The sequence below is a fragment of the Tetrao urogallus genome, assembly GCF_951394365.1.
Source record: "Tetrao urogallus genome assembly, chromosome: 1".
In the NCBI taxonomy this organism is placed as follows: domain Eukaryota; kingdom Metazoa; phylum Chordata; class Aves; order Galliformes; family Phasianidae; genus Tetrao; species Tetrao urogallus.
Window position 1 is genome coordinate 110,599,291 of NC_136813.1, and position 71,196 is coordinate 110,670,486.

The 71,196-nt window shown below is 42.5% G+C and overlaps 5 protein-coding genes across 5 annotated transcripts in view; 3 read left to right on the plus strand and 2 right to left on the minus strand.

Annotated features, from left to right (window-relative positions):
* TTF2 (transcription termination factor 2) overlaps positions 1-406 on the minus strand; it is a gene marked incomplete at its 5' end in the record, with an annotated part of 20,068 nt that extends 19,662 nt beyond the window's left edge. The window contains 2 exons of the mRNA XM_079547888.1: positions 183-294; positions 379-406. Of these exons, the coding sequence (XP_079404014.1) occupies positions 183-294; positions 379-406 (140 nt within the window). The remainder of the gene's footprint in view (positions 1-182; positions 295-378) is intronic.
* Positions 407-3,505: 3,099 nt separating this feature from the next.
* Positions 3,506-11,310, minus strand: GPR161 (G protein-coupled receptor 161; the record flags this gene model as incomplete). The annotated part of the gene is made up of 5 exons (XM_079550632.1): positions 3,506-3,753; positions 5,524-5,655; positions 7,846-7,950; positions 9,572-10,296; positions 10,943-11,310. 5 exons carry the CDS (start codon positions 11,308-11,310, stop codon positions 3,506-3,508), a joined length of 1,578 nt encoding a protein of 525 aa, XP_079406758.1.
* Positions 11,311-13,651: 2,341 nt separating this feature from the next.
* On the plus strand, positions 13,652-21,107 carry TIPRL (TOR signaling pathway regulator; the record flags this gene model as incomplete). The annotated part of the gene is made up of 7 exons (XM_079533968.1): positions 13,652-13,752; positions 16,031-16,210; positions 17,051-17,150; positions 18,066-18,197; positions 18,604-18,699; positions 19,396-19,458; positions 20,955-21,107. 7 exons carry the CDS (start codon positions 13,652-13,654, stop codon positions 21,105-21,107), a joined length of 825 nt encoding a protein of 274 aa, XP_079390094.1.
* Positions 21,108-23,386: 2,279 nt separating this feature from the next.
* Positions 23,387-29,882, plus strand: SFT2D2 (SFT2 domain containing 2; the record flags this gene model as incomplete). Its single annotated transcript, XM_079549086.1, has 8 exons — positions 23,387-23,449; positions 23,654-23,740; positions 23,908-23,993; positions 24,781-24,862; positions 28,278-28,313; positions 28,436-28,494; positions 29,219-29,248; positions 29,843-29,882. 8 exons carry the CDS (start codon positions 23,387-23,389, stop codon positions 29,880-29,882), a joined length of 483 nt encoding a protein of 160 aa, XP_079405212.1.
* An 11,189-nt stretch (positions 29,883-41,071) lies between these two features.
* TBX19 (T-box transcription factor 19) lies at positions 41,072-54,782 on the plus strand (the record flags this gene model as incomplete). Its single annotated transcript, XM_079541090.1, has 8 exons — positions 41,072-41,268; positions 46,773-47,037; positions 48,878-49,012; positions 49,805-49,866; positions 50,826-50,887; positions 51,607-51,708; positions 52,370-52,502; positions 54,545-54,782. The coding sequence occupies 8 exons, from the start codon at positions 41,072-41,074 to the stop codon at positions 54,780-54,782; spliced, it is 1,194 nt and encodes a 397-aa protein (XP_079397216.1).
* Between the last annotated feature and the right edge of the window lie 16,414 nt (positions 54,783-71,196).

Below are 71,196 nucleotides of genomic sequence, written 5' to 3' on the forward strand. Positions count from 1 at the left end.
GCCACAGCGACCAAAAGACCGACTCGGGACACGACACTCGGAGCATCTTCTCAAAGACGATTTGGCAAAGAAAATAAAGCCCACAAGTCCTGACACGACGCAGGTTTTCCCTGAGGCCAACATCCAAAGCCCTCGGTCTCGCTCAGCCCCGCGGTCCCTCCCGCCCCGAGCCCCGCACGTACTCAGCCGGCCGGAAGAAGCCGCACGGCGCCGAGCCCTTAGCCCCGCACACGTAGAAGCTCTTCCCCTTGTTGGAGCCATCGCGGACGCCGGTCTTCAGAAAGCAGAGGGAGCCTGCAGGGCGGAGAAGAGCGGGACGAATTAGACACGCCGCCGACAGAGTTCCTCCAGAATACCCCCCCTACCACCGCCCCTCACCATGCTCAGCGCATACCACGGCCTCCATCGCTGCACAAGCACCCCGCCCCCCTCCCTGCAAACCGACCAATCACACCGAGCGCCTGCGGATGGACCGCCCGATCAGGACGGGACAGCCAATCGCCGCTGCGCTCTGACTTCTCTCCGCCCCCGGTCTGTTCCTCCTTTCGAAAGGGCGGGAGGAGGCGGCACTGCTATTGGCTGGCGCGGACAGGGGGTGGGACTGCCGGCACCCCAACGGTCGCCTAGGCTGCCTGCTGCTGCCGTCGGTTCCGCCTCAGGCGCTCCAACCCTCAAAAAAATCGCCTGCTTTTCGCTTGGGTGCCCACGGTTGCGAGATTTAAAGGAAGGAGACCTCGATTTACTCCTCTCAGCTGAGAAAGCTGTCTTAACGTTAAGCTCGGTGTGCCTCTTGACTCGCCGAGGCCTCTGGGCTCACTGCGGCAGACTTCCTGGGCAGAGACGTGTTCCTCACCACAGGGCTCTGGGTGTAGAACGGGCTGCCCAGGGCAGCAGGCAGAGCCCTAAATTCAAGGAGTGTTTAGATTAACAGGAGTGTAAACAAACATCTTGAACCATTAGAAACCATTAGAAACTTGTTTTTTTCTTCTGTATTTCAGATGGGGGATATAATTTTACAAACTGTGTGCATTACCGCATTAACTTATGACAAGTGAGAAAATGATGCTGGTAGTAACAGAGAAATGGAGAGGCTACAATTTGATTAGCAAAAATATTAACAACATTCATCCTAAATAATGGATTAGTGAAATGAACACTGAGAGCCCAATTCAGTACTGGTGTGAACAGCTGCAGCCTTGCTGACTTGCCTGAAGACTGAATTAGGCTCAGTATTATTCTGAAAAAACATCCTTTTTATAAAACACATGTGATTTTGCGCACTCACATGCAATGTGAAAATTTTTGCTCCTAAAAAAAACAAAAAAAAAAAAAACAACCCAAAAAACCAAAAAAAAAAAAACCAAAAAAAAAAAACACCTATTAGTTTTGGCCTAGCACTGACTTCACATCACTCACTTTTGCCCTTTCCACATTCACTCAACTTGTTTGGAAGCAGGAATGTGAAAGAAAAGGGATGCAGATAAAACAATTCAAGCCCTCTGAGGGGAAGCACATACCTTAAGGAGCACTGACCACTATAAACAAGTACGACTGAAGTATTAATGACAGCAATAATAACCTCAGTGCAAGGCATTTCCTGGCAAACAGTGGAACTTGGGTTTTGAAGTGCCCCCAAGTGTCAACTAACACACAGGAATAGGGAGCTGGTACACACACACTGCTGCTTAGCACATCAGCTCTCCATCCAGTCCACAGCTCAGTTCATTCTACATTATTTAAAGAGCTATCTTACGGTGTTTATGTGTTCTTACTTTAAGAGCTCATTCTTAATCACCAAACCACATACTGAATTTTAAGCATGGAATTAAATCTTACGTGGGAATGTCATGGATTCAGGCTAGTTCAAAAAGACCAGCTGCTTTATCCACAGACTGATATAAGCTTGTGCTGAAACGTGTTTCTGAGTTAAGAAGATGGACAAACAGGATGTCTAAAATCAGAGATGAGGCTCTGCCTCAAAGCTTATTTTGTTTCTGTACCTTTGAGAAAGTTGCAAGCAGACATAATTTAACAACCATCAACTTAATTTTTTGACCAGATGTAAACAGTCTCCCTCAATTTCCAAAGAATCTGCAGCAAAAGCTCAGATCACTTCTAAGAAAAAGAAAAAAAAAGTAAACGCTTAAAATGAGAAACAGTGGAGAACAGACACAGAGTAAATAAATACAGGTCCTCAGTCCATAAGTCCATTTGCTACTGAAACCCAACCTCAAGAAACGGATATCCTACTGATCCATCTCCTTGAAATAAACATTAAGGCAGGGCGGTAACTTCTATAAAGGAAGAAAAGGTCAGGCTGGAAAGGCACAGAGAGGTTCCTCATGCTGGGCATTCTCGTAAGATCCACTTCATCCCTCTTTTCATAACAAATCTTTCCACCCTTGCAGCTGCTTTCATTTCTGGCTCAACTGTTGCTGCATTCCTCTTCTTTGGCAAGCAAGGCTGATCAGCCCTCTCACACAGGCCTAACAAGGTAAAGTCTGTACAGTGCCTAGAATGTGCAAGGTGCAACGTAAGTGCTAAATGGTCTTATTCTAGAGATTAATGAATTAAAACTCCAAAAAAATATATGCACTGAGGTAACTATTAAGTACTACATTCTCTCATGATTAAAAAATAACCCATGGAATTTCCTTCTATAGAAAAGATGAATCCTGCATATATGATGAAAGTGGTAATACCTTATTCATGTCCTGTCAAGCTTCTGAAGCTGCAGGGTGATCTTTTAGTCAAAGCAAAAGCAGGGAAGAGAGCTGCAGTTCTCAGAGAAACTAAGAACTCTGCAGTGATGTCCTTCTCAAATATTTCTGTGAAACTTCCAACGCTGGTCTGCTTCAACCCATGACATCTGGAGAAGCAGGTGTCTCGTAAAGCAGAAGCAACATGCAATTAGTTTTCATACCTAGCATTCTGACAAATGGCCAGAAATGTCTGCTAGCAAGGATAAGAAGAATAATAACATACATGAGCTCTCTTAAAGCTCAACTGTTGTCCTTAGTGTTCCATGCTCTATTATTTGGGAATCTTGACAGTGAGACTGCGTGTAGAAACCATCGTACAAGCCCTCATCAGAACACTCAAGGTATCAAGTATAAATGGATGATCCTAGTGTTCAGAAAAGGATCACTACAATTATTAAACACTGCACATACTTTTCATCTCTGTGTCAGCTTTGGCCGAAAAGAGACAATGTGATTCAATGGCCTAATGATTTGGTTGACAAAAAAAAAAATCAAACTCTGTGTTCCTATGCTCTATGCATGACAGGTTTCAGATGTGGCAAAAAGGAGTCCAATAGCACCCTAAACAATAAGTAAATACTGCTGCAAAATGCTGACGCAAGTACCAGAATTCAACCGACATTCATGTGTTCAAAAATCACTGAAAACGTCCCAGCGAGGTATCCTGCTTCTGTTCAAACAGTAACAGACATGGTAGGTCCCGCTTAGTGGTTTCATTCCGTTACTTTCCTCTAGTTCTTCTGTCAAATATTCCCTTCATCGATGCTCTGAAGCTGAAGTCTTTGGCTAGCATGGGGCCTGATGCCACGCCGTGTGTTCACACCGCTTCCTGGCAGAGTCCGCGCAGGAAACAGAGCTCCTGGTAAAGCACCTTCCCCAAACAAGCTGATTTTCACATCAGCTTCAATAGCTCTTGCTAAGCTGGATGCATAACTGTCCAGAGATTTATGAACATCAGCTTTTACGTGAAGAACAGAATTCTTTGCAGTTTCTGAAAGGAAAAAAACAAAAAACGGTAAATAAGAACAAACAGCAGGGCTGTGCAAACGCATCAGTATCGATCCATGTGTAAAGGTATGACCATGCCTTCTGTAAAGTAACTACCCAACACAGTGCATTTACCAAGAATATCCAGTATTTCCAAACCATTCGATGAATGCAAAGCTTCAGCACAAACATAAAATAAGTAGAGAAAAATTCCCTCCAATTCAAGTGGAAAAAAAAAAAAAAAAAGTGATCTGATAAAGCAAAGTGTTTATACATGTATGTTTAATTTCCAAAAGTGTACGTTGAATGATTTTCTGAACCTGATGAGGGGGAACAGCTTTAAACTAAAAAGTGTGAGGTTTAGATTACATGTGAGGGGGAAGTTTTTTGCTGAGAGGGTGGTGAGGTGTTGGCAGAGGCTGCCCAGAGAAGCTGAGGATGCCACATCCCTGGAAATGTTTGAAGCTGGGTCGGATGGGGCCACGGGCAGCCTGAGTTGGTGGTTGGCAGCCTTGCCCATAGCAGGGGGGTTGGAACTAACTAATACTTGAAGTCCCTTCCAACTCAAGCCATTCTATGATTCTAATCTATGCACGCTCTTATTATTTCATAACTGTAAAAATGAGATAGGTTTTATCATTACTCAATGCTTTGAGGTATTCTGCTCATTCGTGCACTGACAATTATTTAGTAAATTCAGTCATTCGTTACCAAGACTTCTAGTTCACACTCCCACAACAATCAGCCTACCTTAAACTAACCTTGCAACACCTACAGATCACCACAGTAACACTTCATTAGTGCAGTATCAACATGAGCTGGCTGAAAAAAAGTTGTACATGATTCATCTATTTCCAGCTGTATCTACTGAGAAATGTGCCCAGTTGATAAAGTTAAAAACAAACAAAAATAAAAACAACACAATTATATTTAGATCAATGAAGTCTGTAAATAGACAGATTTCAAGGCTATGAATGACAAAGTTGAGAGTAGGCAGCAAATGTGAAGCAATGACTTAACAGAATCAAAGTATGAAGGCAGGAAAATATGTTCATTGAGAAACATAAAACAGACTGCAGTAGTAGCTAGACAAGTGGAGTTGCAGAGAGGATACTGCTGCTCAGCATAGATGTGGTGCATGAAGGGAATCCCACCTTCTAACTCTTGTCTTTGCCTGCTGCTGCTTCAGAACTGAAAGAAAAACTTGCTCTTACTCTCTGAAGTGCTTACATTAGGTGTCAGATCTCTCAAAGTGAACAGTTATTAGATATGCTGGAACACCTTTCCTATGAAGAAAGGTTGAGGGAACTGGGCTTCTTTAGTTTGGAGAAGGGAAGGCTCTGGGGAGAATCACTGCAGCCTTCTAATACTTGAAGGGAGCTTATAAACCGGAGGGGGAAAGACTGTTTGCATGGGTTGATAGTGATAGGTAAAGGGGGGATGGTTTTAAACTGAGGCAGGGGAGGTTTAGGTTAGATATTAGGAGGAAGTTTTTCACACAGAGGTGGTGACGCACTGAACAGGTTGCCCAAGGAGGCTGTGGATGCCCCATCCCTGGAGGCATTCAAGGCCAGGCTGGATGTGGCTCTGGGCAGCCTGGGCTGCTGGTTGGTGACCCTGCACATAGCAGGGGGGTTGAAACTACATGATCATTGCGGTCCTTTTCAACCCAGGCCATTCTACGATTCTGTGATATGTTCTCAGGCAATTCTAGAGGACACAAGAGGCTTCCTGAGAAGGTTATATATTTTGTTCTGAGTGTTTTCATACTTACCCCTAAGCCCATTTTTAATTTGCTCTACTTCATCTTCAAATGTCACTGAACTCCTTCTTCGAGGAGGACAGACACAATGTGGAAGAGAAGGGCCATCTGAGCTATAGTCTTCAAGAAGCATTGTGTCTGTTCCTGAAACAAAGCAAGTGTTCTCAAAGTGAAAAACAGCAATGCTCAGTTACAATAACAAAATTACATGAAGAGAGAAACCAAAATGTTAAGTAGTGGCAAAATCTTTCCAGTCTGCAACTGTTCCTTCTAAAGATGTCTACATCCAGCCCTGGTGGGCAAATTTTGTTTTAATTAAATACTGCACACAAAACAAATGAGTTCAGAGTTTTCATAGAAAGGATTTGGAATTCTTTTCTCGTTAGCAATATAAAACCCCAAGTGGCTCCAAAACACTCAGCTGCAGAGATTATAACATCAGTAGGACATGATGCAAAGGTGAAACCTTACCTTCTGTTAATAAAGTGTAAAGCTAAGGGCAACTTCTACATCTGATCAAGACAGAAGCTAACGATGGCCACCTGAGAAGCAGACTACAGCTGCCAAATGTCAGGCTTGCAATCAGACCACAATGGAAATCTGAATTGGAGACTTCTCCTCTACAATTTAGTTTTTGACAACCTATTTTGATTTTCTCAAGTGTATTTTAATAGGGAGTAGTCATTTTCAGTTTATCAGTCATTTCACCTCTCAGTATTTGCTTTGCACCTTTTTGATATAAAATAGTGTTTGAGCACAAGGAAATTCATCTTGACATCTCTGCAGTGCTTTCATGCAAACAGCAAGACTGCAGCTTAGTCCTCCCTTGTGATGCTGGTGTCTTGGCTGTACAAGGGGCAGGCAGAGCAAGCATTCTGGGGAGATGCCAAGACAACACTGAGCAGCCCTCAGAAAAGCCAGAGTTCCAAGGCACAGCTTCCTTTCGCGTGATCTTTACCATTGCTTTCATGGCATCCTGTGACATGGCACCAGGCCAGGACAAAGAGTCTTCACAGGTTTCTTAACACCTCCAGGTAGCGACTTCACACCCCTCTTCATTCATTTCAATACTTTTGGTTCCCAGATTTATTCTTTTTTTGCAACAAGGAGGTGTTCCAGTGCCAGTTTTACAGAAAGTGAGAGAAAGATGTTGTCTGCAGCTGCATTTCCAGCAACATACCTCTCCATAGGTCTAGTATTTGTTGGCAATTGATCGATAAAAAGTTTGTCAGTTCACTACATAAAGTGAAATTTATGTGTTCTGCCATATTATTCAATTAAGCACACAGTGAGCTGACGTTCTAACGCAGCATAAAACACGTTAGCAGCTTTCTGTGATATTCTGTGGATCAACTGGGCTTTGAACCTGTCTGCTGAAAATAGTTGACTCCTACTGATCTCCAAAGGTACCAGCGTACAACGGAAGGGTGCTACTAGCAAGATCAAAGAAGAAAGTATCTTTGAAGCAGAACTTCTAATGGCCTATGGTACAGATTTGGTTTGTTCATCTAAACTGCTCAGTATCATTCCTCAAATGATGGCAACACACAATGATTTCAAACAAAAACAGGCTTCACCTGATGTTACTCTCATTTGTCACACACAGTTGCACAATACTCACAGCAGGCACAAAAATACCAGCGTAAAATTACTACCTAAATAAAACCCAGCTCCATAGATTTCCTTTAGAAATGCAAGAAACAAACCTCTGGTATCAAGCAATTGTTAAAAGATCTCCCTCTGGTGTCTCTAAAGCAGAACTACTCTTTTAAAATAATTACAGATCAGTTAAGAAGTGGTAGCTGAAATAACTGCCAAAAAAATTTAGTTAGTTTTGGATAGAAAAATGTCTGGCAGAAATCTTTCTCCCTTCTCCAAACTATCTTCAACTCAGAGATCTTAAGTAGCGACACAATCCCAAGCTGAAACCATCTGATGCAGTTATGTTTAGACTGCAGGGGCAGTGTGATAAGGCCTATTACAAACTAGGAATCAGAGAAGCATTCTCCACATCACTTTGTTGCTCTGTTTCTTGCAGATACAGGCAAAGTTCAAGAAGAATGACAGAAACTGAAGGAGAAAATCATAAGCAGTACGTCCCATTTCCAGGAAGCACTAGCAAGGGAGGGTCATTACTCCTTGCAAGTAGTTGCATTGAGAGCAAGGAAGGGAAGGGATTGGAGCGGTTTTATTGTGACAGCTGGAACAGATGCTTCATGTTTTCCATCTATCGAGAGACATCCGAGTATGTAAACACTGATTATCCCAGAGAGTTCTGCCAAGTTACAAGTAAAAACTCCTGCCCAAGATGAGAGAGCAAGAGCCTTTATTTACCTGAATCCTGTGAACAGCTGAAACCTGTGTCTCCTGTGCTGCTGCTGTTTCCTAATGTCCGCCCACCTGCCATGAGGGCAGTGAGATGAGGGGATAGTCCCAAATCTGCAAAAGAGTTTCATTCTCATTACTCAATGGATGGATTAGTGGTTTATAAGAGTAAGAACTTATAGTAACACTGACTCTACCACCTCATTTACTCTTGTATCTGTAAAACTTACTGTTCTTCCAGAGTGCAGAGCATTTGGACCTTCCATCTTACAAGTAGAAACATCAGGTGAGCTGCTTTCAAGTATCTTTGGAGTCCTTCCATACAAGTCTCTCTTCTACCCATGCTATCTCTCTCCCACTCCATTTGCAATTGCATGTTTTATCAGCAAGACAGGCTGAACAGTGAGCACGCATACCCAGAGGTGGGATCACTTGCCAGACACTTGCTAGCCACTGAACAACCTGGTAGCCACCAGCAGGTGGGAGAGCCCATTAGCATGGCAAGAAATTTACTAGCAATACCAGGGCACTGAGAGAGCTAGCTTCTTTCAAATCCTCAAATATGGGAAGGAGGAGAATCTAGGATTCTTACATAAGTGCTGTCTTTGGATCTTGCATAAAGATGTATTTTTTTTTTTCCTATCACTGTCCAGCTGGTACGCCCAATACATCCGAAACTATCATCAGTTTCTTATAACCTGGAAAGATGAAGTTTTCCTATCTTTTCCCTCCCACCAGATCCCAACATATTCATTCACATCATCTTACGGACATAGATTTGGCAAAAGGAGGAGAACTAGAAATCTCTTGCAGCTTGTGATGTGGTGCAGCTGCACAACTCCTTCCTTTATATGGAGTCTCTTCCAGTAACTCCAGGTCACAAAAAGACAACAGATGCCTTGCTATTCTCCCCTTACTTCTATATTTCAGACCTTCCTTCCCAATTAAGTAGCTTTAGTTATCACCTCTGCCTGGAATGTCCCAAGGAACCATATGAAAATGTCTTATTTTTTGGAAGATTCTAAGCAGGACCAGAAAAAGGATCAAACAAAAAATTAAGAAAAAAAAAATTAGAATTTTATTGCATTCCTACTTAAAAAAGAAGTTCTGAGCAGCTGAAGCTCTCAGACTGCAACTAAGGGACACACCAAGTAGACTTACTACTTTACATAGTTCTATAGTGTTTAGGATGTTCACAATCATAAAATCTGAGTTCACAGAAATACTGTAATATAACAAGAGCTGTATAAGTTCAGTGAATCAAGAGTTATAGTACAGAACTAGTGTGCAGTATATGTGGCAAAATCATAGAATCCTAAGGTTGGAAAAGACCACTAAGATCATCTAGTCCAATCATTAACCCGTCACTACCACGCCAACTGTACCATGCCCCTCAGTGCCACATCTGCATGGCTCTTTAAAATCTTTAGGGAGGGTGATCACAAAATATGCTGTGGTTAGTGCTTAAATCTCAATAAAACAAAATGGTTACAATAGTTACAAGAGGAGTTTGAGAGAGATTAGTTTTATTAACTTAATTACTATGTCTCCTCTGGCAGGGAAAACTTTACTGGCCTACGAGGACAAGGTTTTCTCCTTTCAAGTGTCTGTGATAAACCAAACAAGATTGCTGAAGCCTCCAGAAACATCTTAGTTTGTTTACAGAGCTCTGAAACGCGCCAGCTAGACGCAGATATGAAGAATTGCTCTTTGTGGTATATTAAGAATGTCTTACCTGTGATCCTATTGGAAATGCTGAATAACCTTGAGGTCCTATGCCGCTGAACAAACGACTCACGATAATACCGATCTCCAAAGCACATTCCTAGAAGTTCCTTGCGCACTGTTTTGTTCCACAGTCCATAAATTAATGGGTGGCAAATGGCACTGGAAAAGGACAACCACGTAGCTAATGTCTCCAAGGCAGGAGAAATACTGTTTTTTCCCCAAAGCGCCTCCGATGTTATTACTACCATGTAAGGTCCCCACGTAATAACAAAAGCACCGATGACCACCAAGATGGTTATGAAAGCTTTGCACTGGTTGGCAGAGTAGACAACCCCTTGGAAAGCGTTCCTTCGGCTTCCTGAGGAGGACGTGGAAGTGCTGGAGTTCTTCCTCCCATTCCTCTGGGAGTCCTCCTCCACAATGACAACACTGCCACAGTGGATTTTGCGGGCTTTAATCCTAGCCACACGGAATATGAACCCATAGCAGATCATCATGACCAGGAAAGGCAGCAACGCACACCAGACCTGCCAAAAGGCAGTGTAACCAGCCTCTTTGTGCCACGCTGCTACACACATCCACTTGAACTGGTCAAACTCCAAAGATGACCAGCCAAAGAGGGGAGGGAGGCAGCCGATGAGGGAATGTAGCCACACATACACAAGAGCCACCACTGCTCTGTTGCCTGTAATCTTCATTGGGTATACCATAGGGTAAAGGACAGCATAGTACCTGGTGGACAACAAAAAAAAAGTCAACAGGAGCACAAATCAAGAACAGCAAAAAACATATGTAATGATGTTGATATATGGCTCTTTTCTCTAAACTTCAACATATACTTTTCTATAAACCTCAAGGTGAATTATTTTTAACAGGAAGCCTGTTAAGTGTAAGTGCATGTAAGAATACAGAGCTTTGCAGGGAAGACTGTAAAACTGGGCTGAAGGCACACATAACTATTAAATCATAGAATCACAAGGTTGGAAAGGGCCTGCAAGATCATCTAGTCCAACTGTGCTCCCATTACCATTGCTACTACAAATCACTAAGCAATATCTCATAGCTCCTCATCCAAATACCTCTTGCAATCTGCCCCTGGGAGTGAATTTTAAATTGTTGCTTCTTGTTTTACAAGTAACATATTACTACAGCACTATTTCCTTTAAAAATAGCTAGATGCGCATCAGCTTTTTATATTATCAATGGCAATGTTTTCTTCTGCTCTGTGTCAAAGTTTCACGTGGGACTGAAGGAAAATGACATTGCAACTGCATGCAGTGTCATCCAAGCAGTGTTTCTCCAGCCTGCAAACAGCCAACAAGTCACCCTATGGAATGATTGAGCAATTGCTTACCACTCATCACAAAAAGCCACTTACCGGTCTATGGCTATGAGTCCAAGAGTAAGCATGCTGGCTGAGCTGATAAGCATGTAGAGCAGAGCTGAGAAATTGCACCAAACGACTCCAAAGATCCATTCCCGCCTGATAGAACTGGTGACAACAAAAGGCAGCACCAGGACAGAGAGCAGGAAGTTGGAGAGGGTCAGGCTGAACACAAACTTGTTGCTCAGCGTGAGAAGGTAAGACTTCCGATAGAGAGTGACAACAATGATGAGGTTGCCCAAGCAGATGAAAACAGCAATGACGATTATAGCAACGGCTTCAGTGACTCTGACCGCGCCGTCTTCTTGCGTGGTGAGGTTCCTCAGACCATTCCCATTGCTGAGGGAAGAATTGCTGCTCATGGTCAGAGTGAGCAGAGCAGGAGCGGCCAAGACATGCTGAGCACCTGGAAGTAGAACAACACCGCTCAGAAATTTTCCAGCAACATTTCCTCACACTCTCTCCAAAGACTGGAAACTCTTCTGTCTGCATCAATTAAACCTTACCTGGAGGATGCAGGAAACCATTTTAGGTAGGAAACCGAAGGGGCAGGAGATTGACAATGGGTACACCGGAGGTCAGTAGCAGAGCCCAGCCTAGAAAAGGGAAGAAACTATCTGAAAGACAGAAAGAGGCAAGTGGAACAAGAGGAAACAAAGAAAGTTAACACACTTTATTTATAGATTTGCTAAGTTGTTTTTTTTCCTAAGCCATACCAGCCAGCTGTATGTCTAGGCTGGAAGAAATAAAAACAATGTAACTAAATCTTTGATTACTTGAAGGAAGGTAAGGTGTTTGTTCTTTTTTTGTTTGTTTGTTTGTTTTAAAGTTTGGCCAGTTTGACCATCTTCATTGTTATGCTGCATTTCACATATACAGCATCTGCTGGTGTCTGTGGATGTCTGGCTACTCATACTCATATCCTACTGACTCCTTAACAGTTTCCAGGTCATGTCCAAAGGCTCAGGAAACACTGCACATATTCTCCAGTGTGCTCTCTCCAGGTTCATCTTCACAGCTACAAACAGCAATTCTAACGCCAACACCAAAGGCCTGGCATAAAGAAGCCTTCAGTACAAAGGGTACAAAAGACAGCTGGCATTAAGCTGTAGCCCACCCTCTAACAGTGCCCACTGCTAGACTACCCACAAACCCTTAATCGCGTGAAGTTTCAGTGCTCAGCACCCAGCCTGCTGCCTCACCACCTCCTCTGGTTAAATCTCTACGTTCCCCTCAGCTCTTCAGCCCCTTCTCCTCGCTACCTCCAGCTTGTGCTCCAACCTCCTTCATCCAACCTCACCACCCAACCACCCATCTGCAGCCCAACACACCAGAACAAATAACGTTAAAAGTGCAAATACGAAAACTAAAAAAACAAGAGTTTGGTTTCAACTTCTCAATGCAGAGTTGCTATTCACACCCGCAGGAGACAGAGGGGCTGAAGTTCCCTTGCCGTAACGGTGCCCACCTGCAGTCCCCGGCAGGCCGGGAGCGCTCGGGGCACCTCTGTCTCACCGGGAGGCTTTCGCGGCCCCGGGAGCGACGTCAGGCCACAGAGCCATCTTTTACTCATTTTTCAGCTGTGCTTTTTCCTACGATTCTCACCGAAGGAGCAACGGGACCACGCTTTACACCGCACAGCTCAGCTCTCCTCGGGGCATTCGGCGCCGCGCATCCCTCCGGGCTGCCCCGTCCCGCCCCACCCCGCCCGAAGCTGGACGCATCCCAAGGCCGGCGGGCAGCGCGGGCAGGGCCGGGGGATCGCCTCCATTTTGCCCCCGCGCTCCCTCCGACAGCGAACAAAGGCCGGAGGGATGAAGCGAAAGGAGCGCTTCCCGTAGGCCACGCCGCGCATCCCTCTCCTCGCCCGGTGCCCGCCCCGTCCCGCACCGCCGCACCGCACGCACTCACCCGCCGACCGCCTCCGCCAGGGCGGGAGGTATCGGCTGTCGGCGGCCGAGCCCCGCCATGCCCCCGCCCCGCGCTCGCCCCTCTCCCCACCCATCCGCCGCCTCTTTTCTCTTTCTCGCACCGCCCCCGCCGCCGGGTGCGGGCTGCAGCGGGAGGGGTCCGGCCCGCGGGAACGGCGTGGCTCTGCCGCAGGGGCGCACGGCCGCGCTGTCAGCGCACAGCCGCGGGCCGGCTTTACACCGGGAGATGTCGGCGGGCACGGCGAGGGGCAAAACGCGGACAACCGGCCTCCCAGCCCCGAGCGCCGGCACACCGCCTCGCAGTCGGGCAGGGGCTGCTGCTGCTGCTGCTGCTGCTGCTGCCGCCTCCTAGGGAGCGCGGCACAGGTGTGGCCGAAGGCGCGAGGGAGAACCGTGTGCCCTAGCTCCAACGTTCTCCGCAATCACGCGGAACTTGGCGCTTGCCGCGCTGTCACACCTGGTCACTTTTAAGGACCTCCCCCCGGCGGGCGCCGCCAGGAGTGGGGCAGAGGCGGTGGGATGCGCAGTCACCGCCCGCTCGCCCAGCGCAGCGCTCCGCACCACGCCGCTGCCGCATGACTTCCGGCCTGCGCGTGCGGCGCCGCTCTCCCGGAAGCGGAAGTTCGGTGAGGCGGCGGTTGCGGAGGGGCACCGTTGCCGTGAGGGGTGTGCGGCCGTAGCGGAGGGGCCGGGAAGGGCGGGCAAGAGTGAGTCGCCGCCGTTGCCCCTTCCGGCCTTCTCCTCGGTGAAGGTCGCGCCCTCCGCCTTCGCCATGCACCCCGTTTTCCAGAGCAGCCGGCGCGATTTCACCTTCGGACCGTGGAAGCTGAGCGCCGTCTGCACGCACATCATGAAGTCGGCGCAGGCCGAGAGGTGAGGCGGGAGCGGGCGACGTGGGGCCGGGAGCCCGCCTGTGGGAACGGGGTACTCGAGGTACCGCCGCGTCCGGGCGGGGAGATGTCCGAACACAGCGTGCCCAGCACCTCGGGCATCTTATTTTATATTTCTCCCTCCTGAAGAGCATGGCCTGGTTTCGTTTACGGGCGGCTGTCAGAATCTCGTTAACGGTGGTGGAGGTCCGGCCCTCAGCGATCGGGCACCCGCTGAGTGGAAGCGTGATTGTTGTTGATTATCTTTTAAGGCCCGTTAAGATGCTTTTGTATGTTGTGCGCACGCTCCTGTAAGCTATTTTATAATAACATAAAGGACTTCATGAAAAATTGATTGTTTGCTTTCTCCTCGCAGCAGTAATTTCCACTGTTGTCGGACCATTGGATGAAACGCTGCTGTGTCAGCATTGAGTGCTTAAATCAGATTTGCTAATGTGGAACTGAACAGTTGAGCTGTTAGGGCCCTAGCTGACCTCGGTGGCAGCTGAGTTTGACAGATAATTCTAGGCTTCAGTTTCCAGAATAAGTATATGGGGAGCTGTGAAGGAAAACTTCAGTCGTGTTGCCCTCAGTGTTTCTGTTTGTGTGAGGCCACTGTCGTGAAGTTCTACACTTTCTTTTTGCGTTATAAGAAGCCAAGTAAACTTCATTTTTTTTCTCTATTATAACAGCATTATGTTTATTTTTTTCAACTGCATATCTGCCTCCAAACGTATGGAATGGTGTTACTAACTCGTGTTTGTATTCTGTGCTCAGTACGTACAATAATCTTCACTGTTTTTCCCTAACGATCCCACAGTTTTTAGTAGTTGCAGGTAAGAAAACTTAAATTGTGTGTTTTACTGATTCCTCTGTAAAGAGGATTCAGCATTCACTTGAGCAATGCCTGTGTTCTGCAGGAGAAGAAGGGCTGTTACTGCAGTGCTCCATTTTTTCTGACATGTTTGTGAAGACATTTCACAAAATGCTGTCTCTTAAAAATGAAGATCTTAGGAATCAAGTTCAGGAGAATGTTAACTCTTTTCTTTAAGCAAGAGACAGAGCTGAACTGCTAGTCTAGAACAGGCTACCTGCTGTACGCATCTTTTTTTCTGCTCAGTTTCTTTCAGTGTTAGCTATTTTAAATTAAGCAGTTTCCTCTATATCATTCAGAAATTATCTTTGTCCTTGTAGATGATTTTCAGGGTTGCTGAGGTGATCACAATGTGTTGAAAAGGTAGAAAAGCAAAGGTACAATGGTTATTGGACAAGCTCTTTAATCTTAATGAATGAAGCACCTAGTGGTAGGGAGGGAATGGTGGAAGTGTATAGAGCATATATTTTGCTAAACAATGTCTGTGTGTGCATAGAGTATGTATATGTGTATGTATAAAAATGACGTAAATAAAAAGTGAGCTGGAATGGCTTTATATTTTCTGCAGCGATTGTATTTATTCACAAAGTTCAATTGGTTCCACAGCATTCATGCATGGAGGTTATGAATACCAGTGTGTGTTTTCTACAAAGCTGGGAAGTCAGTAGAGCAGTAGACTCACAGAATCATAGAATGGCCTGGGTTGAAAAGGACCACAGTGACCATGTAGTTTCAACCCCCCTGCTATGTGTAGGGTGGCCAACCAGCAGCCCAGGCTGCCCAGAGCCACATCCAGCCTGGCCTTGAATGCCTCCAGGGATGGGGCATCCACAGCCTCCTTGGGCAACCTGTTCAGTGCGTCACCACCTCTGTGTGAAAAACTTCCTCCTGATATCTAACCTAAACCTGAAGTACATGTGTGTTCTGCACTGTGCTTTTAATATGCTCTGCCATGGTTGTTGTCAGGCTCTGTTTTGTACCAAGGATGGTGGTATGGGCTGCTGTGTAACAAGTTTAAACTTGCTGACAATAAGTACCCTTTCATAAAACTTTCTGACCATCTGCAAAAGTGGTTCTTGGTTCATCCAGAGGTTTGTCTGCAGTAGGCTGAAAGCTGCTACTTAATCCTTATCATTTTAATTTTTTTTTAATCCTTTGTGAGGCTTTTTTACTCTCCTGATGGAGAAGACAAGCTTTAGAAATAGTCTTATGGTGGAAAAGTCACTTAGGATCAGTGATTCTGTAATTCATGTCAAATGATTAACTGGGAAGGTAACAGTGTTTTTAAGACATACTGATGGTGTGTCTTGTCAATTACTGCGGTCTAGAGAATACTTATGAACAGGTTGTTTTCACTCAGCTATGGCTGACCGATGTCTCCTTATTGGACTGCTTTTTTCCTTCGCAGACTGGCTGAAGAATTACAGATGCCTTCCCTGCCAGAGATGATGTTTGGAGACAATATCTTGAGAATACAGCATGAACGTGGTTTTGGAATTGAGTTCAATGCAACCGATGCTTTAAAATGTGTCAATAATTGCCAAGGTATGATCAAAGTGGCTTGCGCAGAGGAGTGGCAAGAGAGCAGGTACAGTATTTTATCACCACTGGGCAAGTATTGGTGCATTGTATGCAAAACTGTTATAAAGTAGTTAAAGCAACAGACAACTCCTGAAAACTGTGTTGTATTTAGTTCTGCCATTGATGCAATCAGCGTGTGATGGCAGAAATCATTTTGCTTTTTTTTTTTGCCCTCATCATCCTATCTCAGTTACTCAGTGTCAGCTGCATTTTTCAATTGCTTCCTGGCTTTCTTCAAACTTAGTGCATGATTAACATGGTTTAGTTCTGTTTGTGTTCATTCAAATTCATGGGGGCTTACATGTTACAAGAGTGTGTGTACTGGTGTGTAGAAGTGCAGAATGCTGTAGTTCAACTTCTTAGCCTTAGGACCATAGCAGGCAATCATGTGCATGAGAACTTGTTCTGTTTAGTATTTACCAAATGAGTAGCAGAGCTCCTCGGAATAAGTCAAGAAGAGAAATGAAAGCTGTCTTGAAAACAGGTAATGTTGTTCATTATTGCTGTGTGTTGTCAGCAGAATAATTTCTGCCTGCTTACTGAAGAAGTGACTGTGAACTACAGGCTTTTCAACAGCTCTTAAAAATCTTCATTTTTGACTCATAAGCCTGAGGCAATGTTAGCAGAGGAGTTTGGGTAAGGGTTTTCTAATTCCTTATGATAACAGCTGTTGTGGAAGAACCAATACTGTGTGCTTAAGTCTTGACATCATCAGTCCAGTACAGACAATACTGCTCTTTTTCTCAGATAGTTAGGACATGAGTGTGGAAATCATAAAACCTTATGTGAGGTTGTAAGTTTTTAATAATTACTACAAAGTGTGCTGTTTTCTTTTTCACTTCTTGAGGAGTGAGACTGAGCACACTAAGGAAGTCGTCAAGCCTTATGATTGGACTTACACAACTGACTACAAAGGAACATTGCTGGGAGATACTGCAACACTAAAGGTAAGCGTTTTTCCCTTGTTGCGTGCTGATTGCATGTTGTTTCAGTCAAACACAGAGCACTTTTTGAAGCTGTCAGTGGGCTTTTATAAATTCTTCCTGATTCTTCGTTTCTGACTTCAAAGTATATCTTGAGGTTTTTCATGTTTCTCATCATATTCTCTTAATCAAATCATAGCTTATTAAAAAAAACTTCAGGTTTGATGTTTTTTTTTTGTTTTGTTTTTTTTGTTTGTTTTTCAACAGTAGTTCCTCATATTTAAGGGACAGGCCCTCTCTTGACTTTATTTTAAAATAAAGCTGAAGTTCCCAGCTTCTCGTTGCTGTATACAGATTGCTTGCTACTAAGCAGATAATCTGTGTTACTTCACAAGGACTGTGCTGGTTACAGATCACTAGAGTTGCTCTGGAATCAAATGTGCAGCATAAAAGTGATCTGTCTTGTTGGCTTCTAGTCTTTAGGCAGCAGAAACGTATGAGCACATGTAGAGCACAAGATGGAAAAGCTCTGGTTACTTGATTTCTGATTTCTTTATTGGAATTCAGGGTTTGCAGTTGGCTAGAAATGCCAATTGCATAGAAAACTGTTTGCAACCCAGAAGGTCTCAAACGCACATTAAGCATGAGGTGTCTGAATATTTCCACATTCAGCATGCTGCTGAAGGCTACAAAACCTGTACTCAGATGACTGTTTATTTAGAACTTTCCATTCTTGGTTCTTGCTTTGCTCAATGTTTTCTCTTGGAAAGTTTGGCTTCAATTTTACCTTTGCCGTTTAGAATTTTGGGTGTATTAAGCCTAGTGCTCTGAAAGCTTCTCCCTTCGGAAAGCTAGCAAATGGAGGATTTTAAAGATCAGGACAAACTTTATGCCGTTTGACAGCAAATTAGAGTACTAACTATTCATCTTTTTCTTGAGGTTGTTCCTACGACAGAGCACATAAATACAGAGAAGTTGAAAGCCAGGGAACAAATCATGTTCTTTGAAGAAGTACTTCTGTTTGAAGACGAACTTCATGATCACGGAGTGTCAAGTTTGAGTGTAAAAATAGTGAGTACTGAGAGGTGAATACAAGAGGCTTGATGACCTGATGTAGCATGATGTAGTTACTCCTTTGCATTTTATTCCTTTTAGAATTTAAATTTAAAATGAAAATTTCTTTATTCTTGCTCTTAAAATAGAGTTATTGAAAACTGTTATATTGAAATCTTCTTTTTGCTTGCTTTGGTGAGCTTGTCAGTTGCTTGTCCATCTTCCTTTCTGCATCCCTAAGCTCCACAGAAACAGCCTGCTCTGCTGCCCAGTGATAGCTGTAGTGTATCACCAACCTGAGTTACGAGTTTTACTACTGAAAGCTCACTCATGTAGTCCTACATTGTACATTTCTGACACAAATAAACACGTGGCTAGAGTAAGACTTTGTAATATGCTGAATAGCACATCTTTATATTTCCAGAGAGTCATGCCTTCCAGCTTTTTTGTGCTGTTGAGGTTTTTCTTGCGAGTTGATGGAGTGCTGATCAGGATGAATGACACGAGGCTTCACCATGAGGTAAGCCCTCATTCACCATTATGACTGTTTTACAGGTGCTCACTTGCAGTATTGCTTTCAGAGAAGAACTGCTGATATTCCTGTACTTCAGTACTGATGCTGTGGGGCATAGAGGTTACCCAAACTGAACTTTCAGATTAATTTTCTTATGGTGGTGCTGAAGTGTAGCAGCCAAGTGCTAGGTGTTATCAGAGCAGAGTAGCCTATAGCTTATGCTAAATAATGATTAAAATATATGTGTCAGACACAGAGAGGCAGTACAAGTTAAAAAATAGTAAGTGGTGTGATGTTGTTGTTATGGGGTTGAGTGGGTTTTTTTGGTTTTGGCTTGTCTAGTATTATGACTGCAAGTTTAACCTTGCAGAGAACTACCTATGCTATGCTGAGGTGAAATATCCCATAAATAAGACAGAACATAGCAGGTTTGCTTATTTTGTCCAGCTGATAATGAAGTGATGCAGGAGTTCTGAGAGAAGGCTGACAAACGCATTCAATCATAGATATTCAAGTTGTTGCATGCAAAAAGGTGACTCTTGGAGAAGATGCCATTCTTTGTCTTTGGGAGTGTGAATGTACGTTTCTGCTGAAGGGCTGTGATCAGTCACATTCAAATGTTTCCTGAATTCAGTGTTTTCACAATGCTGATTTGCACTCTGATAATTTTGTAATGAATTCTTGTAATTCTTTTCCCTTCAGTCTGACAAGGCTTATATGTTGCGAGAATATACATCGAGAGAAAGCAAAATATCGAGTTTAAAGGTATTACATTTTTAATGTTTTCCTGGTCTGCTTTTCAGCATTCTTTTATGGTCCACACAGAAAACAGTCTGTCAGTAATGCTTTGGAAAGGTTGGTAACCTAAGCAGGGGGAAGATCCTTTTGTGTGTGCAGTTTTTATCTTAGGGATTTCAAGGCAGGCTGGCCTTTGTAGATGACTCAGTGGTCACATTTACAGTATATGGGATTGGGTTACTTTTCCTACTTTTCAGTTAACAGCTGTTTTTGTTATTATTTTAGAACTGTTCAGTCACAAAATCAGGTAGCGCGCTTCCTGTGATGTTGAGTTTCAACACTGGCTGTGTGCTCACGACCTGTACTAGAACTCAGAATCTGTTTGCTGCTGCAGATTCATTTGTTTTTTTTCTCAGAATAATTTCAACAGCTTACCTTAAAACCCAAGCAGTAGCTCTGAACAGTTTGTGGCACATTTCCAGTTGTAGTGTTGACTTACTATTCTTTACCCAATGTATGATTTTTAGGTACTCTCCCTTTTCTCTTCACCTGTAAAATGTAACTAATGTTATACTAATGTTTTGAGGGAGTACTTTTGCACGATTATTTTCTCCTTATCATTTTTCAGCAATATGCAATCCCTAATTAAGGCAATTAAATCAGGCGTGATCTTTTTGATAGTTTGGTGGCTTCTGAAATACAGGTAGTTGATCTAAGTTTGGTTTTAACCCCGTACTTCATATTGCTTTTGTGTTCCTTAGATCAGCTTCAGTAGGTAAAGGAGAAAAGAATTCTCAAGTCTGAATGAATTGAAGTTGCAGTATAATTCCTTGCATGTTAGGGGTATCTGACAGGTTGTATTTAAATAGCTCTACACTTCTTGCTTACAGGATGTTGTTAGAAAGTAGTGCACTCAGTGTAGGTTGTGGTTGTTTTCTTTTGTCCTGACAAATGTCTGTGTGTGAAGCTACATCATCTGCAGGGAAAGATATTAATGAACTTAGACCAACTAATTTCTTCAAACGCGAAATTAAAATCCACTCAGTTACTGTGCCATATAAATAGCTAAACACTGTCTGTAGTGGACTTCGTCAAACTAAGACTGATGTTGAGATATCAATATCAATTATCAGTTGCTCCAGGGAGTGTATAGCAATGGCCAGAAGACATTAAGCATGAAATCCCTTGTGGCCGTCCTGGTCTCATCCAAAGTTAGACTCTCAAAGAGACAGTGTGCAGCAGTGAAGTCATGAACATTGTAGATGTTCTGGAACGTCTCTGACTTTCGTGTGAAGATAAAATCTGCTGCTTAGAAATATGAAATACTTTTCCCTAACCTACTGATGGCACTCAAGAAGTAAGAGATCATATGTGTTATATTTGAAGTAATAATCTAAATTTCTCTGTGCCATGTGACTTCAAGGTGTTCAAATCAGGTAAAGATCAGCTGTCCATAAGTATTTGTTTTTTGGAATCTTTTTCCTTCCTTTTTGTTCATTTCATCTAAACTTTTTGCTCCTTAGCATGTGCCACCTTCCCTGTTCACGGAACCTAACGAGATCTCTCAGTATCTACCCATAAAGGAGACAATATGTGAAAAACTAGAATTCCCAGGGACGCTGGAATCTAATAATCCAGAGGCATCACTGGAAACCACGTGTGTTAAGTCAAAATAAATGTGACTTTATATGGACTGAATTAGACTGGAGATGGTGTGATCATGTAGGCATTACTGGGGGGGGGCAGTTTCACTACTAGTGGAATAAAGAATTTGGCTATTTTTTCTGTAGCCCTGAAAAAAACCCAGAACTCATTTCAAGAAGGTTTTGCTAATGTTTGTTCTATCTTGTTTTTTTGTTTCTTTTAAACCTGTATCTGGAGTTAATGATAGAGCAGTGGTAAATTAGTCTTCAATGGTACTGGACATGGACTTTCATAATGGAAGAGTGTGGGTTCTGCTCATTTCACCAGTGAGGCAGGCCTATTGCCTGGGCCCTCCAACGCAAACACTTCCATGAAAGATTCTGTTAGTCTCGGTATCTGAAGCAGCAATATTAGTCATAAAATTGGCATAATTTTATTTCTATGAGGTAATCATCTACAGTAAAAATTGATAAACAGAATTCCTCTGCGTATGTTTTAAGCTTTCAGTCCTAAGAGATAGATTTTTTGCTTGGCTTCTACTTCAAGCTGAGTTACATCGAGTTACTTCTTGGCTGAGGAAAAAGGGTATCGATTGTCTTCAATCCCTCCAAGATGCTGGTATTTGCAGTTTGAGAAAGAGGAGCTTATGTAGCTTCAGAAGGATGCTAGCATGTATTCCAGATGCATATTTTTGGTTTATTTAAAATCTCTTAAGTTCTGATATCGATAGGAGTGTGATCACATGTGCAGTCACTATTCTAACTTCGCATTTTGTGGATTAAACTTTAAATTACATCAATGGTTTGGTCTAAGACTGGGGGAGTTAAACAGCCTTGTCTAAGTTTGCTGCTTACACTCAGTGAAGGGCAGGAAGCTGAGGACTGTAGCAAAAAGCAGGCCTTTTGATTTGACAGGGTCTGATAAGAATGTGTACATTCTGATGTCCTGGACTGTTCTAATTAAAAATCTTCATATTCTACACTGCGTGTCTTCAAACAAGTTTTGGGGGTGGGTTGTTTCAATTAATGATGTCTTTTGAGAAACAGTTTTCATTTAAGACAATGCTGATGTTTTTATTTAAAAAAAAAAAGAAAAGAAAAGAAAAAAGTGCTCTACTATTTAAGTGACTGCACTTGTTTCCTAAAGGCTTTAGTGTCAGGACAAAGCATTTATCTGGCTGTAAATGAATGCAGAGTGGAAGCGATCCGTATTTGTCTGGACATAGAATATTATTGAGGTCCCCTCCAGTGGTAGAGGGATGTGAGCAGAGAATGGAAAGGAAGGGAACAACAGAGTGAAGAGATAGTTTGTTGGTAGGAGCATATCGGGGCACTTTTCCTATAAGGATTCATTATTTTATGTGCCTTACTGGCTTATAAAAGCGCAGTCTAAAGCCAAAGCTGGCAGTGATTGAGAGGAGAGCTGATGTGCCAACACAAAGGAAACTGTATCTGCATTCAGTAATGAAAATTACGGTTTGGGTTTATGCAGTGATGCAATACGAAGCTCCACTGAGCTCAGGTCTAGAGGGGGGGGACCTATGGAACTGACAGCTGATGTTGAGAAGGGTGCTCTGCATGTGTAGTTGATGTGTATTTACCTCCTCCGTCGTATTTACTAATCTGTGACCTATTGATGCAGTTGTCTTGAATGGACTTGAATCCTGAGTATATATCTCTGATAGCCATCTGTTTTGGGTGCTGTGCATTTAAATGGAACACAAACATTGGAGAAATCACAAGGACGCATTTAGAAAGTCGGTTACCACGAAGTAGAACACGGAGCACCACTCCTGCCTCTGTTACACCGCACAGACGATCAAGAAGCAGCGAGGGAAACTCTGGTACAGCTTCACCAGAGGAAGGTACTGCTGTGGATACGTGATGCTGGGAGGAGACGCGGGGTGATTCTCCAGCCGTTCTGAAGCGAGCCGAACGTACGGCAGTTTATATTCCCACTTGTATGTTAATAAATAAAATATACCTGACGTTTCACGGCTCTGTTCTCGGCTGAGCAAAACAAACTGAACTAACGGCACGCGCTGCTGCGCCCGGTGCAGGAAGGGCACCTGCACGGAGGGAGGCCCCGCCATTTCCCGCCCCGTCCGCGCGGCGCCGCTCGCCGCCCTCAGCGGCTTTCAGAAGCCGGGCGGCGGGGATGGGCCGTCCCGCCCCTCCGACTACGCGCCCCGGCAGGCTCCGCGCCGCCGCGCCTACCTGCGCCCGGCAGGTACGGAAGAGCCAGCGGCCGCGCGTGGCCTACCGGGGCGTGTAGTTCCCGGGGCGGAAGGGAAGAGCCGCCCGGCCGCGGCATGGACAAGCTGAAGCGGGTGCTGAGCGGCCGGGACGCGGAGGAGCCCGGCGCTCTGACGGAGGTAACGCCCCGCTGCCGGCACCTGCCGCCCTGCTGGGGCCGCCGCCTCGGGGAAGCCGCCGGGCCGCTCGTCGGCCTCTGTGCCGCCGGGCCTCTGCTGCCAGCCGGCGTCGTTTCGAGCCGCGGCCCCCGGGAAGCTCAGGCACTCGGGGTTGTGTTGGTAACTAACGGCGGTAACGCGCGCCTTCTGCACCCCCGTTTTCAGGTTATCGACGCCACTTCGTTGGGTTGGGGCACCCGAGTGAAAGGCTTCATCGCGTGCTTTGCGTTGGGATGCGTGTTCTCCCTGTTGGTAAGCGCTGATTGTTCCGAGCTGGGGAGGGCCCGCGAGGATCTGTATCCCGGCTGAGCTTTCTGGGTCTCTGAGAGCACCAGGCTCGGTTCCAGTTAGATACAGCACGCTAATCATTAGCAAGAACGCTAACTCACGCACTTTTCTCTTTCTCTTCTCCTTTTTAGGGCAGTTGTCTGCTCTGGGTACCAAGGAAAGGGCTGATTCTCTTTGCAGCATTTTACACGTTGGGGAACATTGCATCGATTGGAAGGTAATGATCTTTTATGTTAGTTCTCTAATAAAGGTGACAAGCTGGACTAGGTGTGGAAGTAGTAAAAACCAACCTGTTTGCGTGTGCACATTTGTTTATGGAGATTCAGAGAATCACAGAATGGCCTGGGTTGAAAAGGACCACAATGATCATCTGGTTTCAACCCCCTGCTATATGCAGGGTCGCCAACCACCAGCCCAGGCTGCCCAGAGCCACATCCAGCCTGGCCTTGAATGCCTCCAGGGATGGGGCATCCACAGCCTCTTTGGGCAACCTGTTCAGTGCGTCACCACCTCTGTGAGTGATTGTTCTTTTTTCGCTAAAAAGAACAGCATCTCCCTAGTAGCACCGTGAAAGAAAGTACTGTGAAGACATTTTTTACTCATCCATTACAAAAACAACAAAACACAACACCAAAGGCTCGAAGTCATGCATTGAGCATTGCAGTTTTTAGTTTTTGGAGGTGTGTTTTTTACCCCTCAGGATAATGATACTTCTTTGCCATTTTGCCTTTGATAACAGCATCGTGTGTTTGTGAGCTCTGTCTTAGCAAACACGTCTGTGTTACAGTGGGACTGTCTGATAATCTTTCCTGCTTGTTGTAAAGGTTCTTTTCTCCCCTTTCTTTTGTTGTGCACTGATTACTGTAACAACATTGTGTGCTGGTATCCCATGTGACAAGAGAAAAGTTTACAAAATAACCGCCCTTCATCACAAATCTGGCTTGGTTTCACTTTTGCCTTTCACACCTTATGTGTTCATCTTGTTTTGTTTTTCTGTTTCACAGCACTCTCTTTCTTATGGGACCAATGAAACAATTGAAAAGGATGTTTGAGCCTACCCGATTGATCGCTACTACTGTTATGTTAGTAAGTGTCAAAGGAATCAGTTTTAACTTATAGAATCACCAATGCTGGAAAAGACCTCTAAAATCATGCAGTCCAACCATCCATCTAGCACCAGTATTTCCCCACTAAACCACGTCCCTTAATACAACATCTAAATGTTTCTTGAGCACCTCCAGGGATGGTGACTCACCTCCCTGGGCAGCCCTTTCCAGCACCCAGCTATTGAGCCCTTCCTTGTAGGATGATCTGTGTCTCAGGATGTGTTGTGGGTGGAGTTCTTTCTTCATCTGTACAGTGTGGTGAAAAGGTGTGTGTAGCACCAGCACTTTCTTGTAAGAAATGGCTGAACCAAAGCCCAATTGTAACACCAAATAAGCATTAAGCATCTGTAGCTGCTGTGTGTAATCCTGCACAAACATTCTTAGGGTGCTTGAGGTCATGTCATGGTGTTTTCTTGTTGCTTGAAGATGAAAGGTAGGAAACTAATTTTCTTAAAAGTTGCACAGTGGAAGTTGCTAGATGTGTCTTATCTTGCATTTTGTATTTCTTGTATTTTGTATTTCTTTATACTCCAGATCATTTGCTTTAAAAAAACTGTGTTGATATTTCCAACCTGCTAAAATATTTGTTTCTGACAGCAAAGGGAAATGGAATCTCTGTGCTGTGGTGATCTTGGATTAAAAATAATGCCATCCCAGTTGGCTGATAGCTTCAGGTTTTGAAACTCATGTGGCACAGCAAAATGACAAATGCAGCATTCAGCTGAAGTCAGCCCTTCCAGTTGTTTTCATCTTCTGAAGATGGCAATTGTGGACAATCTTTTATTGTGGGGGGGCGTTGCTGGTAATTCTCAGAGTTCCTCTTGTTTATCAGGTTTTTTAAGCTCTTGTACTTTCTGTTGGAGAGTCTAAAATCTAGAAGGTGATTTAATTTGCAGGAAACTCCTCCCATTATTCAGTGCGAATGCCTTCAGAATATTTGCTTGATATCTGCATTTTGTGGTTTGTATTTAAAACTCTGTGAGGCTACAAGCAGCACATACAGCTTAGGACACTGACCATGTATGCTGACAGATCAGCAGCAGTCAGGAAACCATTGTGTGGTGTGTTTGTGCAGTTAGGCTTCTTGGAGTCAGGAGCATGCCTGGAATGCACAGTAGAATAGAGAGGTAGTAGGTGTATGATGCAGTATGTACACCAACACACAAATAATGGGAAAACTACATTTAATGCTGGTAATCATGGTTGAGGTAGTGTGTGTGATTTCTTTGGCAGTACATATGCTGCTGTCTTGTATATGCACTAGTACATGTGTCTTTTTTTTCACTCACGTGAAGAACACACGTTACGGTCTGCAGTAGCACAACAGTAGGTGTGCATTGCAAATGTCTTTAATTTTCTGCTGAAGAAAGGTGAAGTATCAGCATCTGCCATAGCTAAACAAACTGTCACGCCTTAATTTGAAAATGAAAACTTGAACTCAGAAGTATCTTCTGTTAAAGCTAATAGTAAAATAGGAGATAACCCAAAATGGATTACCAGTTCCCAAAGACATAATGTAACGATGTGAAAAGAAAACATGGCTGAGTGGTTGTGGTGGGCTCTGTGTTTAAACAGGGACGTTACTAAGCAATACCTGAAAGCACTTTAAAGTGCGTTGTGGCTTTAATTGACAAGAATTTTTAAAAAGAGTGAAAAGGATGATCCAGGGAACTACCAGTGTGCCAGCCTCACCTCTGTGCAGGGGAAGTTCATGGAGCAGATCCTCCTGGCATCTGTGCTAAGGTACATGGAAGTAGGAGGTGATACAGGATAACCAGCATGGCTACAACGAGGTCAGGACCTTTTTATGTTGGTGTAACTGCATCAGTGGACAGGGAAGAGTCACTGATGTCATCTGTCTGGACTTCAGTAAGGCCTGTGACACAGTACCCCACAGCGTCCTTCTCTCCACATGGGAAAGATAAGGATTTGATGGGTGGATTGTTTGATGAATGAGGAACTGGTTGTGAGACCCTTCTCTGAGAGTGGTCGGTGGCTCAATGTCCGGATGGACAAGCTGTGTCCCTCAGGGGTCTGTTCTAGGACCAGTGCTTCTTTAACATCTTCATCAATGACATCAACATTGGGTCTGAGTGCACCCTCAGCAAATTTGTGGATGACACCAAGCTGTGTGGTGTGGTCAACATGCCCAAGGGGCAAGATGTCATGTAGTGGGACCAGGACAGGCTTGAGCAGTGAGCCCAGGTCAACCCTGTGAAGTTCAACAAATTGAAGTTCAAGGTCTTGCACCTGGGTCATGGCAACCCCCACTGTCAGTGTATTCCCCACAACTGGAGGATGTAAGGATGGTACACAGCCCTGCTAGGAAGGACCTGAGGGTACTGGTGGATGGCAAGTTGGACGTGAACAAACGATGTGCCCTCACAGCCCGGAAAGCCAGCTGTATCCTCCTCAGCATGGCCAGCAGGTTGAGGGAGGTGATCCTGCCCCTCTGCTCTGTGCTGGTGAGGCCTCACCTGGAGTACTGCACCCAGATGTGGAGTCCTCAGTACAGCAGAGACATAGACCTGTTGGAGTGTGTCCAGAGGAGGGCCACAAAAATGATCCAAGGCATGGAACACCTCCCATATGAGGACAGACTGAGAGAGCTGGGGCTGTTCATCCTGGAGAAGACCTGAGAGCGGCCTCTTAGTGTTTAAAGGAGGCTGTAAGAAAGAAGACAGACTCTTGGAGGGTCTGTGGTGATAGGACAAGGGGAAATGGTTTCAAACTAAAAGAAGAGAGATTTAGTTTGGGTATAAGGAGAAAGTTTTCATGGTAAGAGTGATGAGGCACTAGAGCAAGTTGGAGGTGGTGGTGTCCTTGGAGACATTCAGGGTCAGGCTGGATGGCATTCTGAGCAACCTGATGTAGCTGTAGATGTCCCTGTTCACTGCAGGGAAGTTGGATTAGATAACCTTTAAGGGTCCCTCCCAACTCAAAATGATTCTATGATTCTACTAATACCTCTAGTTTCAAGACAGTAATGGCCTTAAGAATGAACAAGAAATATGACACGTACAGAGGCAGAAGAAAGAGTCTTAACTGGCAAGTCCTGTGCTAAAAGCTGAAATGCACTGAATGCCTGTTCCACTGAGAAGTGTATGAGGAGAAGAAGCAGGAACACACTGGTGTTGCACAAGTGTGGAAGTCTGCTGCTCTTGCTCCTTTGCAGGCATGAATGTGCTGTCTGGAGATATCAGACTGGTGTTTTCTCATTGCTTCAAAAACACAGTAGTACGAGTGTTTTAAATAAAGGGAACTCTCATACCTCGTTGGATAGAACTATGAAATGATGTTATCTGTCTCTGAAGGAACCCATTGCACTGTTAGAATATCTATGAGAACTGGAGAGTTGTTTGTATGTTTAATAGAAATCATTTGTTTTCTTCCAGTTGTGTCTCATATTAACGCTGTGTTCTGCTTTTTGGGTGAGTACTTGAGTCCTGTATGTATATATATATACTGGAGTATATTTAAAAAATGAGAATCTTGCATGGTTGTCTTACTGGCTGCTGTGTTTCCTCCCCTTCTTCCTGCCCTTCTCCCTCAGTGGCATAAGGAAGGACTCGCGCTCCTTTTCTGTATCTTGCAGTTTTTTGCCTTGGCATGGTAAGTGATCTCCCTTATGCACGCCCCTCACTTGGCATTAGGTGTAACAGAAAGTAAAGAGGTGGATTTGAGCTTGTATGTATGAAAGGGTAGGAAGATTTTGTACCCTACCGTTCCCCTGGATGCAAGATAGTGCACATATGAAGAGGTGACATATGGCTGCTCTTTGTTCTCTCCTTCCACTTCTGGAGGTTCCTTTTGAATGTGTTTAATTTCTGTGAGCTTAAGTAAAACTTCTTTTTCTTTTGTCTTTTAATCAATTTGATGCTTACTTCGCTTAGTATTCTGCTTTTAGAGACTCTGTACTTGTTAGGTCAGATGATCCAGATGTGCCAATCAAGTTAAGCATCAGTTTTCTTTAAGTTACCATATTCTCTGTAAAAAGCCATCGAATTAGTACAGGAGCGGGTAGGGAGCTTTACCCAGCCCTCAAAAGCAGTCTTATCTCCCTGTAGGTGTTGGAACACCAGGGCTGCTTGGGGCTGCTTGGAACACTGTTTCACATGCCTCTGCAGTGTGCCCTCTGATTTTGCCATTTCTCACTCACTGTGGCTGAGCTAAGGTTACTTGCAAGAATGTTCCTTCCTTTTCCTCACAACATCAGGGCTTCACTTTGGTTGTGTATCTTGCACACATCTTAAACCCTCTGTTTAGAGCAACACAGTTATGCTTTTTGTGACTCCAGCATAAGCTGACGAGTAACCTTTACAATGTTCCATCTTAGGTACAGCATTTCCTTCATACCATTTGCAAGGTAAGTTTCTCTGCTCCCATCCCTTTTGTCATCTTGAAGCTTCATGGTACCCAAGATTACTATGTGGGAGCATTGTGATGTGTGGATTTAAACTTTTCTATGGCAGTGTTTTAGGAGGAGGAAATACTCGTGATTGCTTAAAAATGGGACTAAGCATATTTTCTGGTGGGGAAACACGACTTAAGTGTAACAAAATGAGAGGGCTTCCTGTGAAAATATAGAAGTGTGCAGCCCATATGCTAAATTTAACGTTTGCCTTGAGAATGCCCAAATGCTGGTCCAAAATACTACTGGGTAAATGTACTCTTTTGTGTACTATTTTTTTTCTCCTTCCTTCACTGTTCCCCCTGCTGTGAGCACTGTTACAGCATTTGAGCACAGTTTACGCTGCTTTATCAGCTCTGCTCTTCCTATGGGTGCTATTACCATTGCAGCTGAGTGGGTACGGGGTGAGCAGACCTGCTTGCCTGTAATGCAGTCATGCAAGCCATGTAAGCACAATTAACAATCTCTAAAGGTGTGTTTGTGGTATCCTGTAGTGAGTCATCCAGCAGCTAACTGAGGCGACTGTTTTTTTCTTTCTCCTGCCCATAGGGATGCTGTGAAGAAATGTGTGTCTGTCTGTCTGTCCTAAGAGGAAAGCCGGATGCTTCACAAAGTTCTAGGAAGCATAGCAGAACTATGTTAAGATCACTGTGTTTGTACTTTGCTACTTCTGTTCTAAATGAGTGCCTTTCGGCTGGTTGTTAGAGGTTAAGTGCGGTGAATGCAATTGCGTGTTCTTGGTGTCCGTGGGACAGAGCGCTCACGTGGCTAAATGAAGGTCAGCCTGGAAGAAGAACTGGGCTGAGACCCAGACTTTGTTTTGATGATTCTCATATGAAATTATTTGTTTCTGCAAAATTAACAAAGTGACACGTGAAGTCTGTAAAATGGAGCCCTTGATTCTGGTGGGACCATGCCAGTCTAGAGGATTCCTTTCTGAAGAAGAAAAAGAAATCTGTTGCTAGCTGATTCCTGACAACTCTTCTAGTAGCCTTACATCACTTAATCTTTGCACTATTTATATCAGATAATGGAATACTGGTGCTCTTTTTCTGCCTCTCTTGCAACATGTTGGGTCTATGATATTTTCAAAAGGCTTAATTCCAAATGAAAAGGCTGTTTTAGAGTACTTATGGAATGCTTGATTTTGTTTCCTTAAGTGAAAAAAATTCATTTTCAGTTTAGATTGACAGTGTTTTCTTAAAATACATAGAGGGGACATTTTCATCTGCGAAGACTGGTTCCTGTAAGAAAAGCACTTGCAAAATTGGGTTAATCAAGTTCTTTAGTTTCCAGGAATAATGAGTTCTTTGCTAATGACCTCAGCTGAATGCAATACATTCAAGCTAGGAAACCAATTTATCACTTGACATGAGGTAGTTCTCTTCTCCCCAGCTTCAGCACAGGAGCTGTGTGAAGCTGAGGGCACGACAGGTGAGCTGAGACAGAACCTGTGTGTTTCCTTTCCCAAAGGACAAAGTCCCTGTTGATAAGGTGGAAGCAGGCTGGTGTTTAAGCAAGTCCAGGACAGGAAAAAGACATTTTCTTCTGAACCTGTGAATAAGTTAAAACTCCAATGTGTCTTTTTTGTAAGTGAAATCAATTTCATTTTTCCTAAAACTCTCTTCTGCACTCGTGAATTTCTTCTGCTCTGAAGAGGAAGTACAGCTTTCTGTTGCTTTTTTTGTGTGTTTGTGTGTTTGCTTTTTTAACCAAAGGAAGCATTCAACAGTCTTGCTGCCAGCTTCAAACAAACACTGAATGGTCAGTATCCAGACTCCAAGGCCATTGCCCATTCTTCTAATCTTCTGAGCTATGTGTAATCATGTACTCCCAAACCATTTCAGCGGTCTCTTGTTTAACATCTGAATGCAGGTTCCTGCTTCTATTATGTTGGATACTGTTAACTGTTCTTGCCTTTCCTATTAGCAAGTTGTCTTGCTGGAAATGATGGCTGTGAAGGTCATTATCCAGTGAACTTTAATATGATTTGAATCTTCTTTCCTGATCTACATAGACTTTAGCCATCTAACTGCATTGCATTTGCATAGCGAGTCCTTGACTTGCACCACAAAGACTTTAGGCTAGCAAAAGCCTGGATCTATTCAGCAATGAAGTACAAGCCCACAGTGAAGTAGAATAATTCTGTGTGGTTCTCAGAAAGTTACTAGAAACAGAATTAACTCTACACATTAATTGTCCTTCTGATAATTTATAAAACAGTAACAACCCTCCATGAGTATCCCCTCTAAAACCAAAAAAATATCTTTTGAGGATATGAAAGGGGAACTTCAACAAGCTTTCTCTGTTTTCCAGCTGGATAGAGGTGCTCTTACAAAGCCATTTGAACAGAAAAGGCCTTCTTGAAAATGTGTTACATTGGGATGAATCAGTTCTGTGGGATGACTTCCCCAAGTGCTATTTCCTACTGCTTTTCTTTCTTTCTTTCCATAGGATTTTGAAGTTAGTGTTAAAATGACTACATTGACTATTAGTATTATTTTTTTTTAATAAGGAGTTAGTTAAAGGCTCAAGAGAGACTAAGAATTAAAGAACACCTATTCGTTTTCTCTCTGACTCTGGATATCTAAATGGATGTAAGACTTTTTTTTAAATGAGGGAGTATGTTCAAAACCTAATGAACATCTGTCAAAGGGCCCCATGTTAGGCTTCTGTTAGGGCTTGGAGAATATATACAGAATTCCTTTGTGTAAGGCTAGTTGAAATAGAACTCCAATGCCTTTCACATCGCAGTGTTTGCTTAGTTTTAATATCTCTGGGTGTTCCCAGAGAACTCTACAAGTATAGTCTATGGTATTTTTCCTTCCCCCCTTTGGGAAAGTTCTGTTAATTTGTATAATCATTCCAGGCCTATCAGCAGTCAACATAATGGAGTTTTACTTCTGTTTTGTTTGGTTTTTTTTAATAGTTCAGATTAGGAAGAGAAAAAGGCTTTTGCTTACTCCTTGACTAGCTTTTGCAGGGCTGTAGTACCATGACTCTTTAGCATTTTCCTTGTAAAAACACTAGATTTGCTGCATACTGCTTTCTCAATTTGTATACTATAGCTAAGTGGGACCTTTTAGTGTTGTGAGCACAGTCACTTGGAAGTAGGAAATTTAGACTCTGGAACTGCTTTTTTCACTACCAAGAAATGGTAAACTTGAATGGATTCACACACACTATTTTAAAGCTGTAATTCCAGTTCCACAGCCACATTTGATACAACAATAAAAAAGAACAAAGGTTTATTTGACTGTGTAGCACACGAGGCTTTAGCAATAGTGCCCATAAGGGAAGGGAATTCAAAAGGAGATGGCAAAGACATGGGTGATCGCCATAGTGCCACTAGGATTCACGTTCCTTCTGGTGCTGTATTCTGTTCTTGTGAAGGTCAGATGGAACAGAGATTCATTTCCTTGCCAATATGTGAAAGCTACTCAGGGTTTGTCACTTCATCTACAAGCAGTTTTGATTTAAAGGTAATTCCTCTCTGTCAGAGCAAAACACTGTGGATTCTTACTCACATTTTTGGTTATAGTTACACACAGGCTATTGCCAGGGTTAGCAGTAGAAGATTCTTCTATCTTGTTCAGATAATTTCTGTGATTGAGAGGTAAACTAATATGAGTGTGCCCTCTTGACCGGTTTCAATCTGAATTAGGTTATACCATTTTTGTGATTAAGACTTCTATATGTTAGGCGTTGATTTCATCAGCTTTGGTTATCTGCTTACCAGGAAGCATGGTGGACTTTTTTAAAGCCCTCTAGCTTTCTGTCATAATGTCCTTCAAGGCAGGAATGTTTGTCGTGTGCACTCTGCTGCAAAGAGATAATTGTGTTTTAAATCATAAGGCTCCTTCCTTAATAAACTTACACACTTGCCTACAGCACTTAATTCAAGACTGACTTTTGAAAGAAAGTTGGATGCCCATCTCAGTAGAGTTTGGTGCTCTACCGGAAAATGTTTCTTGAAAGCCTCACTGTTGGTCAACTTTCCCATTGAATTTTGGGTTGTTTTGTTTTGTTTTGTTTGTTTGTTTGTTGTTTTTGTTTTTTTTTTTTCAGTACTGATCACTGTAAGCAAGCAGTCTTAGCGTGAAATCGGCATATCTGGGATCAGCCAACTTTGCAGATACAGTAGAAATGGAAATGGGTGACAAGGGGTATTTGTTCCCATAGCACTGAGATTCAGAACATGAAAATGTGAGATTTCTTTCATCACTCCAGGGTTTTGCTCTGGTTGGTGTGATTGCGAATGCTGATGCTATCTGAGATGGTTCTACTGTGCTGATGTGAACAACTTGATCTTGCTTAGTATTTGCTGTAGTAAGACTGCCCATGAGCTGCTCCAAAACCCAAGGAAGAAATCTCTGAACTGATTTAAAAGGATTTTAAGAAATCACATGGAGAAAAAATTAGAATTCATAAGGCTTTGTTTAAACACTTAGTATGCAATGCTGGGAGAGAGAGGAGTTGTTGCTATGGGATGGCTTCCAGCAAGGTTGCAGAAGGACGGGTCTGGATTGGTTGCAACTTGTGGGTAGGTGACAGCTGTGCCTGTAACGCACTTAGGGGCTTAGAGTGCTGCTGCTTACATGCAGTCTGAAGCTCGTGTTCAGGAAACTCCATTGTGGAAAAACGCAGATCCTTGAAGGTTGTTTGCTTCTGCTGTGTACTAAGATTGAAAGAGATTTGTTGAGTTTGTGAAAATGGTTCTTACTCTGTTTTGGTACTTAATCATGTTGATGAAGACAAGATGACCGTTGCTGTTGTGGACTTCAAAACCGAGGAGGAGGATGACATATAAACACACATCTGTCTTAACTACTGATGTTTACAGCCATAGCAAGTCCTGACCATGTAGGACAGAAAGCACAAAAATGGTATATTTCCTTAAAAGTGTGTGCCTCACAGTCTTTTGACAACACAACATTTTTTTTAACAGCTGTGGGAATTGTTTTGTAAAATAAAAACTGAACTCTCAGAATTTGACCACAACGTTTTGTATTGTTACTGATTCTATTTGTTGCTCTTTTTCTGTGTATTTGCACTGTTTGATTTCTACTTTGATAAATATCTTTTTTCATATCTTTTTCTGTAAGGAATCCCTCACTTTCGAGTGTTGTTTTTTTCTTCAATAAAGTTGTAATTGCATTAAACAAATTGCTTTTGCAGTTAATTTGGACATTTTAATGATGACTCCAGACGATGCTCAAATTGCTGATGAGGTGGGGGTGATACGATTATTTTTTTTAACCTCAAGTGTCAACATAATTTTGCCAACAAATTATTGATTTAGTCTGTGCTACAGAGCAAATTACTCCTCATTCCATTCTGTCAGCAAAAATTATTAGAGTCGTGTCTCTTTCTTTGTGAAATACATGCATTCTGAATACTGCAAGTAAAAAAAAAAAACAAATCAGTGATTTAAAAATGCACATGTCAGAAGTAGGGCTAGAAGCAATGACTCAGAAAGCATATCTGTTTCAGTTGGCGTGTAACATGCATCCAAAAACTGGCTGTGATTTTAATTTTTCTTGCCTATGTGGTGGGCACCAGCCTGCTTCCAGTGTCTTAATTTTTTCCTTCTGAGTGGTAGGGCAAACCCAAATGGCTGCCATTTATTTATTTTAATTGCAAGGGTGGTTGCAACCCTTGAGCGTTTTGAGAGATGTTGTGTTTTCAGTTTTGGTCTTCTAAGAAAACTATCTCAAAGCAGAATGCACTGAAATTACTTCACAGGAAGGTGCAATTTTTTATTTTTATTTTTAATAGAAGAGACCTGTCTTACTGTAACACAGGAACATGGTGGTTCGTATTTTATCTTTTTGAAAAGAGCTCAGGAACCCAGGGAGTTTCATATAACTTTCTTATCAAGACAGCTATGAGTATGAATCTAAACCTACAAATGCAATAAATCCTTTCTATAAATGTTCAGTCCTTTGTTTTCTCTGCTTCGTTCAAGCTGCATAATGTGGAGCTGTTGGAGCGGGTCCAGAGGAGGGCCGTGAAGATGATCAGAAGGCTGGAGGACCTCCACTATGGGTATAGGCTGGGAGAGTTTCAGCCTGGAAAAGAGAAGGCTCCAGGGGGGACCTTGTAGCAGCCTTCCAGTACCTGAAGGGAGCCTACGGGAAAGCTGGGGAGGATTTGTTATAAGGGCATGTAGTGACAGGATGAGAGGAAATTGTTTTAAAGTGGAAGAGGGCAGATTTAGACTAGGTATCGGGAAGAAATTCTTTACTGTGAGGGTGGTTGTCCAGAGAGGCTGTGGATGCCCCCACCCTGGGTGCAAATCCATGCAAATCCGTGGTGGATTTGTATTTAGTAATGGGACTATGGAAGGCTGCTACATACCTAATGTCTACCCTTTCCCCTTCTCCCTCCACAAGGTCTGATTTATGAGAGAGAGTCTTTTATGGATGCATGTTGCTGGAATTTTTTCCCTTTGTTCACTTGTTTATTTCACATTGAGCTCAGGCTTGATTGCAGTATCCACAGGGTAAAGGATTGTAAATGTCCATCCATACTGAACTGTGGAAACTCCTGAAGGGAACAAAAACCTGTTTTCTCTTTTTTTCTGAAGAAAGCTTCAGATGATTAGAGAGATGGAATAGAATATCTAAGCTGCCAATCTTTGGGATTGCTATTTTAAGTTAGCCAATTTGAAACCCTTTTAAGTTTTTCTCAGGTTCCCATGTGGCATCTCTAGAAGAGGTTATTCCTGAGAGTTTGTGATGCACAATCTGCAGAAATGAGGAGTAACACTGATGTAGCTAAATAATGGTATGTTAGAAGTATAGGCTGGCCAACGTGATTTCAGAGCAGCTCTGAATGGATAGCACTTCCAAATATGTGGAGTGAAAACAAATTATTTTGTCATGAGTATTTGCTCTTGTGTTTTCTATTTGTGTGTAATAGGATGTAGAAGTCTTGTTTCTTTTGAGAGAAGCAAGTATTTCAGCCATGTATGATTATTATTAGAATCACAGAACATCCCGAGCTGGAAGGGATCCATGAGGATCATTAATTCCAGTTCCTGGCCCCACACAGCACCATCCAAACTGCAAGCCTTATGTCCGGGAGCGGTGTCCCAACACTCCTTGAACTCTCACAGCTCAGTGCCGTGCCCACAGCCCTGGGCAGGCTGTTCCATGCCCAGCGCCCCCAGTGCAGACCCTGTCCCTCACCCCCAGCTGCCTTTCCCCTGACAGAGCTCCAAGCTGTTCCCTCAGGCCCTGTTGCTGTCACATCTCCCAGATCCTTCACCGTCCTCGTAGTCTCCCTTCGCACTCTTTCTAATGGTTCTATGTCCTTCTTATCTTGTGGTGCCCAAAACTGCATGCGTTACTTTTTTTTGTAATACATTTATGTTTATCACCAGCCTGACTAGATCAGGATTTTTTTTTTAAGAAACAAGAAAAATTGCTCTGAAAAGCTTCCCATGCTTTCTGAGCTGATGTTGATCATAACAGCAGGCAGGGAGGTGCTACTTGAGCAGGGTGACTGAATAACTGCTAAAAACATACCTGGCTGAAGTTATTGAAACTGTCCTCTCCACCACCCCGGCAGTAATGAAAAGGCTAATCTTCTCTAAGTCTCTTATAACCCATCAATCTCTTAAGGCTCTGGATCTGTGATTAAAAACAGAGGGAAAGCAGCTGTCTTTTTATCCTCTCGTAATTATTCCTTGGTCGTCAATAGGTGTTGATTTCCTGGGAGTGTCATGGTGATAGCGGTTACGTTTCCCTGTGTTGTTGGGACTCAATGTTCAGGGGTGTTGGTTGTTTGAGTGCTCCACTGAGAGCCCTGGGGATGGAAAGCGTGAGTCTTGTTCTCTGTGATTTCACTGCATCGTGAAGGTTTGGCTTATTTTGGAAACGTGCACCTAAAGGCCAAAAAACAGCTATCCAGTATCAAGGCAAGGAGGGGCCTCTTTAATTACCTTTTCTCTATTTTTTTTCTTCTGCTGTATCTCACCAGCTGGTGGTAGGAATGGGTTTTAAAATGATTTTAATTAGAAAGTCAAAACCAGCAACTTGCTTTTTACCGCTGAAACTTGGTGAATAAATTTCAGTAAGCGTTTCAGGTTTGTTCTGTCATTGCTGTTTCCAGACCTTGTTGCTGCAATTAAAAGTACGAGTAGCTAAATTCTTATTGGTAAATCCTGGACACGACTAGAGATGTCTCTAAGTGTTGTACTTGCACTTTTGACTAGAAGGGGTTAGTTCTGGGAGGCTGTGAGCCACAAGGTGGCCGCTTCCTGGTCAGTAGCACCTAGCTCTCTCCATGGGGCTCCAGAGGAAGTTTTCAATGTCTTCCTACTTCCTGAGACATCCATACCCATCTACTTGTTTAATTGCACAGCTACAGATGTCAAGTGCAAGAGGACTAATTCACGCTGTGTCCTACTTTCAGTGGCAATGACTATCAGTCACCTTGCTACTCTATTACTTGGTAAGTGCAGTTACTTTTTCCTTCAAATATCAAGTACAGGAAGACTTTCAGCTAAGAAAGAACCCATCTGATACCTGAGAATGGGTTATTTTTAGTGTCCCAGGAGTACCCAGTGATGTTAATCCATTTGTGTCTCATTTTCAGCATCTGCAGACTTGGAAAAATTTGTCTCTCAAGAAGGGAGGAGGGAGAAGGAATGTTTAGGAAGTATTCAAGTTTGTTATTTAGGTGAACAAAGGAGGCGTTTAAAATGTAAAGGATTTCCCCCAAAACAGGCCAGTTATTTGTAATAAAGATTTCCACCCTTAGTATTTTCTAGAAATGAAAAGTCAACAATAAGCAATGAAGTCTATGAATCTATTGCTTTGGTTTCTCTCCTGTAGCCCCTCCTCATGGCACCTGCCTGTATGTAAGGCAGACCAGTGTATGATGTGATGAAGACCAATGCATGAGGTGGGATTCATATGGATCTGGATGTGTATTTTTGAGTAAAATCTGTGCCATGGTTATATTAAGCTGATGACTTTTCTTGCATGCATGCAAATTTGTTATTTCTTTGGCAAATTCTGGGCTGTAAATATACATCAGTGGTGAGATGCGCCTTGTGAATATACTGCTACATGCATCACCAATTGCTCTTAGAGCCCGAACTCTTAAAGCTGAAATACCCTTCCCCATGCTCAAAACCAGCAATTGGCCTATGCCATGAGCCAACCACAGGTAACTACTCTCTTTGGAAAATACTGAGGTTGCACGTATCTTGAGCTACAGTAACAAAGTTATAAATTTAAAATTAAAACCATGTGAAAATGAAAATGAAGTATTTTAAGAGAGATTTTTCTTTCTTTCTTTCTGTGAGAAAATTTTTGATGACCAAGCATCTTAAGTGGTAAGTGAAAGCAACCAAGTGTACCTTACTTTTGGTATCTCCGTGCATTTCATTGTTGTGGAGGATGCAAGTTTTAATATTTGAAACTACAAAGAAAATGCCTTTGTGCCTCTCCTGCAGTCACAAAAAAAGACAAAAACAAACAAACAAAAAAAACAGAAAAACAAACCTGTAAAAATCCAGTCTTATTGATTAAAAATTAACCCCAAAACTTCCTAGTGTACAATATTTCATGTAGCTCTGATTCCCGCCTTTATTAACATTTTGTAATGTCGTGAAAGCAACACAACTGTTTCATGGTCTCTTAAGTGTTTGCTATGCCATTTGATCTCGTGTGGCATGTGCAGGGAAAAATGATAGAGCTTCTCTCTCCTTTTTGAGCATCTGAAAAAGAAAGTCCAAGCACTAATCAGTGTTTGTAATTCAGTGTTACACGATGTTACCTGATAAGCAATTATTTTTCCAGATGCCAAGTGGCACACTTCAAAGTACCTAAATATCCTGTAGATTTTAATGTACAAATTCTTCATTTGCTCAGCAGTGAAAGGAGGCTGGTTAGTAACTAGGAGTTGCTATTTGCTTAGGCCTGGTACAGACAGACACCTTTCACAAGGTGAGTTGACTGATAATCTAGTCAAAATGTTATGAGCTGACAATTCAAACAAGGTATGTAAAGACTGGGAAGATGAAAGAAGGAAGATGTGTCAGAGTGCAAAGTTCCCAGTTGGGATGATTGGGATTATAGATACAAAAAATGCGTCACAGCTGCATGACTTTCCCTTCCTGTGGTGTTGAGATTCTGGGCAGTGAGTGCTCACCTAAAGTCTCCTTTGTTCTGCAGAACATCGTGTTGCTGCACACATGCAGCTGTGCTGTTTTGAGGACTTGGAATCAGTATCCTCACTCTGGCTCAATGTTGAGGGAGTAGCAGGACTACTTTCCAAAAAAGGTGCTGTATGACACAGATAGTACCTACAAACTCTGGCTGTTGCTGGTGAGGGAGATGATACCTCGTGGGTTTTTGCGCTGCGAGATAAGTTGAACCTTGTTAAAGGATGGATTTAATTTAAATCATGTTTTATAGTTCGTCAGACCCTTCCTTGTCTGTATAAATGTCATCAGTGGTGCACTGTAGAGCCCCAAACCAAATCATTTCATTGTTTAGAAAGCTGGAAGCACAGAAATTCAACAAGGGCTCTTGAGTTAAACAAACACAAAGTTCTAAGTAAGTAGGTAGAAAATATATTTCTCTAAAAAGAAATGCCCAAAGTTCATTTTCATAGCCAAGTCCCTGACTATGTCATGTCTAACAGACCAGAAATTTCCCAGATGTTACTGGAGCTAAATGCATCTGCAGGAATTAGGCACTCAAGTGCTTTATGTGCTAAAGTCCAATGTTTATTGGATCAGTGGTATTCACATAACTCTGTAGTACAGAACTGGACCCAGTTTTCTCAGATCCCTGTCTCACTGCTGAAGTTGATGGATTTCTTGGTATAATAGTGGCTTCTTTTACAACTGTCCTTTGTGGAAAGTATATGCAGTTCAAAGAGACTTGCCAGATAAGGCCTCAGGCTGAGAGGAGAGGGAATGGCGGTTTTAGGAATGATGAGGGAGCTTTTGGATGAAGCAGACCTTGAGTAGGTCAGCAGTGCCAGGCCTCAAGACAGTTATGTCTATACCCAGCCTCAGAAGTGTGGGATCTGTCCCTAGAAATGCATCCAGAAGGGAGTTAAAATACGTTAAGGTGCCACAGACATTCTGTGAATGAAACTGGGGTCCAAGGGATGGACAGAGCAGGAATCAACAGTGGAGTGTAATATGCTACTTTTTCCTTTTGCAATCTAACATGTTAATTTAGGAACTTGGAGATTGTTGAGTAATGAAGTTAATGTGTTTATTCAACATGCTGGGTGAAAATAAGGCTATCCTCTTCTATCTTTAAGACTGTCTTCTCTGTTTAACTGTCTTGATTGTTACTAGCTCCTTCAGCTAGAGTCCGCATCAGCGAGAATGCAATTTCCATGCATTGTTTCAGTCTGGAAATGAAATAATTTTCATTAATGGAAACCTGGTTCTCAAGCAGAACAATTAGACCCACTTCAGGTTGAAAAAAGATAAAAGCATGCTAATTTGGATGGAGGACTCTTCTTTCAAGGCAGCCAATTGAGTCATCAGCCTGCCACCCACCTGACCGTCTGACAGGTAATTAGGAGATAGTCCTTTTTTTTGTGTGGAGTGTGTGCATAAACCTGCACACGCTGGTGTCACTGCCCATTGGGACTTCCAGAGGAACGAGCTAGTCAGTGGCAAAAGAGTGAGGAGGGCACGTTTCTCAGGCTGTGCCCAACGATCTGACTTGCTTTTTGATTTAGCTTCCTATTTCTGTCTTTTAACAGCCACCCCAAGTTTCTGGCAGTAAAGTCATTATGGCAGACCTGGGTTGCAAAAAGCCCACTGACTGCACCGTCTCCAGGCTGCTCAGCGTCGTGGAGAGTGAACTCCGGGCAGGGAGAGACAAAGGTGACCCCACTGAGAAGCAGCTTCAGGTTGTCTTAGAGGATGCTACCCTCTGGCAGAGATTCAGAGAAGTCACCAACGAGATGATTGTGACCAAGAATGGCAGGTGAGTGATCTGCATAGCACTGTGTGCTAAGGGTGGGTGACAGCCGGGGGGTGTGAAGAGGTGTAATAGAAAGTAGCGTGTGCATAGGCTAGAGAGAACTGCAGTGAGCATGTAGCAGTGTGGTCCCCTAAAAGCAGGGTAGGGACAGAATTGGGGTGTCCCCGCTCCTTTCTGTGAAGCCATTCCTGCCACACTTTATTCCTGCTTGTGAAACGTGCTGGAGAAATGCATTGACAAAAAGGGAACTTTCACCAAGGTGTGGACACTATCTCTCAAAATCTTCTGGATTGCTTCTTGTGCTACCAGTCATTAATGTTTATTACCACATTCCTACCTGTAGATCTCAAAGGACTGTACAGAAGCAGACCAGTGCTGTTATCTCCCCGTTGCTGTTCTTGTTTCTCAGGCTTTGGAGGTTAACAGTCTGCACGTACAATCTGTACTAGAAAAGGGTACAATCCAGCTGTGCTCTGTGGCTTGTATGTGCGGTCCAGATCTGTGTGGTCCCACAACTGTGCCTCACAATTCTGTAGTTGTTGCTGGTGTACTTAGTAAGCACCGTAGAATACTGGCTGACATACAGAGCTTTAAAAAAATAACAAATTGTGATATAAGGGGATCACATATCTTTCTATTTGCTGAGTGCAAAACCCGGAGAAAAGAATGTTAATTCTGAATTGGATACTGGCTCTCCAGATAGGCTCTGCACTGATCTGGGAAGGCAACAGAGTCCAGGTAATGACTAGAGGAAAGTTTTCCTGTACAGCAGTACTAAGGTTTACAGTAGTACTTACTCTACCCTTGCCACCTCTGCCATCTTCTCCCATCCCTCCCTCCACGCATGTTTCTTTCACAAGGAATATCTGCATGGGAGAGCAAGATTAAGAGATGAGAGAAAAGCTTTATGCTCATGGTGTGTGTTCCATCAGTTTTGCAGAGATTTTGGTTGAACAGAACTTGTGGAAAAGATTACTATTGCCTGCAGCCTGTCAGGGAAAGCAATTAAGAGGGGAAGAATCTTGTCTGCTAGCTCAGCTAGGTTCTTCTACTAAGAGAACAGTTCTGCTTCCAAAATATCATTGCTTATCATTACTCTGATTCTTAGGAATCTATAAGGATAGATGTTGTCTTCTGTTCTTCTTCTTTACACCAAGAAGCTGCTTTTGTTTAATTTGAATGTTTATAGTTGCTGTTGGGCTAAAGCAAACTTCTGAGTGGATTTTCACTTAATGTAATGTAGATTTAAACATTCCTTGTCAGCATAAGTAACCAAGATGAGAATAAATTTGCACCAAATTAATTAAATGGATACAAAGGATTGTGCCTTACCAGCAGGTTGTGGGTTATTTTTTTTTTTTCAGTTTCTTTCCTCAGTGCTAACGTATGTTGTGATTGCAGGTGATACTCTTTCTCTCTAAAATGTCTAGGTGAGTGCATGTACATAATCTTTTTATGCTGCTGCTGGGATGAAAATCCATCATCATTTGAATATCCAATGTTACATTTTAATCGTGGAAGCTTATTTATTTTTCTTCATTCTTACTTAGCACTGACCTTATCAGCTGGCTCTTATTTTTCCTAAAGCTAGTGCCAGTGGGGGCAGGTACGCGTTCTTTCTATCTGATCAAACTATAGCAGTCTCAGACTAAATTTGTTTAAGAGTATTTTAACAATCTGCATGAATCCTAATAATGAAGATTCTGTAGCATTAATGACTACAAAAAAAAAAAAAAAAAAGAAGAAGAAAAAAGGCTCTCTTTCATTTCTGAAAGTATTTTCCCTTAACAAAACAACCAGCACAGTGAGAAAATGGAACAGACAGTGGCTGCTGCAAAACCCTCTGAACAACTCCATGCTTTTCAAAAGGAGACAAACTTGGGACAGTTCCCTGTAAATCCTGAGCTTTTTTCCAGGCTCAGAACTCTTCAGTGGCAGTCTCTAAAGGGATTCTCAAAAGAAAAAACATTGATCTAATTCTGCTGCTGCTTACAGTGATAGAACCAACTCAGACATTCTTCTTGAAGGATATGTGAGCACTTTTGAGAACTGTTTTCTAAGATTAACAGGAAAAGCCAGCCTGAGCTTGAGTGTTTGAAAATGAAGGGCAATTTGTGTGGAAATATCATTAGCAAAATTCAGAAATTAAATTGAAACTTGATGCGGGAACATAGTGGAGAATGAAAGGCTGTCTGATACGATTCTCAAATGTGAATTTCTAGCATGCACAGTTCTATCTGCTGTGATTGAGTCATCTCTAATTGGTACTGAGAGTCCCAAAATGTTCTGAACCACCTTCACTGTTAATATGTAGATACTTCTCCATAGCTACACTTTGCTTCATTATATGAATCGCCTGCCACAGCAAAACACCTAGGGACACAGGGATGATGGATGTGTTTTTAATAGAACAGATACAGTGAAATTAAACTGCATGCTGTATCACAAGATGTATCTCAAAGGATGCAGCAAAGGGTGCTGGAATCAGTCTCCTATTTTACTCAGATTTATGGTATTGGCATTTCAACATTTAAACAACCCGTATGCTGACTGAGCAAGTTTTCTTACAACGTTGATACCATTTCAGCGGTATTCTGCATCATCCACATTACTGTGCAGAGGCAGGAAAGAGCCTCTATTCCCCTTTATATGCGGGGAGAATCAGTACTGGGTCAGTGCAGGCAAACACGGAAGGGGATGTGGGGAAAGGCTTAGATGTTAAAGCAACTTTACTCTTTACTACACATTCAGATTTGATACCAAACATCTTCCCACTGAAGCTTCATACCATGGAGTAATTGTAGCAGATCTTCTCTAAATAAATGGAAGAGATGGAAATACTCAGCTATTGCAGTAACAGAGGTCACATGTGCACCTACCTGATCACTGGAATCACTTCTGACTGAAACAAATTTGTGGAAATTTTCATTTGCCATGCTACAGCATGCGATTTGAACAGTAAAGCCGTTTATCTGCTCAACAATTGAGGTGGTAGGTCTTCCATCATTAAGGCCTGTACAATCAAACATGCTGATCCAAATGAGTTGGGGATTAATTGTGTGTGTGGCAAAGATTAATACAGGAAAGCGCTGTAACTTATGTGGTACAGGAGGTTAGAGTTGATGCTGATCTGCTTCTTCTGGGGATAAACTCAAGCCTCTCAAGTAGAAAGGCAGAGAATTTTGCTTTGTGTGCAGAAGAACTAACAAATAGTTCTGAGAAATCTAGCAAAATTAAATTTTTTCAGGATGAATTTTCCCCTCTGTTTCAATTTCAGCTAAATACGTAAGCCTGTTACTTTGAAGAAGGGCTGCGGGTGACCTGGCTGTGCAGGGTGCAGTGCATCCACAATTTTAGTCATGTTCCTATTTGAAAGAAGGGGGCATCTGGTCAGAAAGACATGTTAAATGTAGTGAATAAATTCTTGGCTAAACTTCTACTTAGAAAGATCATGGTTCAGCATATCTTTCTCAGTGTTGCATTGGCACTGAGTCACCAAGTACTCATACCAAATGAAAAAACTCCCTCAAATCAGAGAGAGTGGGCAGGAGGTGCTGAATGTACGTCTAGAAAGGTAAGGAGTAGGATGTTGTAAGAGGCAAAGGAGATGGTCAGCAGTCTGCAGGTGAATCCTGCTGAAGAGTATGAGTGCAGGGGCCTTTTGGTGTCACTGGAGAGAGTGGATTTTGGACATTTTGCACTACTGCCTAACAAAGCCTAGAGAGCTACCATGACCATGGACCTCAAACAATGGCTGAGGTGTAACTAATCTCTGTATCTCTAGAGAAAAGAAGCTTGAAGTCTTACTGTCCTATGCATAAAGAGGTGGCAAACTGTTGGTTTCCAGGAGGAGTCAGTGTGGATGTTTCTGGGGCCAGGAGACCTCATGTTTATATAAGCATAGTAGGAGGTGATATATAGTAAGTACAATAATTCTTCATGTAATGATGTGTATGATGCCACAACCTAAGAAACGTAATGAGTAAGGTATCTTTGATGGGAGATGTCTGTTCTGCTACTTTTCCCAGTTCCTGAAACTGTGAGAGCCCTACTAATTCCATTGCTATAGACTTGTCCAGGCACTGAGATGCCAATTCAAAGCTGTAATCACAAGTATTGGAACAGAAAGAAAACTGATGAAAGTCTACCTCTGTGTACTGCTGCAAATCTCCTTTACAAAGGAAGGCATAATAAATAAATGGGAGTTAAGAAAAGGGGGCGTTGGAATCAAGGACAAAGATGCTTCAAAGTGTTTTCCCAAAACTAAATGAGGACAGTATTTTAATTTTATATGCACAAGATGGTGGGAATTCTGGATGATACATGTTTAGAGCCCTTAGTAATGGACAGCATTGCATCTACGGTAGAACTGTAAGTGTAAGAATGTGATCAAACTGATGAGGATGAAGAATATGGAAGGAAGGGAGCAGATGACTGAAAGAATGGCCAAGCACAGGTTGGTCAGCAAGGGCCAGACTTCTCAAACTGGAGATGAATGTACTGATGGTGGAACAGTATGAGAATACTTCTTTTTAAAAAAGGGAAAAAACTACAGTTAACTGTTTCAGCTAACTGATTTTTAATATACCCATAATATAGCCTTTAATATACCCTTTAATAAGACTTCAGGATGTATTTTCAAGGAAAAGGTAATGAAATATATGGAAGATGATGGAAGATGAGATAAAAGGCATTTTATTAAATGTTAAGTCATGCCTGACTAATCATGAAGTAAATAATCAGGAAATAAATAATTTTACACAAGGTAAGTGCAGCCAAATTATTAGTGCACTTGAGTACTGCTACCTGGAAACTGTTACTTAAGTGACAGATACTGGAGTTTAGTAGATGAGCCACAGGAAATGAGTCAGAGGAAAGTGAATCATTTAGCTCACAGAGACCATGGAACTATCCCTTCCAAAGAAAGAAGAAAAATCTTTGTATATTGTTTGTGGTGGTTATCTGCCTGGGATTATGTCCTAAGGGTTGGAAATGGCAAGATGATTTTAGAGGAGATATACAGAGCGAGACAAAGTAGAACTTGGCCACTGGACAATGTTCTGCAGGAAAATAAAAGCACCAAAATGCAATTTATTGCAGGATTCCATAATTAATGCAGTTAATCTGTGGTTTGGCTTCAGCTTCTTGATCATATTTGAGTCTGTTCAATCCTATTCACGCCTTCTTGTCTCAGACCTAAGGATGGTACTTAGCGTGTCCATATCCAATAGATGCTGCTGACACTATACACAGTTCATAAACAGAACACATTCACAAATCTAGATCAAGACCTGAGTACCCTACTTCAGCAATTACATATTTTTCCAAAATTTTAAAAATAAAAAGAAGGATTAAACTTTAGGAGACTTTTCTGTAGCTATACAGAGAGAAATGGGGAGGGAGGATGTTCCTTGACCTAATCTGTGGGTTGCCGGCCACAAACTCACTAAGACGAGCCTTTCAAAATCGGTTTCTAATGGTATCTCCCCTTTTTGTTTCTTGAACAGGCGCATGTTCCCTGTTTTGAAGATCAGCGTATCAGGCTTGGACCCCAACGCCATGTATTCTTTCCTGTTAGACTTTGCCCCGACTGATGGCCACCGCTGGAAGTACGTCAATGGAGAATGGGTGCCAGCTGGGAAACCGGAGCCACCAAACCACAGCTGTGTCTACATCCACCCAGATTCTCCCAACTTTGGGGCCCACTGGATGAAAGCTGCCATCTCCTTCAGCAAAGTCAAACTTACCAACAAGCTCAATGGGAGTGGGCAGGTATGGGTATGGCCTGATGTTTCCCCATACACCTCTTGGCTTCGATTGCAAGCACCTACCAATCAAGAAATATCAAGGGTGCATTTATGTAATTATAGAGGCCCTTACAGTCCTCTTCACCCACAGATGCCAATTATTCTCTGGAGGCCACATGTAAACAGGAATAAACAGGCCTTAATTGGCGCTTTCAGATTTTAATGGACTTCTTGATGTTAAGAGAAACAGAGTGCTGTGGTTTACTTAATCATCAGGGGGCTTTTGAGAGTTGGTCTTGTGTGCTGGTTTTTTTTAATTTTTTTTTCTTTTACATAGGACTTCAGAGAAGGGGGAAAGAATGGTCACGGGTATTAGGTTTTTGTTGTGTTCCCCCATGTTGTTTGGTGTAAGTGGAATGTTGGCAGGAGTCAGATAGCAGAATAAAAGGCTGCTCCTAAATGAAATAATTACTATGTCTGCTTCTGCATCATGATAATTATCAATATTCTATTGAATCAGCTTTGGCCTTTGGAAAGAAACCACATGTACCAGAAATAAGTGACTTTCTCTTTGAACCCCTTAAAAATGCAAACAGGAAAATTACTTTTGCCTCATATTTTGTTTTTGATGATGCATCTAAAGATAAAATATTGCACAAGACCTTTTGTTTGCTTGTTTTTGTACAAAACTCCTACGTTGGATGATACTTGTCAGCCCAGAATTTTTTTTTTCCTGTGTAAATTTTGTGTGTTCTCTACCCATTATTTCCATTTGGTTTGTGAGGTACCTTCATAAGCCTAGTGCCTTAATTAGGTAGGAAATTATCTCAGTTTTTAGAGACTGAAGAACAGAAAGATGACCTGACTTTTTATAAAGTAACACACAGAATTGGCACACAGGACTTACTGTGTAACATAAAATAGGATCTGAATTTGCAAATTCTAATCCTGCATTCAGGACCTTAGAAAAGTTAAAAGTCTAAATGTATGCACTGTAGAAAGAGAGGGACAGGAACAACGAAAAGATAGTTTGGAAGGTCAAAGAAACCTTGATGGGAAAGACAGGAACGAGATCTTATATATGGGCAAGGGAAGAAGGAGAAAGTAGAAAGGAAAGGTGGAAAACCTAAAGGAGAAACAATCCAAAGAAAAGTCAACTAAATGGCAAACAATTGTTTTAAGTTTTGGCAGCAGTGTTAAGGTAAACCACATCTCCACGGTGTTTCAGCTTCCCCTTTTGTGGTGTTATTAGAAAATATTAGCAGAAAGCACTGTTAGTCAGCTATTGGCCCCTATTCCATCTATATATATACACATAGCACTTTCCAAAATACATTTTTTTTCTTAATTTTAAATATGTTTTGTTGCATTAGAGATAATTAAGTAATGAAACAGGCTTCCTGAGGAAGGTATTCTGTAGAATAACCATTATACACAGCTTTAAATGCTAGAGTAGAGACGCTTGCCAAGGCTTGTTTAGGTAAATCTTGCCCAGAAAGATGAGAGGTGACTACCTCAGCTCTATCCTGGCCTTGTTTTCTGTGATGATAATTCTGACTCTTTCAGATAGCAGAAGCAGAATAGAGATTGCTCTTTAACTGACTGAACAACCTCTAGTGCAGTGGAAGCGCGGTGGTGTGAAGGCTGTGGCTACTAACACATATGCTGCTGTATCAAAATCTTTAAATCCAAGCCCACTCTGTTCAATGCAGTTTGCCAGGAATTAGGAAGGCACCTGCCCTTCTGCTTTCAATAACAATAAGCTGGAGGGGTTTAATCTGGTCTATTATAGAGCAAGAATGAAAAAACAGCTGCGGGATGGATACCGGAGTGTCACTGAGGTCTTTCTGTTTTGTTTTCTGCAGATAATGTTGAACTCCCTGCATAAATACGAGCCTCAAGTACATATAGTTCGTGTAGGAGGCCCCCACCGGATGGTGATGAACTGTTCCTTCCCTGAGACTCAGTTCATAGCTGTGACTGCCTATCAAAACGAAGAGGTAGGCAGATGCCACACTGTACTCTTGGGTATCATTGATGAGATATATGTTAGAAGCCTATTAACTACAAGATCAGCGTGTATAAACTGGTCCTTTCCCCATTTCACTACTAGTCCCATGCAGTTTAATGCTCCACCCACTCTAATACTGTCTTCTTTCTGCAGTTGAAAACTATTCAGTCCAAGGTCTGGCTGCAGTACTAAGCCAGATTTAGCTTAATATTCTGCCACTGCTATTCCAGATTGGTCCATCTATCCTGGCATCCCAATCTCTTACTGTAAAAAACCTACAGTCAGTTCACATATCTTTCTATAGTAATGACCAACAGTTTTAATGATAATCATAGTTCTTCCCTCTCCTTAAAATGCATACAGTTATGGAAAGACATATCATTCTAAAGGAAAATTTCTTTTCTACTCTAAAATTGGAATTGAGGGATAATTTGGATTGTGACAATTGTTCACTCATCTGCCATATCTCTTGGCTGCAAATTTGATTTGTATTTGTTTCTCTTCTCAGTTCTCTCAAAAGGCTTCACAATCCCACAGGAATTACCAGACTAGACCACACAATTAAGTTGCCCCTTTTGGTGTGCTGCCTGTGGCACTGATCAGTACACAGCACTAAGCAAAGAGCAAATCTCCCTCCAACCACTCTTGGAAAACAATACGTGGGGATATATTTTGTTTGTCTAGCCATGGCAGTTCCACTTAGTTTTCTCTGGAAGATGTTGTTTCAACTCTCTATTCCAAGTTGCCTTCACTAACGTGCCCTGTTTTCTGTAAACTCAAGATAACAGCTCTCAAAATCAAGTATAATCCCTTTGCCAAAGCCTTCCTGGATGCAAAAGAAAGGTGAGTTGATCTTTTTCAGCTCCAGTAGTATTTGGTTGCTGATATGGTTTAAAACTGTGATGTCACCATGGAAAAAATAAATTATACATAACTTAATCTTGTTTCTATTGTCTTAAGTCTAGAGTCACCCCACTGAAACTAGTGGGGAGACTATATAATAGTCACCATGAGATGTCCTAATGTGGATGAGTAGTCTCTTCAAGACAGAAGGACACATGAAATGAGATGGGTATGAGTTTTCCCAGTGATGTTGTACACCTCATATGTTCACTACATTGTACTTAGACTCCAGTGAATACCATAATTCAATAGGTCAGGGAAAAAAAATGCTGCATACTTCAAAAAGCATATAGTTAAAGTGAAATTGTGCTTTACTGGTAACATAGACACACTGCTATTGCTGAACCTGTGTGATACTCTATGATGTGTTTATTAAAAGTAACCTGCAGGTGCTCACTATGGTAGAGATGCTTCTGCCACCAGAAACGGACTGTGGCTTAATTATTTTACAAAGATTCACTTCATCTGTACTAACACACTGAGGCATCCAAATGATCAATTCCCATCCATCATTGCTAATAAATTTTGTCCAGGTCTGCTGCGTCTTCTAAAATGACGTCTCCCATATGCCTGCAGGAGAATCACTATTTCTTTCCTTTCCACTCTTGGAGCTGCTGTGTCTCAATTCTCAGTTGCAGAGGGCAAATGCTGCCTTTGTCTCATGGCCCTAAGCAGGAGGCAGAGCCTTGCTTTAGACTGAGTGAGATGCAGGAAGTCCCAGGTGTCCTGCAGTTAGACCTAGCTTTTCAGGCTCGGGATGCTGTGTAACATAATTGTTTCCTTTATGACAGAGTGCAGAAAAGTCTTTTTTCGTGTGTGCATGACTAGTTTTGAGTTTTTAAAACTTCTTTACTAATTTTGCAATAAGGAGTTTTACTGCTAGATGTTTTCCCTTTCAGAAACCATCCCAAGGATGCACCAGAAGCAGTCTCTGAAGGTCAACATATGACATACTCTCACTGTAAGGCTTCTGTTCATGTGAGCTGGAGATTTTGTGTAGATAGATGCTGGGAAGCTGGGATCTACTTAACTGGATCAGAGCAGCAGTTCACTGAGCCTTGAACTGCCTTTGCAGAAAAGGGCTGTCTAAACTAAATAACGATTGAAATAACTTCAGTAGGAAATCAGTTTCTGCAGAAGGATCATTTTTCATATGATCCAATTTTTGATGTAAATGGAATCCAGGAAAAAAAAAATTATATATGGAATTTTAAGGGCTTTCTCTCCACTTGTTTTGTATTTATAACTGTATTTTTGTCCCCCATAAAACTGTCATCATTAAGCAGGACAAAAATTAAAATGAGGGAGAAGATGTTGTGTTCATTCCAATGATGATCAGCTTTTCTTTCGTTTATTCTTTGACATTAGTGACGTTTTCTCTTAGTGTGTTTTCAGGTCTTGTTTTTAGTGGTGGGATTTTTTGGTGGGCTTTTTTCTTTTGGTTGGTTGTTTTCTGCTTGTCAGTTGCTCCATGAAGCAGTGTTTTGGCATGGGTTTGATATTTCTGAGGCTCAGCTGGTGTGCAAGAAGCCTGGCTACGTTATTGAACTGCAATGTTTTAGTGCAATAATATTCTTGTCTTTCCCTTCAAAGTGGGTGGCTGGTTGATTTCCAACCCAGATACAATGTGTGCATCAGGAAGCTCTAATTACCAGTATACTGCACCTTTACCTTTGCCAGCTCCACACGCTCCCCACGGCTGTGAGCGATATTCAGCACTGCGAGGGCATCGGGCTGCTCCATACCCACCTTCCTACATGCAAAGAAATCATTCACCTACAGGTACAACTGCTTTGCTTCCAGGAAACATTCACCCTGACCGACCCTTGCTTTGGTAACCCTAAGCAGTAAAACAATTGAAAGCTGAAACTGGGGAAGAGCAGTGTGAGTATCTGTGACAATCTGCGCTGAACACTGAATGCAGAGGGTACGGTTAAGGCAACAGAAGAAGTGGAACAGAATTGTTCGGTGCACTGTAACTGCTAATTGTAAATAAGAGTGAATGATCTTGCTCAAAGTCCTTCTCTCAGTTATATATAAGTATCAAACCATTACAAGCCCTCTTTTTAGTGATGTGCCACAAAACAGTTGCTCTCTCAAGTCAGAGCAGTCCTTAGGGATGTGGCAGTTGTTGATTTGAGGTGAGGGCTTTTTGGTATTGCCAGGAGATCTTTCATGTCCCACCTGCTCTCTAGATCTGGGGGTGGAGATACAGAAACTGGATCTACTTTGATCATATGAAATTGACCAGAAACAGGAGTAAGGATAAAGTAATCTGTTTGCTAGCTATAATTTAGCAAAGCATCCTACTTAACTGAAAACTCAACCTATAAAGAAATGTGTACCAAAACATTGCCAGTAATATAGCAGTCATCATTAATCAAAAGATCCTTGGAAAAATGCACGTCATGAGGATTTGTTCTTTTTTTTTTTCCCTTCAAAGTGAATTTTTTGGAGAGCTCCAGCAATAATCTTCAGGTATTCTCAGGACATGACAGCTGGACTTTGCCATCCTCTCCACATGCTAATTTGCTCTCTGTGCCACACACCAAGGGAGCTGCCAGCCCGGGGCCCAGGTAAGGTTACAGGAAAGCTGCTGGTATTAGGAGCACTGAGGCTAGTAGGACTGCCATAAGGTTCCATTCATGCCTAATTTCTTAACCAATTCCCACCTCCTCTACATACACGGTCTTCCTTAGGTGAATCACAACCTCAATTTTCCATGTGTAAAGTGGAGATATTGTTTAACTGAAGGACCTATCTGACAGCAAAGTTTGCCCATGCTACATGAGTGTCAGCACTTACTAGTAGGTGCGCACACTTGCTAAGTCTCTCCAGTATTTTATCTAATAAACAATATGCCAGATAAACATGTATTCCAGAGGTTTCAAAAAATAAATTGTACAGATGTCAGCTTGCCTCTGTAATTTTAGCCTTTTTTTTTTTTTTTTTTAAATCATGGAGCTCTTCATATTCAATTTACAACACATGGAATGTTTAATCATAACTGGGCTCTATAGAATTGATTGGGTTTGTTAATGACTTGAAGAATAAAAAGGGTGTTGTTTTTTTTTGTTGTTATTGTTTATTACTAAAAGATCTAGTAAAGAAAATCTTAGGAAGAAATACAAGTGAGATTCAGTATAGGAATGAGAATTAGGATGTCTAACCTAGCCATACTACCCTAACTCTAACAACCCTCCACTAAATCATGTCCTGAGCACCACATCCAAATGGTTTTTAAACACATCCAGGGATGGTGACTCAACCACCTCCTTGGGGAGCCTATTACGGTGCTTAACAACTCTTTCTGTAAAGAAGTTATTCCTGATATCCAACCTAAACCTCCCCCGGTACAACTTGAGACCATTTCCCCTCATCCTGTCATCTGTTACCAGTGAGAAGAGACCAACCCAACTCTTGTTGTAAGCACCTTTCAGGTATTTGAAGAGAGCAATATGGCCAGTGTTTCACCCAGCAGATGATATGCCCATCCAAACCATGGGCAGCCAGCTTTTCCCTATGAGGATGTTGTGGGGGACACTGTCAAAGGCTTTAAAGGCTTTTCATTCCACCATGGCTCACCATGGTCTCCAGCTTCTCTGCTTTTTCTTATGCTTCAGAGTACAGAAAGTGGCTGATATTCCTGGTGTGATGCGATTGTTTCTCCTTAACTTTTCAATCCTGTTCAGTGTATGCTGAAACAACAGTGGTGTTGCCACACTGCAAAGATAAGAAGCTTCCCATGATCTGCCACTCCATGCTTCATGTCTGCTCACGTTAAATAACCCAAATGAAAAACAATCTTTCACAGGCCGATGTGGATGAGTGGGAGAAATCTCTGCACCTGTTCACATTAGGACTGTACCTGCCCTGGTAATTCACACTTTATTTCATGCTTCAATCAGCATCCAGATTTTAAAACATGTCCCAGGTACCCAACTTAAGATTCCCAGACAGATCCTTTTGACAAGCTGATTACCTTCTGCCCAGATAAAATCAATGGGAGCTTTATTTTTCCCTAGCACTTTTGAAAGCCAGAATCTTGAAACTCAGGTGTCTGCGGTCAGTGAGAGTTTTCAAGCCAAACTGTCTTTCTCTCCATGCTGCTCAGTATTCTCTTGCATGAAATGAGGATCTTACTCCACTGCAGGGATATAACAAAGGCTAATTCATGGTGCATTATAGAAGTATTGGTAATAGGGCAGTAATCAGTTCTAGGATTGACTAGAACTTATTAGGCATACAAAACCAATTAAGTATTTTCCCCTTCTTTCCCCAAATAAATGCATGAATTTCCTTATTTTAGATGCCAGGAAAATCAGGTGAAATTATTTAAAATATAAACATTCATTAAGAAAAAAAAAAAAAACAAAACCAGACACACTTAAATCCTAAAGCATCACATGTATTTGCATGTTTCTCTCCATGCCTGTCTTCAGGGTCACCAAGTATAATGGCTGCTTGTGTTTTTCACATAAGATCTGCAAAGCTGGTCTAGTTCAGCAACTTGATTGGGATACCAGCTTTTGAGCAGATAATGCACTTGACCATAAAAGTAAGTCCTATGCAGGTTTTGAAAAAGTCATTCAGTTTGTACTGCTTTTTTTTTTTCCAGCCATTACCCTTGCCTGTGGTCAGTGAGCAACAGTGCTGTAAGTGTCACCAACCCGGGAAGTGAGGTGAACAGCAACACTTCAAGCATGTTTTTAAGGGGTAATGTACCCTTACCAACTGCATCTTCATCCGTCCAAATCCCTCTGCAGGCAACTGCGTCTGGCAGCATGGAAACACAAGGGGAAGCCCCTCTAGTCAGACTTGTCGACTCTGCGTGGACATCCTCACACTCCTTTTAATGGACAGGCAGCTCAAAAGGAAAGCTCAGCCAAACAAGAGAGAAACAAATGGCAAATGGCAAAGGATCCCCAGGAACTGAGCTCAGAACAGGGATGTGTACGCAGAATACTCCCCATCAAGCATCACTTTCCATAATGTATCTCTTGTGTGCCAGAGAAACCAAAATGCATAATGCAAAGGAAGGAAATTGTAGGGGAACTGGCTTATTACTGTAACCTTCCTGCATTGAGAATGATATCCAGAAAGAATCTTTATAGTTGGCTTTGCTCCTTCCTCACATCAAAATGGTCAGAGATATGGGACTGACTGAAGCAGACATGGCAGCCGGATATTTGCACGTCGTTTTAGAAGGGCCCTTTCTGAAACTGAAAGCCAAGTCCATGAAAATTGTGGACAAATTTGCAACCATTGATTTGAAGTGACAGGGCTGCTTTAAAGGCTTTCTGAATTTGTCACATGAAGGTTTCCTGAAACTAAGCTTTTTAGAGGGGTTGAGATTAGTCTGACACCCTAATTCAGCTTGCATATGGTATTCTCTGTCCCTTTCCTTTCTTCAGCTCTTGTGTGCTCTTTCTGTGTTATAGGGATAAAGGACAATGCTCAAGCTGAGAAAGCAGCTGCATTATAGCAGCAGGTGAAGGGCGTCTGGTTTAGCATTTATAGTCTAATGTTAAATGAAAAGTTCTGATGTTTTCTGCATGTGTTATTTTTGAGAGGACGGAGGGAAAGTAATTCTAGAAAAAAAAATCAGCTTACATTTCCACTTTGCTTCAGGCAGAGTACTAATAAAATATGAATCAATGGTGTATTATGGTTTCAGTGCATTTCCAAGGTGTAAATGTGCAAACCAATCATTTTTACTTACTAACCTCTGAGAGAATTTAAATTAGCTCCACCAGAAGCACGTTGTCAGGAGTCTTCTATTGCTCTGCCAATCACTGGCCATATGATCTTAAGCATGGCATTTCATATCTTTGTATCTGTTTTCCCTTTCACTTTCTGTTTGTTCTTTTGTTTGTTTGTTTGTTTGTTGAAGAGCTTCCTTTTTCAGGTTGTTGCTTTTCCTTTCTCATGAGAGAGTACAACATCTATCACAGCAGAAGTCTGATCCTGTCAGCAATATCCAACTACTAATAGTATAAAGCAAATAATAACTTACTCGGATATTCCTTCTTTACTTCCTCAGTCAATCCCCATTCACTGCTTTCATCCACAGAGGACTTGCTATGCACTAAGAAAGGAAGTGAGCAGCAGTAAAACATGTTAATGTGAATTATAAGCTATGCTCCTGCCTTGTACTCCATGCTGGCGTACATTTTCCTTTCTGAGTCTCTGTCAACTGCAGAAACCCCATGCAATGTCAGACAGCATGTGTGAAGGTGGTGGTTTTTTTCAAGTTCTTAGGCCTGAATCATACCCTCAAGGCACTTTCAGTGCTATGCAGTTTCATGACATCCCCATCTGGCTTTTTAGATTTACTGCAGGCAAGGCACTACACCAGAACGCCCTTAAGATGCTATTAGTTTTAGTAATGTGTGCTGTTCTTAGCTGAAAGCAAAGCCATGAAGTTGTTTCAGACATGCATTTCTGTTGAAAGAGGCATTGCTCAAACAGGAGCTAACAGCAGAAGGTGAAAAGCTCTGTAGCATGCTATTAATCTAATTGTTGACAGTTCTAACTTAAATCTTCCTTTCCAAATTCTATCAAATTTCTCAGTATTGCCTTTCTCTACCTTGCAGCCAGAAATGTCAGTAGATGTTTCTCTCGCAAATAGCTCTGCTTTACCACCAGATGAAGCTGATTAATTAACGTATACTACCCTCTTCTGGCTGCTTGGATCCCCACAGCAGGTGCTGAGTCTACATTAAAATGTCTATAGATGCTAAAAAAAGGCAAGTGACGACTTTTCTGTGCCACAACTTGCTACGCTTCCTTCACGGTTAATGGGTTGGATAATTGCTTAGCTTTCCCTCGAACTGCATTACAGTAACAGATAAATGATCATAAGAAGTTAGTTATGCAAACGGGAATTTTATTTCACAAATAAACAACCTGGGAGAAAATCCAATTAGCTTTCCTGATAGCCCTGCAGGAGGACTGAGAGGGCTGATAAAGGATCAGAACGATCAGGCAGAAGAATCAATTTCCTTATTGCTGTAAAAGCAGCCATGATTTGTGTCACAGAAAGTTCTGACATCTGAGGAGCAAACTAAGTTTTTGTTGTTGCAGAGTCTGGTTTAGCCTGAGGAAATGCACAGCAAGATAAAACCAGCCCAATGCCTCGAAACACTGTTGCTTTGATAAATGCTTTTAGAACTGGGCTCTGGCAAGGGAAGGTTTGCTTCTAAGAAGCAGTAGTTGCACTGGGGATAGCTTTTACCACCGGTCAACAAGGAAGAAACACCACTGTAAATTTGCAGGTCTCATTTCCGCAGCACAGTGCCTTGCCCTGCGTGCAGCCGCCGGCTGGGTGCACACAGCACTCTCCTCCCTGGGGAAGAAGGCCCTTCAAATATAAACCATCCCCCTCATGGCACACCGCCATTTTGGGTCGGACAGACCTCTGCTTCTATCAGAAATAGCCAAGCACTTCTGACTGATACCTTTCACTTTCTGCTCTACCCGATGACTGAAAGTGCAGAAAGAGAAGGAAGAGCTCCCTGTTTTTGTATATTCTTACAGACACTTCCCTGCAAGTCTCCAGTGAGCACACATCTGTGGCACTGAGGCAGGCCACGCCCGTCCTCCTGCTGGGGTGCCGCCATTTTAGGCAGTCGATATGACAGATGAGTGTGGCTGCAGCTCCTCAAGTAACCTGCATTTTAAGCCTGTGAGGAAAGCTGGTTCTTTGTGATGCAGGTGAGCTGGCAGCCTATGTGGCCTCGACCTAAAAAGCCACAAGTGGGGCCCCTCCTGTGCCTCGCCCTCTGCTTGCCAATTCTCCATCCTTCTCTCTCATCCAGTAGGAATCCCCTGGGCGTCACCTTATGCTCCTGCCCATACCCCAACAGAAGGGCAATGCAGTTTCCAATTTTCCAGTCCACTACTGTGGAGTTTTTAGGGAATGTCCTTTTGCTCACTGACAGGTAGAGGACCAGACATCACGCATGTACCAGCAACTGAAGTCTCTAGCTCAAATGCTTCTTGGTGAGGTGCTTCCAGCCCTGGGCTCCCATCCATCAGGGGAGACCAAGCAGCAGTAACTTCCTCAGAAGGCGTTTTCATGCCTCACATCCTCACTGTACCGTATTCCCCCTTCAGTGGGCTGCAAAACCTTCCCTCCACAGGAACCCATGCCACTCCCAGGTCAGCTGGTCTGCCCAACTTTGTCCTTCTGTGACTGAGGTATTTTCAGCTTCTCTTTTGTTTAGAAAGTTTCATAGCCTGTTATTTTTCTCCCCTTCCCCCCCCCCTTCCCTCTTTTCTCTGCAGTTTTACTGACACAGTATTAGGAACATTCTTGCTTATGTGCTGAGTTACAGGCACCAGGAATTGAGCTATATAAATGAAGACTGGGGAGGGCAGTCATGAGAGAAGAAGCTGGCATCATAATTCAGCACGTGCTTTTTAAGGCCCTTAAGAGGAGCGCAAATGATCAGGGATCATCAAGAGCTCAGGTTCACAAACTTTCAGGCATCTGGGAGATTGTTCAGCCAGGATGTTATGCCTGCTGCAGAGATGCTTTAGGATGACTGCTCATTTTTTTCAGGTGCATAGCGCTGTAATAACAAAACAGGCTTTTTGAGAAGGCTTGGGTGTTTGACTAGGCACGTGGCAAACAAGCAGGGAAAAAGCCCTCTGCTACTGGGCACAGATCAGCCAGATTCGTAGTGAACAGCACAAATGAAAACGACACAAACTGGCTCCCAAAACACTTTCCAGTCAAGGGCGCGTCTGTAGACTGCTTTTGCAAATGCAAAGCTCAGAAGTGCCTCCTGCACTCTTCTGGGTCATTGTCTCAGAACCTGAGGCAGAGGGGTGCTCTGGGCTGAAATCTCCTGCATGACTTCCATCCATCCATGCCTTTTCCTGTCAAAAAGAGGTTCACAAAATATATGCTGTATGCCACACTCTGCCTCAGTTCTTGCCTTGATCTTTTGTCTTCTTCAAGGTGTTTTTTTAGTCATATTGTGCATGCTTTCCTCCTGGAGAACAGTTGTAAATTGCAAGTTAAGTATACCTCGCTTCATTAATGTCTGTTTTCTTCTTTCTTTCCCCTTCCTCTCCCAGTGTGGGCTCTCACAATATTGTAATGGTCCCTGCGATTTGGACTTGATGTTTCAGCATCCTGCATTTCTGAAGTATCCAAAGCTTTGCGTTCAAAACGAACTGCTTTTGCAAATATGAATCATTGCTTGAGTCTGAAACACAATGATTTTGCAGAGCTTACCCTGCAAATTACTTCTGCTTTAGGATGTGTGGCAGAAATGCTAGGTCACAGCTTGAAACAATGATTAAACACCTGGTAGGAAGGCAGGGCCAACCCAGGGGAACTCAGGTGCAAGCAGTGCACTTGATTGTCTGGATGGGGTGGAGTCAGGATCCACCCCTTTTCAGACCTCATATAAGGGTTGACAGTGGAGATAAGGGTATCTTGTTGGAGCTCCCTGTGTACCTGAGGTCCTCCAAGGGTAAGTGGATTCTTTCCTTTGTTTTTGTGTCTACAGCTGCTGCATTTGAGTATATTCTTACTTGCTGTAGCTAAGGACTCTGCTACTATGCTGCTGTGCTTTTCATCCTGTTATAGGATTCAATCTATAACTGGAGGAATTGCAAATTTTCTTAGGGTATAGCAGCTCTTTGAGTACCAGGTCAATTGCCATTGTCCTACTAGTATGAAAAAAGCATTGTTACATCCTCTGAATCTGAGAAGGTGACTTGGTAGCATCCAGAAGGCTAGGTTTAGCTGCCAGTATTTCTGTTATCACCTGTTTTTTGGATCTGTTCTGCCAAGAGATGTCAATTCTCTGTGCCTTTGTTGGCTGGGACATAGCAAATGCAAAAATGGAGAAAGAAAAGTTGATGATAAAGCTGGATGTACTTTAAAAACTCAGAAGAAAAAAAAAAAAGGTATTTTGTAACTTAGCAAAACATTTCCATTAGTTTAAACTTAAGCTCTACTATTCATCAATGTTGAGGGTGGGTTCTGGGCTTTTGGTTCAGCTTACAGCTGTGGTTTTGTCCTGAAGCCAAATCTGAATACTCATCCTTGGGTAAATCATGCAGCACTTTGGGTTCTGTGTTTCAGTTTGTCTGCTGTTAACGTAAGTACTAACAACTGAGTGAATGTAACCCTATTTATATTTTAGCCACGTAGTATGTAGCACAAAGTCGTGTCCCCTATACAGGAGAGTTAGTTGAGGATATTTGAAGGCATGTTTATCAGTGGAAGCATTTTGAAGGAAGTCAGAAATACAGGTAGAAAGGATCCTTATGTAAGTCTCTCTCCTTTAGTAGTTAAGTACATGCATTAAAATTAATCCTGCTAAATAAAACACTCTGGTTTCACCTATGGTGAATAACACCACTTTTTTCTCCTATGGTGTGTCACAGTCTGCTAAGCCTGAAGCAACAATAAATAATCCCTACCACAGAGATGTCAGCACTTATTGAATGATTTGAAAATCTCTTACTGGGGACGTTACTGAAGCATGAAGTATGAGTGCTTTTATGCTGAGTTGAAGGGGATGCTCAGTTTTTAAATGAGGAATTGGCAGAGAAATAGTAATATATGCTAGGATATGAATTATCTGAATGAAATTCCTTGAGTTTTCATAGACGTTCTGTAGAACTTCACATGAATGACTTGCAGGCTCATAGGTTGAGTGCCTGTGTATTTTGTTTTTTGTCTCGAGGGCCGTGATGTTGGCATTAGACGTCTCCTGTAAGTGGGCATTTTGTCTTTCTCCTAAATATCTGTAGCAGATCTAAAGAGACCTGAGGCAGAAATTCCTCCTCCTACTGTGTGTATGTACAGCACCAGTAAAATGAAGTTCTGTCCCAATGGGGTCTTTTGGCATGCTATTATTCATAACAATTACAGAGCTTTGAGTATTAGTACATTTTTCTCCAGTTGTAGTACTATGTTCTCGTGTTCACAGACCTTCAGAGCCAAACTCTGAATGAGACATTACTGATATTCCTAAAACACAAAACATCTCCAAGATGGAAGTAGTCCTTTTAAGTAATCTATAGTGCTGGATGATGCTACAGAAAATCTTTAAAAGTGCTTCAGAAACCTGAAGGAGCCAAAGTTCACCTCTGCAATGACATAGACGTAAAGATTTCTTTCCAGGTTGCTTTGTGAAAAATCAAGGAGAACTCCCATACAGTTCACCTTATGGTTACTTTTGTTGTAAATTTGAAACTTGGGCCATGTTCAGAGCTGCTGAGAGTGCTGGGCTGAGTTTGGGGGCTTTGCAGATTGCACGAAATCAATTGTGCAGGAGCCCCAAATACTAGAAGCACAGTCAGTGACTCGTGTCACAGCTGTTCCCATTCTTAGCAAAAGAATGAGGGATTGAACCTTCCAGGTGCTTGCTGGCTGCTTTAATTATATCCTGTACTTTTATTCCAGCATCTCTGTTGCTTTTCAGAGACACAAAGTCTACAAAATATAAAAAAGTAACTTTCCGATGATGACGTATTAACAAAAGCCCTTATTTAAACCAAGATTGTGTGCTGTCACCCTTGGTTTTGTCAGATTTGTATTAATAAGCCTTAATGATCAATCTTATTGAGTTCTCCACCCACATCCTTGCCCTCAGGCCCAAGGGATGCATTTAAGGTCGGCCTGGATGTTCAGCCTGTGTTTGGATTATATTGAGGGGTACAGCTGCCCCAGCTCTATTCCTGAATTGTTTGGCTTTCCTGGAGCTGGGTTATCTTATGGCATGGTGCTGACTGGGCTGGTGCTGGGACCTGTTGGCATCACAGCCCTGCACACCCTAGAAAGCAGCACCAGACCTGCAGCCTCTGAAGTTTATAGCAATCTAATCTCCACAGCCATTTACCTGCTCCTTTCTGAAGAGGGGGAGATTCTGCAATGCAGCCTTGGTACTGTCCTAAATGGCTTCAAATGTGCGTGGTTTTATCTCAGTTACAGGTATTGCACTTGAATGCTCAGAATGATGACACTAAACACAGCTCTGATGGCAGGGCGTTGGTTGAAGTTCATGTTTGTGTTGTACATCTAGTTAAAACTTTGGTGAGAGAGAGGATCATCCTTAGGAAAAAGCTATTTTATTGTCCTCCTCTGCACTCTGGAGAGGTTATTCCTCACAACAGTAGCAGCTGTTGAGCATTGCTGGGTGTCTGGGGGACCCAGGAGAAGTGAGGATAAGTCCATCTACTGTTTCACCTCTGCTGAGACATGTCTTGTTTGTCCTGTCTGCTCGTGCTGTGAACTCTTCTGAATCAGAGCAGTCTCTCCCTGTGCTTTTGCTGCAGTTCTTAATTGCATTTTGGGGAAAACAGGGCTTTTAGTCACAAATGCAATGATGAATAGCTGTTTTGGCTTAAAATTGCATATGCTGATAATATGATAAATTAGCTGTGTATGCGTGGAAAGAGGCAACGGTTCTTATGCCCAGTGTTCATTGTTGCTGCTATTATAAAATGTCAGGGCTTTTTGCTTGTCTGTTTTTTAATTTTTTCAGGGAAGGCTCATCTTCACTCATATTTTTAAATATTTTTGGAGCGGCCCAAGCATTGCTTGAATGAGATGTTTGGAATGATGTCTGCATGCCAGTAGTTCAGCTCACTCTGAATTTCAAAATAGAAGGCTTAAAAATAAATAAAATTGATTTTAAGGGTTCTGAACTTCTAAAATTGAGATGTCTACTGTCATTTCCAGCCAGACTTGTAACTTGCTTTCTGTCTTAATTTTGAATTTTCTAGATAACCTTTTTTTAGTAGAGGGTATGGGAAAGGAAAGACACTTAACCTAAACGAGTATTAGGTCTGTTAGAAATACACAATTGTTTCCTTTTTCCTTCCAGCAAAGTTGGTAAGAATAGTTTAAAACTTATTGCGAAATTCACTTAGTAAATCATTTTCTATAATTTTAGTGTACACAGATACATACATTTATCATATGATGTATGTGTATATTTAAAAGAAAAAAAACACTTCTGAAAAAGCTGCTTCTGTTTCTATGTGCCCAGGCATGGCATCTATGACTTTAGTTTTTAGATGCTGTATCTCTGAATTTCTTTTGCTCTGTCCTCTTCAGCTCATGCTTGGGAGGAGGATATTTGTTGATTAAGACATAATCAGTGCAGAACTGTGGCAGTTCAAACAAAGTGGGAAGAGAGTGAGAGCAGATGTAGCATAAGCATACGGGTGAATGGTGAGACTGAGGTAAGGTCCTGAAGGCAGCTGTTTTGTCTTTTGTTGTTGTGGTGCCAGGCCCCTTCCCTTGGGCCAGGTGACTTCATAATGGCTGACAGCACAGCTCAGTGTGCTGGCAGCACAGCTTGGACAAAAGCACGGCACCCTTGGCCTTCCCTTGCACTTACTGTGCTGGCACTCTTCCTGGAGCCTTGGTGCAGTCAGGGCTGCAAGTCCCACATGCTGGTGGTTGTGGCAGAGGTGGTGCTTGCTGCACGAACCAAGCAGACTGCAAGCAGGTCCAGGAGCAAGACTGCAAGACAGTGTTGCATGGTCATAGGGTCAGACTTTTCCTTCTCTTTCCATCATGCTTAAATACACAGGAAACAGCTTGTTCACTAGCACAGAAGCGCAGGAAAGTAGTTATTCTGCTCTTGGGCAGATTCTGACTTGCTGGCATTCAGGCACCACGAAACTGAGTTCTCTCAGGGCAGGTTTTCAGTGACTGTGAAATTCCAGCATGCCAGTGGGATGTGTTTTACCAGCTGAGCGTTTTCCTTTAAAACCCTGCAGTGTCTCCAGGCCAATCAATTTCATCCCTGGGATAAGCTGTGTGTGTGTCTGTGGGTAATCAGTGTTTGTAACCCTTCCTGTGACAGCAGCTCACAGTCAGGAAGCTGGCCATATTCTGTGTCTGCTGTGTCTGAATGTCCTCGGGTCCTTGCTGTCCCTGCTATAACAGATCCTCTTTGCACAATAAATAACCAGACAAAAAAAAAAAAAAAAATCAATTTCTGTAACATATGTTGGTCAATTGAGCCAATTTTGCTCTGAAAAGTCAAATCTCCAGAAGGGACACGTTGCTTTTGATATATTCTGTCAGCATGCAATAAAATGCTTTGTCCAGAGTTAAATAAATCTTTGGCTGGGATTGCCTAGAGCAGGGCTTTTTGACTTTGCGTTTATAGCAGGAAGTCTACTTTCTGGAGCCCTTTAAATGCTTTCAATTTTTCTGTTAAAAGGGTTGACAAAAACAAGAAGTGTAGGAGTGGAAGGAACCTCCAGGTGCATGTTCTGCCCACTGACGCTGGAAAGAAAACTTCATGCATTTCATAAATGTATTTTATTGGCATATTAATTGAGGCCTCGTCTCTAGTAGCCCAGTGAGAAGGCTAAAGTTTATTTCTTGCCCAAATGCATTTATAGTCAATTTGTAACGATGTGTTCTTGGGCTAGCATTTCCCCTTAGCTGAAGTGGCTCATCTCTTCTTTTGTTATTTGCTGTTTCTAGGAGGAAACAGGAGGTTTTTTGTGCTTTTTTTTTTTTTTTTTTTCCAGCTGCAGTGCTTAGCAGTACTTCATAAATTGCCACCTTAAGACAGCGTTACTCTGCTGCTGAAGGAGGAGATGCTGCTTTGCTGCTTCCTTTGTCGGCCCCAGCAGTGCTGCAGGAGCAGCACGAGCTGTGTCAGCTCCCCACTGCTCAGCCGAAGTGAGGCGCTAGGAACATGCGGTGGGTGGGATGGCCCCTCTGGTGGCAAGACGCAGTGTTCTATCTGGAGCAGATAAGAACACTGAATCTGCAGCTCTAGCCTCAGTTCTGCTAGCTAACTAAGCAAAGGTTTGGATTTGTTTCCACCCCTTTCATGTAGCAGGTTTTCTGTGATGTATGCCTAGAGCTCTTTTCTTTGCTGACTGTGTTGAAATTCATCCATCCTGAACTATGTGAGCAGAGCTGTATGCAGTATTTCTGAGGCAGTCTTACCCATGTTTTGTACAATGCCTCAAAACCTGCCTTCTCTCTCCCGGGAATACATCAACAAATTCCTCCTATTACCACACTTGCATCTGTAGCAGAAGGTGGACTTCTACCTTAGGCAGCACTGATGCATAAGGCATGACCTTTATTTCCCCTTACTGCTATGGAGATCCTCTGATTCAGACACCTTGTGGTTTTTACAGCATAATCTCAACCAATCTGGTTAGTGCTGTGCGATTTGCTTTGTGTGATGTGAGGTGCTTCCAGAAAGCTTACAGCTTAGGGTATTCAAATGAGGGGAGAGATGCATTGTTAGTTATGCAGTATACAATCCAGGCACTGCTGTCAGTGACTTGACAGAATAGGGATTCAATAAAGACAGTTTGTCCTTCAGCACCACATCTAGCTGACTCAGGACCTCACAAAAAAAAAAAAAAAAATCTGATGTCTAATAACTGTGGAACATGTGATTAATCCCTAATTTCAGTATGAAAATAGGAAAACAGTGGGGAGATAAAAAAAAAAAAGTAGGAAGTAGAAAACTCCAAACATCCAGAATGTTTATACCTGACTTAATTTCAGGCAAGCTTATGTTTTACCTTGGTGAAAGAAAAAGCTTGGCCACTCGGTCCAGTGATATAAGGAGCTAGGAGATGTGTGAAATAAATTTGACCTGAAGACGCAAGAAAGGGGGTGTGGTCTACTGCCATAAATAAGTAATTAAAAGCTATTGTCTTGCATTCAACGGCAGTGGCAGCTGCTCAATTAGATGCTAAAAATATCCCAGCCCATCTCTGTGAAGTACATGTGTGCATGATGGAGAGATAACTGCTGCTTTAGCTTTTGTGCAGGATGTAAGAAATGAAGGACTAATGTCTGAGCTAAGTATTGGCTGCTTCCTTGCTGCAGAGGCTCTGCATCCCCAGCCTCTGACTCATGCTGAGGCACTGCATTTTCAGTAGAGTGCAGTCCCTTCCGACTCGTTCTCTGTCAAAATTACACTCTGACTTTGCAGAAGGCTTGCTTTCAGGGTAGCTTCTTTTTTTCTGATGTTATTTTCTTTTTATTTAATCAGGAAGGGGTGAGGCAGGACTACAGATCAATGGCTGTATTGAAGCATAATTGCATGGTACTGCCCTCTGTACAATTTGAACAAAATCTAGAGCAGAGGACTTTGTATTAGGTTGCTGCCATTAATAGGAAACCGCAGCCAAGATTTGCCTTTCAAAAAGGAGAGAAAACAAAAACAAGGTAGGAGGTGGGGTGTAATGGGGACCTCAGTTGAAGCCAATACACAGGCACCTTAATGGTTTAATGGTTCCCCCTGGCAGCGTGTTGCTGGTGTAATATTTTTCAGCACAATCCAGCAGATGGTGTTAGATGGCTATTTAATGACTAGCATGGGACTGAAAGATCTTGGTGTTAGAGCTGAAAGGATGTGGGAGAAAATACACTTTTGCAGAGGTGTTCAGTGAATTTGAAAACTGGGGTAAGCTTCTGCTTTAAGAATCTGCATGTATGATTTCAGCTTACTACTAGTGGGGGGGAAGGGGAGGTTCATAGCTGTAGTACTCTACCAAAAGTGAAATGTGTGACATCTATCCTTATTCCACCAGGGACTTAAGTGTGTTTAACTCCAGAGCAGCAATGTGAAAATAACCCTAGCTCTTACTGGATACACTGGATCTGAGTGATTTCTAAGTTATTTTTCTTTTCCTTTTCTTTTTTTTTTTTCTTCGTTATTTTATTATGCTTATTCCTTGCTTGCCCATGAAGAGGGAGAGGTATAAATTCTCTGCAGTGCACTGCTGTAGCAGAAGAAATTCCAAACACTCACTGTGCATACAAATGCAAGAAGTGTGGTGGAATGAATAAAATATAAGCTCAGCAGGTTATACACAGTCCAGTCAGGCTAAAAGATCATATAATTACAGAATGGCTTGGATTGTAGAAGTCTCAAAGATCAACCAGTTCCAACCACCTTCTGCAGGCAGGATTGCCAACCGCTAAATCAGGCACCAGATCATGCTGCTCACGGCCCAATCCAACCTTGAGCTTTATCTTCTCTGGGGGTGAGGCAGCCACAACTTCTCTGGGCTGCCTTTTTCAGCACCTCAACATCCTCTGAGTGGAAAGAAAAAAAAAAAAATTCTCCCTGACATCTAATATGAATTTCTCCTCTTTTAGTTTGAAACAGTTTCCCCCTGTCCTATCATTACTGTATTATCATAGAATGGCTTGGGTTGGAAGGCACCTCAAGGATCATCAAGTCCCAACTACCCTCCACCACAGGCAGGGTTACCAGCTGCTAGATCAACTACTGGGTGAGACTGCCCAGGGCCTCATCCGACTTGCCCTTAAACACCTCCAGGGGTGGGGTATCCACAACCCCTGTGGCTAACTTGTTCCAGCACCTCACATCTCAGTAAAGAACTTCCGCTGATACTTAATCGAAATCTCCATTGTCCTGTCACTATCTACCCATGTAAAAAGTTGATTTTTCTCCACGTTTATAACTCCCTTCAATATTAGAAGGCCTCAATGAGGTCTCCCTACAGCCTTCTCTTTTCCAGGCTGAACAAGCCCAGTTCCTTCAGCCTATCTTCATAAAAGAAGATTCAGCCCTTGGATCCTCTTTGTGGCCCTCCTCTGGACGTTCTCCAAGAGCTCTACATCCTTCCTGTATTTGGAGCCTCAGACTTGGATGCAGCATTCTAGGTGGGCCTCACAAGGGCAGAATAGAGGGGGATGATCACCCCCCTTGACGTGCTGGCTATCCCCTCTCTGAGAGAGCCCAGGTACCATTGGCCTTCCAGGCTGCAAGTGCACACTGCTGGCTCTTGTTAAGTTTTTCATCAACCAGAACCCCTAAGTCTTTCTCAGCAGGGTTACTCTCAAGGAGTTCTTCTCCCAGTTTGTAAACATATCTGGGATTACCTTGACCCAGCTGCAAAATCTTGCACTTTGCTTTGTTGAAGCTCCTTAGGTTCACAAGGGCCCACCTTTTGAGTTTATCATGGTTCCTCTGGGTGGCATCCCTTCCTTCTACTACATCAACTGCACCACTCAACTTGGTGTCATCAGCAAACTTGCTGAGAGTGGCCTTCTCCAAGCTGAACAAGCTCAGCTCCCTCAGTCTGTCTTCTTAGGAGAGGTGCTCCAGCCCTTTGATAATCTTAGTGGTCCTCCTCTGGACCTGTTCCAAAAGCTCCACAACTTTCTTCAGCTGGGAGCCCTAGACCTGGACACAGTACTCCAGATGGGGCCTCACAAGGGCAGAGTGGAGGGTGGCCAATGACCTCCCTCTCCCTGCTGGCCACCTTCCTTTTGATGCAGCCCAGGATACTGTTGGCCTTCTGAGCTAGCTGCAGAGCACGCACTTGCAAGATGGAATCAGTCTGACTGCTTTTCATTAGCAGGTGGGATGAGCGTTTTGGTCATGCTTCTAGACAACAACTTTTTGTCTACCTTGCTGGCCTGAACCATAAGGGATGATAATACTGCTGGTGGAAATTGGCAAGTGTGGGGCAATTAGGGCCTCTGGCTATGAAAAAAATCAGATAAACATACAGATATGTGCAAGCTATTATTTATTATTCTGTAGGAAAGATCGTGGGGTCGTTGTGGGCATTTCATAAACTGTCTATTTAGTGCATAGGTGCTAGAAAGTAACTAAATGTAGGAAAAGATAGACCCTAAAACCTGTTCTGTCACCATGTTGTCACCAACCTCCTTAATACTGTAATCAGTTCTAGTAACTCTTCCTCATAAAATTTATGGAAGAGATAGAGAAAATATTGAAATAGAATAGAGTTCTTGCCTTTGGCTGTTCTTGTTCTTTGTGAGAAAAAGGCTTAGGTTTGGCTTCACCCTGGTAGTGGTGACTGGAGTGGGATATGGGGGGAGAACTTTGTGTTAAGGCTGTTTACAATTTCTTATTACACATCTGCATCCAAAAACTTAAAAACAAACAAACAAAAAAACCTGCTGTTTGGTGAATGGAAATATGTTTCCCTGTAGCACACAATGAAATTGTGGAGCTCATTGTCACCTGTTTTTCCTAATTTGTTTTTTTCTGTAAAAATCAGAAAATAAATGAATCCAAAATAAGACAAATTCAGAACAGAAGACCTGTTATTGGTTGCAAAGCATGCTGTAAAAATGCAGGCTCTGCTAATGTGGTACAAGAAGGGGCAACCTCCACGTTCCCTTTTCAGTCCCTTGCCAATCTCAGCTTTCGTTGTCTGCTGCTGGTAGGTCAGCTACAAGTCTGTCCAGTGGCTGTTAAGAACAGAATTAGAGGCCTGGGAAGGTCTTCCTTTCCTGTGAGATGATATGTTTTTGCAGTGTAGATTTAAGCACTTTATAGGTGCACTGCTGTAAATCTACTGTATACTGTCATTCATGGAGCTGCTTATAAAACTCAATATAAATATCCTTTTTAAGTAGTCTTCATTCTAGATGGCAAGGCTCAGTTCAAGTAAGTTGTCCAGATTCATCTTAACGTGAAAGAGTTAAAGAATGACATGGAAAATCATCAGCAGAGCAGCCTTGACATGCCAGTCAAGGGAATAATTTATGCAATGATGGGATAATGTGTTCTACTTGGTAGACTTGTTCCTGAGCAGTCACTAAGAATAGCAAGCATTGAAGTATACAGATGTTCTGGGTAGGGGTGCAGAAATTAAGACAAATATAGAGCAGCATGTCTTATCTGCTAACACATTGCAGGACTGGTGTTTCTTGGGAAGGTTTTTTGTTTCTGGACAGAGGGCTGGGCCTGTAGTCCATGAGAGGCACTGCACAAGTTCACATGTGTTACTGGCTGCTAGCAACAAAGGGGACTTTATTGATATCTGTTTAGGGACACTGAGCCAACTGTGTGACCAAACCTTGGATAGGAAGCTAGCTAGGAACTGGCTGTGCTGGGATGCTTGTGTCAGGAAGAGGGTGAACTTGCAGGTTTTATTTGAGCCTCTTATTCTTCCTTTGGTTGTTGAAGACAGAGGAAGTATCTGGACATGTAGTGCTCATTCTGGCCTGCTTTAAAAAAAAAAAAAAGAAAGAAAGAAAAAAAAAAAAAATAATAATGCTATGGAAAGTCCCATTTTTGGGTTTGGCTGGCCAGCTACTAGAAGGAGCACTGTCTTGAGCAGTCAGAGGGGATCTGAATTTCCTAAGAGGAGCCATGCTCTTCTTCTTTCTTGCTTTGCTCAAGAGATTGGTTAGAAGAATATTTCCAGCTTGTACATCTCAAAGTCCTTGCTGGTTTCAAGTAGGGCCTGGTGGAAAGGAGTACCAGTGGATACATGTATGGCATGTGCAATTCTGCACTGCAGATCTGTGATATACTGTGCTTGAGCATTTAATCTGTCTCCTTTGGCTTGCTTAGCTCTCAGTTTCTGTTTAAAATGACTTTGCTGCTTTCATCTCCTCTGGCTCACGTCTTTATATGCACCCATAAGTAGAAATGGATTCATCCTCACATTTGCTAAATATTGAATCTTTTTCCCTTTCAATTCTGTTATTATCTATTTACTTGATTGGTCTTGACAGTGGCTGTATGTACCCCCATCCTACACAGACCATGAAGTGCAGAGGCTTTCAGGATGGTCCTTGGCAGCCAGGAAGGTGCAAGCTTCTGTTGCTGTGGTAACAAATCAGCTCTGTCCCTGGACTGGGTTTTCACTGGTAGATGCTAACATTTGACATGATTAACCTGGACTGCGAGCCGTGTTGGCTGCAAGATGGAATTAGGCACTTGAGATGCATTGAGCAAAAGTATCCCATACTTGCCCAGGTGGCACTGAAGACTGGTGAAGAGATAATAGTCTTCCATTTTTCAGCTCTTCAGTGGTCCAAACAGAAAGTGGAGGTATGTTAGCACAGTAGCAGATGAAGTTTACAGGCTTTCCTTTGCCTTCTTATTGTCAGTCTTAACAAAAACTCCAAGAACCAATTTAAGAAATGGACACAGTCTAAATGCATTCAAAATCCTCCTCGCTAATAGGAATCTTTGCTGTTACTGTTCATACTGAGGGAGAGCTTTCAGAATCTTCAGGGCAGTTCTCACTAGCATTAAATTTAAACCAAAAGATTGTGAATGGAAGTATTGGACGGGAATCTAAATATCTTCCCCCGTAATGCTTTTATAAAAATTTTGCTCTGTACTTAGAGGCAGTCTCATAAGACTAAAAGCATTATTTTGTGTACAAATATTTCTTATGGAATGAAAGAACATCATGCATTATTCAGATGACCTGTATGTTCTCGTTATCATGTTTTGCTGTTCATTCTTCAGAGAAATCTGAGTGTAACAGCAC